This window comes from Lactuca saligna, chromosome 9, assembly GCF_052625555.1.
Source record: "Lactuca saligna cultivar CGN05327 chromosome 9, ASM5262555v1, whole genome shotgun sequence".
Taxonomy (NCBI): domain Eukaryota; kingdom Viridiplantae; phylum Streptophyta; class Magnoliopsida; order Asterales; family Asteraceae; genus Lactuca; species Lactuca saligna.
In genome coordinates, this window is record NC_136425.1 from 58765773 (window position 1) to 58837861 (window position 72089).

At 36.8% G+C, this 72089-nt stretch overlaps 1 protein-coding gene and 1 pseudogene across 1 annotated transcript; both read left to right on the forward strand.

Annotated features, from left to right (window-relative positions):
- The first annotated feature begins 29457 nt into the window (after window positions 1-29457).
- Window positions 29458-30690, forward strand: LOC145016381 (transcription factor LAF1 pseudogene; annotated as a pseudogene).
- Window positions 30691-56476: 25786 nt separating this feature from the next.
- Window positions 56477-57823, forward strand: LOC145016382 (uncharacterized). The gene has a single exon (XM_078974715.1). It carries the CDS (start codon window positions 56477-56479, stop codon window positions 57821-57823), a length of 1347 nt encoding a protein of 448 aa, XP_078830841.1.
- Window positions 57824-72089: the final 14266 nt, after the last annotated feature.

Below are 72089 nucleotides of genomic sequence, written 5' to 3' on the forward strand. Positions count from 1 at the left end.
ACTTAGAGATTCGGGGGTGATTGTTGGAATCCTAAGTCTTGGGGTCCAAACAATCTAATTTATGGAAAGTTTAGTTTATGGCAAGTTGGTCATAAGTTTTCTAGTCTAATACAAGTTGGTTTGTTAGGCTATACATATACCTATCTATAATCGAGTTTATGATTATGAGAACAGATTGTAAAAACATTGGTTTTGAGTGATTTTTCCAATTAATCAAAGAGTTATTTTGGTTATTTGTTTTGCATTCTTGTTTTCAAAACTTTAGAATCTTTTCAAAAAAAAAAAAAAACACACATGCCAAAATGGAAAAGAATATACCTACAAAATAGTTGGTTGTGTCAAGAAATTGAAAAATAGCTTAAGCAACAAATAGATATCACTATATATGGTTACAAAGTAAAAAAAGACTAAGCATTTCTTTAGTATAATATGTGCAAAAAATTAACTGAGAAAATAAGTATTAATTTTGGTAGATATGCCAATCACCTGTATGTTCCTTCCTTTAGGTAACATCTGCTTGTAAGGTTTTCAATGTTGAAGATGTTGAGAGATACCCTGCCATTTCTTTTGCAGGCCGAAATCTTTGGTGTGCACTATAAGAGGATTGTCTTGGGTTTGTATGATACTTGTTTAAGGGTTTATGGAAAGTTGAGAAGTTTGTAGCCAAGAAGGTAAGGTTGCTTGATAATGGTCTAAAACTAACTCGTCTTCCTTTAGAAATAACATTTACTTCAATCTTTAACTTGTCATTATAAATGTAACACACATATTCAAAATGATTTGAGAACCTTAATGGAGTCGTGATATCATATGTCATGGAGAAGAAACCTCCAAATGGAACAAATAACTCCAATAGGTTGCAAATATATACCAACATGCAAATCATGATTAGAATCAGAATTTACTTTTATATAAATTAAACGTTGATAATATGAGACTGATTATTATATGTTTCACCTAGACTTTGGGAATGTTTCAGTCATCTAAGCTCTTATTGAATTGATAAAAAAAAAACATGGAGGTTCACTCTTCTTTGAAGTTTCAAGTTTCAACTTCCATCAAGGACATAAAAAACAAACCTTTTTATTAGCACTTAATGTTAGCTTCTCTGTTCTGTTATTTCCGTTAGGGGTATTATAGTAATTTAATTACTAATTAGTTAGCAGTCATTATAGTGATAGAGTAGTCTGTATATAAATTTTCTATAATCAATCAGTTAATACAATGAAGATTGAAAATCATTTCTTCTCTCTCTCAAGTTCTTGATTTTTTACATGGTATCAGAGAAACGATCCGATCTTCAATTTCTTTTCGCATTCATCTTTAATCATTCTTCATTTCACTCGATTTCATCTTCAATCGATCTCTTTTTCAAATCGATTGTTTCAATCATGTCAGGAGAATCTACAATTGACTCAATTTTTGTTTCTAATCCATTTTACCTTGGGTCTTCTGATAATACAAGTACTGTTCTTGTCACTAATGTCTTCAATGGCGTTGGTTTCAACGCATGGAAACAAGTAATGATTATTGCTCTATCTGCAAAGAACAAGCTAGGTCTTGTTGATGGCTCGATTTCTCAACCTGCGTCTAATTCTCCTACTTATCCTGCTTGGTTTCGTGCAAATTCCATGGTTATAAGCTGGATTTTAAATTCAGTTCACAAAAATATCGCAAATAGTGTTCTTTTTCTTCAAACTGCATCTCATATCTGGAATGAATTGAATCAATGTTATGAACAGTCCAGTGGAGCATTGATTTACCAGATTCAACAACAATTATATTCAATGTCTCAAGGCTCAGATGATTTTCCTACTTACTTCACCAAGCTTATGAAGATACGTGATGAGTTACGTGTGGTACAAGATCTTCCAGCTTGTTCATGTAGTGCAGCAACTGCTCTTAACAAATTTCTTGAAGATCAAAAGCTTATTCAGCTTCTAATGGGGCTTAATGACTCATATAAAATCATCATAGGTCAAATTCTAATGATGAAACCCTTGCCTACGTTGTCTACTGCTTATGCCTTACTCATTCAAGAAGAACATCAAATAGAAATCAATGTATCTCCTGTCTTTAATAGTGATACACTTGCTATGAATGTCTCTAATAATTCTAATTCTCAGTCTTCTAAGAAGAATCTTACCTGTACCCACTGCAAGAAAACGGGTCATACAAAGTCCCAATGTTACAGGCTTGTTGGATTTCCATTAACATTCAAATTCACAAAAGGAAGAAAAGATGAGTCTTCTTCTGCTGTTCACAATGTTAGTTCTACATCTAACATCAATTTTTCACCCGAGCAATATCAACAACTTCTTCCTACTTCTGAATGCAACATCAATCAACAACAGTTCTTCATCATCTCAAGTTAATTCTGCCATTACTGAGGGATCTCTTAATCCTAATGGTACATCTTTTTCATTTGAACATTTCTGTGCAAATGCTTATAAGTCCTCGCATCTTCTAAACACACATAATTCTTGGATCATAGATTCAGGAGCCACTGACCACATTTGTTCTAATCAATATTTCTTTGTTTCTCTCACAAAACTTATTCAGCCTCAATCTCTTGGGCTTCCTAATGGTCAGGGCACTTTTGTCAATTACATTGGTGATGTTGAAATTCATGATTCCATAATACTTCACGGAGTTTTATATGTTCCTGATTTCAAGTATAATCTTGTTTCTATTCCCAAGCTCACTTCTCATCTTAAGACTTTTGCAATTTGCACTGATGAAAATTGTCTTCTGCAGGACCCTTGCTTGAAAAGTAGTTTTGCTCATGGCATACTTACCAAAAGAATCAATGATCTATATGTGTTTGAACATCATCAACTCAAGCAGTCTTTAGTTTACAATTTTTCTGTTTTTCCTTCTTCTTTGTCTTGTCAAACGTCTGTATTCACTCTTTCTTCTAATGTTCAAACAATGTTGTGGCATAACAGATTAGGCCATGTTCCTTTAACCAAATTGAAAGAACTTTCTCTTGTTTCTTCAAAATGTAATGAAATGAGTATTGATTCATGTCTTGTTTGTGCTAAATCTAAACAACACAAATTACCATTTCCCATCAGTGATACTATATCCAAAAATCCTTTTGACTTGATCCATGTTGATGTTTGGGGACCTTATAAGCATGCTACATATGATGGTTTTAGGTATTTTATCACCATTGTTGATGATCATAGTAGGCATACATGGATACACTTGATGTCACATAAACATTATGCCTTGCATCTTATCAAATCTTTTGTAAAAATGGTCAAGACACAATTCCATACAATGGTCAAAGTTATTAGAACTGATAATGCTATGGAGTTGGGATCAAGTTCAGAAGGCATTTCATTTTTCCAAGATAATGGTATTTTACATCAAAAATCTACTTGTTATAATCCTCAACAAAATGGAGTTGTTGAGAGAAAGCATCAACACATTTTAGCTACTTCCAGAGCTCTTTATTTTCAGTCAAGAATTGGTATTGCTTATTGGGATGATTGTGTCAAAACTGCAGTGCATTTAACTAATAAAATGCCTTCCAAAGTTCTAGATGGTCAAAGTCCTTTTCAAATTTTGTATAAAGAACAACCTTCATTTGATCAACTAAGAAGTTTTGGCTATTTGTGTTATGTTTCATCATTACCTCAAGGAAGAGATAAATTCATGCCACGTGCCAACCCATGCATTTTTATTGGTTATCCTCCTGGTCAAAAGGCATACAAAGTTTTAGATTTGGTAACCAAATCTATTTCGATTTCAAGAGATGTCAAATTCTTTGAGAATAACTTCCCATTACACTCATCATATTGTTCTTTATTTTTTCCTAACATGAATTCGTTCATTCCCATTCCTATTTCTGATCCTGATGTTCAAAATTCCGATATTACCCCTGATCATAATTTTGTCCCCAGTTCTGATAATAATGTTTCTCCAACTACTTCTTTCTTACCCGATTCACCTGTTCAAGAACCCATATTAAGGAGAACAACCAGAATATCTCAGCCACCTATTCATCTTCAAGATTATATTTATAATTTTGTTGTTATAGATGCATCTTCTTCTTGTTCTCATACTCTCACCAATTTATGTATTGGTCTTCCTTCCCAAATTCAAAGTGTTTCTTTAGTTGTTACCAAAATCTCAACTCATTTTCCACACATGGAGATTGAACCTGCCTTTTACCATGAAGCTAAAGGTAAACCTCAGTGGGAAGAAGCTATGAGAAAAGAGTTACAAGCTTTAGATGCAAATCACACCTAGGAAATCGTAAATCTACCAAAAGGGAAGAAACCAATTGCTTGTAGATGGGTATTCAAAATCAAATACAAAGCAGATGGTACTATAGAAAGACATAAAGCAAGGCTTGTAGTAAAGGGTTTTACTCAAAAACAGGGGATAGACTACAATGAAACAGTTTCACCAGTTGTAAAGTTCACAACTGTTTGATGCATGGTTTCTATAGCCATGAAAAGGGGTTGGAATGTACATCAATTCGATGTAAATAATGCATTTCTGCATGGGGATCTTTATGAAGAAGTTTACATGAGGCCTCCACCTGGTCTTTCTCTTTCATCTTCTTCACTTGTTTCCAAACTTAAAAAATCATTGTATGGTTTAAAGCAAGCATCCAGACAGTGGTATGATAAGCTTTCCTCTACTCTTGTTCTTAAAGGATATCACAGGTCATCAAATGATTATTCACTTTTCATAAAGAAAACTCCTACCAACATAGTCATTGTTGCCATATATGTTGATGATATATTGGTCACATGAGATGATGATATAGAGATTCAATCTCTTAAGGATTCCCTTCATAATCAATTTCAAATCAAAGATTTGGGTTACATTCATTATTTCTTGGGCATAGAGTTTAATGCAGTTGCAAACGGAATGGTGATTAATCAACAAAAGTATGTCAACGAAATTCTTTCTGCTTATTCAATGCAAGAACAATCTATCACTACCACTTCTTTACCACCGAAACTTCATTTATTACCTTTAATGGAAGAACCCTTGTCAGATCCTACTATATACAGACAGCTCATTAGGAAATTGAATTTTCTTCTTCATACTCGACCGGATTTGGCATACTCAGTTCAATATTGGAGTTAATTTAGCCAAACTCCATGTCAAGCTCATTACAATGTTGTCATGCATGTATTACGATATCTTAAAGGCACTAAAACACAAGGGTTATTTTTCAATAAAAATCCTTCTTTTAACATTGAAGCTTTCTGTGATTCTGATTGGGCATCATGCCCAATCACAAGAAGAAGTGTTAGTGGTTACTTTATTCTTTTTGGGGATACTCCTATTTCATGGAAGTCAAAGAAGCAAGTCATTGTTTCCTTATCATCTGCTGAAGCAAAATACAGGTCTATGAGACGTGTGTGTGCAGAATTAGCGTGGCTAAGCCGTCTCTTATCTGAATTACAAGTGGACAATATTACCCCTATTCCTCTTAAGTGTGATAATCAAGCTGCCATTTACATTGCAGCTAATCCTGTATACCACGAAAGAACCAAACATATTGAACTCGACTGCCATTTTGTTCGAGAGAAGCTTCAAGTTGGTCTGATTCCTTTGTCTCACGTTTCTACTCAATAATAGTTAGCTGATGTCTTTACAAAACCTCTCTATGGCCCAGCACATCAAGATGCAACAAACAATCTTGGGTTACTTCCATACCCCCTAGTTTGAGGGGGGGTGGTGTTAGCTTCTCTGTTCTGTTATTTCCGTTAGGGGTATTATAGTAATTTAATTACTAATTAGTTAGCAGTCGTTATAGTGATAGAGTAGTCTGTATATAAATTTTCTGTAATTTTCTTCTGTAATCAATCTGTTAATACAATGAAGATTGAAAATCATTTCTTCTCTCTCTCAATTTCTTGATTGTTTACACTTAACACGTTTGAGTTCCACAATAAATCAAAAATAAAAACAAAAATGATCAAAATAAACTACATCAGGAAAGAAATATAACATAAAGTCTCTTGATGAATCTAAATCCAAGATATAGTAACAACACACATAATAACATAAAAATTTAGAACTAAACCTAAGCTTTTTCTTGTTGACAATAAAAAAACAACACCTTAATGCTTAAAAAAACTTAATATGGCTTTTGGCCAAATAAGCAACCTTCATGGTTGGATATATCCCGAAAATCAGGAACAATGCCACATCTCATCATCATCATCTAACTTAGCCATTTTTCAAAAATTTAAATTGTTAATAGGCGACATGTAAATTGTTAGCAAGGATCCAAAATTGCAAATGTTGATAGACAATGTAGGAAAACAAAAGTAAAGAAAGGATTTAGAAGTTAACTCGTGATTTCTAAACCAAATTCAATAGCTATGTGATAGTGTGCAAAAAAAATATTTTATCAGACAGGTAGTGTGCAAAAAAAATAAAAACGGTTCAATCATTTTATCAGACAGGTAGTGTGCAAAAAAAAAAAAAAAATCTAATTCATACAGCCATTGAGCACAAGGCGAACTATTTTTTCGCCTTTTACTAAAAAAAATATGAAAACTCACTCTTTCCATTAAAACACTTCCTTTAATCTTTATACCCTTCATATATCTCATATTTAAATATGAAAATGAAATAAACTTCACCAATAAGAACGTGGAATGGGTATTTAGAAAAAAACAAACAAAAAGTGATGTTGTTATGAATATGACCAGACAAAATAAGAAAGTGGTCATCAGGTTTGAGGTTGAGGTCGAATACTGACTTATTGAAAAAACAGAGACCAAGAGATTAGATTGGATCCGATGACTTATTGATGGAGGGAAAGTGAAGCGATGGAAAAAGAACTTCTGCAATACCAAAATTTTGGAATCAAACATCCTCCATAACCTTAGTAAGGTCACTGGTAAGGCAAAGTTATGTTAGGAGATGGTGGTGCGATAAGGTGAAGATTTAGGTTCAAGTGTGAGCTCGAGTAATAACTTATCTAAGAAATGGGGACCAAGAAATTAGATTGAATTCTATGACTTATTGATAACAGGAAAGAGTAGCGATGGAAAAGAACTATGCAGCAAGTAGTGGAAGGGCCATGAATCACCGATCGTATTGAAGAAAATATAGTTGGTTTTTTAAGGGTTTTTAGCAAGTTCTGCGTGACTTGGTGGTAATGTCAAGCCTCAAACTTTTTTGAGCCTTGACAAGCCACGATGTTTGTAAGGCGTGACTTAAGACATCAATTTTCTATATAATTAATATTGTTATATGTACTTTCAATTATTAATCATTTTTATACATATATATGAGTTAAGACGATATTTTGGTAAAGCTAGGGATAGGTGTAAGCTTTGGAGTCATGGCACGCCATGATGAAGCCATAACAAGCTTTTTAGAACATTGGTATTTAGAGAACCCCATTCCTACAGACATAAAGTGGAAGATTCATGGTGAGGCGGTGGCTCATATACCGAGGGTGGGAAATAGAGAGAACAAAGAACGGTGGAAGGCATCTAACAAGGAGTTCTTCAAAAGTATGGCTGATGAACGAATACAAAGAGAGTTTTTGGGCCTGGATTTAGGATTATAGAATTTTCCTCGTAGCATAACCATGTCATGGAGGACGAAGAGGATTACGAAATTAGCGTTTAAAAGAGAAAGACAGGGGAGAAAATCGGGCGATTAATGGTTTTGGTTAAATTTACGAAGAAACTAATATCTTGGAGTTAAATGGAATGATTTTTTTAAATCGATAACATAATTACATAATTTAAAAATGTTATAATTAGTTGTAATAATGTTTGATTAAAAGTTTAATGATATGATTTTAGCGATCGGTGGAAAACATATGATTAAAATATAATCACGGGCGTGATTGCTTAATTTGTAAAATAACGGTTTACTTTTAATAATATTTAAAGAAAAAAATAACAAGCTTAAAATCAATTAGATTTTGTGACTTCAAATACACTTGATATCATAAAATGATATCATAAAGCGCATGTATTATTTATTTTTTTATTTATTTTGTCTAACGCATTGTTGGCTTAGGTTTTAATGATATTTTGTCGTTCCCATAAAGTGATATTTTGTCGTTCCCATGGTGCAATAAAAAAAAAAGGCTTAGCTGAATACCGTTGTTCTTTAAAATAAAACATTGAGAAAATCACACGCTAATTATTGATAAGGATTGTAGGCTCTCTCTATTTGTCAATGAATTGAAAACTATTTCTTAGACGTATTCTTTATATTCGTAAAAGCCCAATGGTTGAAAAACAATTAAACCCAACGAAAGATCTTAATCATTTTTGTTGAAATAATCAAATCAAGTGGCAAGGACTTATTAAAAATTCGATAACGAGTATCATGCCCACTACTATTAAATCCTTTTCTTTACAATAGTAATTTATCCATGAGAACATACCAAACGCATATTAATGTATGTTCAATTGTTCATTAAAAATTTGTTGTCAATGTCTGGTGATGCTCCTATTTTATTTCAGGACTTGCAATTCGATCGTCATAAATCCATTTAGCGTCGATTGTCATAAATCCATTTAGCATGTAAACGCACCGAGTCAAGTCGAGTACGACAAAGCTCAAATCTCGACTCGACTTCAAAACTCAAGCTCGAAGCTTGGATCAAACTGGACACATGCCTTGTTTTCAAGCTCAAGCTCAGGCTCGTGAATCGTTCGACACGGCTCGGCTCGATTAAGATTTAAAAAAAATCATTAAATTGAGTAAGAAATATTAAAAAATTTCACATATAAATGTCCAAACTATCAGAAAACCACAATTAATCGTCTAATATCTATTAGCGTAGCATTATTTCTACATTATTTGTATTTTGTATTAACCATATTATAGGGTACCTACATGTAAATACGTAGACTATATATATATATATATATATATATATATATATATATATATATATATATATATACATATTTGTATTATTCTGGATGATAATAAAAACAGAGAAAACCTTTTATGGTATCAGAGCGATACGTGATTACGATCACATCCAAACCCTAAAATCGTCGATCAGGCCTCCTCCATCAGCGCCTCTTCCTCTGCTTCTCTTATCACGATCAGCAACAGCCGAAAATCAAGATCCCTTGCAGTATTCATCTCACAACATTGAGACTGCACCATCATCACCGCCTCTTCTGCAGTACTCCTGCCGAAAAACCAAAAAAACATAATGACAATATTCATCCATAGATGAACATGCAATGAGTGAATTCGACAATACCGAGTTCAAAACTTTTGCGAATAACCATGGTCTTATATTTCGATTTTCTTGCCCTCAAACCTCGCCCCAAAATGGCAAAGTCGAGCGTATGATTCGGCGTCTTAATGATATTATTCGGGCTCTTTTAATGCAAGCTTCCTTACCCCCGACCTTCTGGGTCGAAGCATTACATATTGCAGCCTATCTTCACAACATACTTCGAACCAAAAAATTAATTTTCCTTACCCCCACCTTTGCTCTATATCTTCGCCACCCCACCTACGACCACCTTCGAGTCTTTGGGTGTGCTTGCTATCCAAATCTATCAGCTACATCCCCACATAAGCTGCACTCTAGGTCCACTCAATGCATTTTTCTTGGTTACCCTAATAATTTTCGTGGGTATCGATGTTACGACCCGATCTCTGGATGAATTTGTCTCTCACGTCATGTTATATTTAATCAATCTCGTTTTCCAGTCATATCTCTTCCACACCTACTCACATTCCCACTTCAATGGACTCTGATCCATCCCCAATCATTCTTGAACCCCTTCCACCTAACCATAACCCACCGCCTCATATCATCCCACAACTAGCATCACCAACCGTACCTACCAATTCACCTCTCTCCAACCATGAACCATCACTGTAATGCCCGTAGATCAGGGCTAATCAATTTATAGACAATGAGCGTCAAAAATGACTTTTTGATGGAAGATTATTTAGGAGTGATCTTAACTATGTTGTAGTATATATCACAAGGTTTCCGTACATATAAAGAATGCCGAAATTCGATTTATAACGAAGAAGTTATGACCTGTCGAAGTTTCGTAACAGAACCGGCACTACACAACGCGATGTAAATAGTGAATTTGCGTTAGAGGGATATTTGGCCTTAACGATCTAAATGAAAGTCGTAGAATACGTTAAACCGAGAGCGTGCATAAAAAGAACGTCTAAATCTGACTTCGTATTGGGAAGTTATGATTTTTCGAAGTTTCAGCATTAGCTGTATGTAGCCCGAAGTTCAAATATGAGATCGAGTGATTTCTAGCAAAAACAATCTAAACGAGAATCGAATATCTCATCAATAGTTGTCCAACGGTAAAAAGACAGACGAATACGGATGTCAGACGAAGAAGTTATGAGTTTATAACGGAGTTTTCCTGTCCCGACCTACTAAAAATAATATAATAAAAATTAAAGTCAAAATTAGCCGATGAAGTCTAAAGGAAAGTTGTAGATCTTGTTTTTATCTACGCGTGGAAAAAAAGAACGTCGAAAACGGAGTTCGTATGGAAAGTTATGAATTTCTGAAGTTCGGGGCGCGAAACCCCAAAACTGTAAGAGTTCACGACGTGAATACAGTGTTCACGATGTGAACCCAGTATTTATGACTTCTGGAGCCTGACAGACGTAACTTGTGATGACGCATGTAGTGACGACTGAACTCATGACGTGAATATATGAGATTCACGACGTGAATCCATAAAATCAGCCCTATAAATAGAATTCAAGGGGCAGCCGAGTTTGGTTGCTCAATCTCTTCTCTCCCACTCCTGATACCCTCTCTAAGCCCTATTTTAACCATCCAAAGCTCCGATATCATCCCGAGACCCGAAGTGAGTCCCGAAGCCCGAAGATCCCGAGAAGTGAAATTCCTGAGCCGAAGCTCTTCCCACGAGAAGCCCGGTTTTTGTGAAGATCTCCTGGTTTCACCGAAGAATACCACTTCTACAAGTCGTAGTGTTGTCTGATCATCTTCTGATCAGGTGAGTGTATAGTCCCTTTCATAAACACGATTTTAATACAAGTATTATTTGAATGTATTAATTATATGTTTGGTGTGAGTGTATAGTCCTTTTCATAAAAACAATTTTAATACAAGTATTGTTTGAATGTATTAAGTATATGTTTGGTGTGAGTGTGTAGTTACTTTCTTCTAACATACGGATATGAAGTATTTGCTATGAAATACATGTTATGTGTTTATGTGTTGTTTGTTTATTTGAGATGGATGTTGGATGAATGTTTTATACAGGTTTGTATATAATTTAAACTATATATGTAATTTATATCTACAAATATGTTGGGTAGAACATGAGTGATGGAATAGTTGGTATGTGATGAGAGATGGTATGAGTAAACCCTGGTAACTATGGAGTTAGCGCATGTTAAAGTAAACCTTGGCGACTATGGAGTTAGGGCATGTTGAGTAAACCTTGGTGACTATGGAGTTAGCGCTTGTTAAGTGAACCTTGGTGACTATGGAGTTAGCGCCTGTTAAAGTAAACCTTGACAACTATGGAGTTAGCGCATGTTGAGTAAACCTTGGCAACTACGGAGTTAGCGCTTGTTAAGTGTACCTTGGTGACTATAGAGTTAGTGCCTGATAGCTATGGATTTAGTACCTGATAGATAAACTTTGGCAGCAATGGACTTCATGCCAATTCCTTAGGTAAATCCTTAGGAACGAATGAATAAAGGATAGTTGATTCTTAGGGTAAAACCTTAAGAAATAAAGAAGATAATGGGGATGGGTAATTGGGTTGATTGTTTGATGATTAAATATAATAATTATCTTATTATTGGTTGAAAACCCTATATGCTCACCAGGCTCCCAAGCCTGACCCATTCAGTTTTCTTTGCATTACAGGTAATGGCACAAGAGTATAAGTTGGTGGACTTGACGAGAGATTTTGGATTATAGATCAGTAGTTATAAATAACTGTTGTAAGGTCTATTTTATACTATTTATGCTTTTGGTCTATATCGAAACATGACATCCCGAGATTTTGTTATTTAATGAAAATACATTTCTTTAAAGAAATGCTTTGATAAATTCTTATCATATTTTGTTTTAGGAACAAATTCCGCAACTGTTTTCTTTAAAAGATTACTATGATTTTAAAATAAAACATAAACAAATCAGTATTTTCTGGTCGTGAAAATGGGGATGTCACAATCACCTAACGGTCCCCCCTCCACCAACACCCAAACGGCAAACCAAACACATACACCCACCCCATTCAACACCCACTCAATGAAAACCCGATCAAAAGTTGGTATAAACAAGCCAATCACTAGACTCAACCTAAATGTCACCCACACTCCCCATATCTCCCCCGTTCCCACATCCTACCTTATGGCCTTGCTTGACCCAAATTGGCAACACACCATGACCAATGAATATAAAACATTAAAGGATAATGACACGTGGGAACTAGTACCACGACCCACTAACCACCCGGTTATTCGTTGCATATGGTTATTTCGGCATAAATTTAAAGTCGACGGGTCTCTAGAGCGCTACAAAGCGCGACTGGTGGTTAACGGTAAATCTCAAACTGTTGGTGTTGACTGTTTTGAAACATTTAGCTCGGTGGTTAAACCTGCTACAGTTTGCACAATATTAACTCTTGTTGTGTCCCGCTCATGGCCCATTAAACAACTAGACGTAAAAAAAATGCAATTTGCACGGGGATCTCAATGAAACGGTCTTTATGCATCAGCCACCAGGATTTAGTGACTCGGTTCATCAAGATCATGTGTGTTGTTTGAAAAGGTCACTATACGGCCTCAAGCAAGCTCCACGAACTTGGTACACTCGGTTCTCCAACTTTCTTTTAACTCACGGTTTCATAAGTCGTCGCTGCGACAACTCCTTGTTTGTGTATCACCATGGGGAACACACTGCGTATTTGCTTCTTTATGTTGACGACATTATTTTGACCGCTTCAGATTCTTCGATCTTACGTTCTGTTACAACCAAGCTCTCCACGGAGTTTTCCATGACCGACTTAGGCGATTTACACCATTTCTTAGGGATTTCAGTCACCCACAACAGATCAGGATTACTCTTGCAAGAATCTCAATTTGAAAAGGACATTATACAACATGCCTCCATGTCTACGTGCAAGCCAGTCTCAACACCAGTTGACACCTCCGCCAAACTTAGCGCCATTGATGGTCCCCTCTTACCAGATGGCTCTCTCTACCGGAGCCTCGCATGTGCTCTTCAATATTTGACATTTACTCGCCCTGACATTTCCTATGCAGTTCAACAGGTGTGCTTGTTCATGCATGCCCCTCGCGAGCCTCACTATAATTTTCTCAAATGTATTCTTCTTTATCTTCAATGTACCCTGCACTATGGCATAAAAATCACTCATACAAGGTTGGATTCACTCACAGCCTATTCTGACGCTGAATGGGCAGGCTGCCCAGACTCTCGCCGATCCATGTCCAGCTATTGTGTATACTTAGGTAATAACATACTCTCCTGGTCCTCCAAAAGACAGCACACATTCTCTTGTTCGAGTGATGAGGCTGAGTATCGTGCCGTCGCAAACACGGTTGCTGAAGCGAGCTGGTTACGCAACTTGCTTCTTGAACTACACGTTCCCCTTCACCACGCTACTGTTGTCTTCTGTGATAATGTTTCTGCGGTTTATTTGTCAGATATCCTAGTTCAACATCAACGGACCAAACATGTCGAGATTGATATACACTTTGTTCGTGAAAAGGTTCGCCTCGGACACATCGGGTTCTTCATGTCCCCACAAAATTTCAATATGCCGACATTTTTACAAAGGCTCTTCCTCAACATTTGTTCACCAACTTCAGGTCCAGTTTGAGCGTTCATCCTCTTCCCGCTCGAATTGCGGGGGACTATTAGGGTAACATTATTTCTACATTATTGGTATTTTGTATTAACCATATTATAGGGTACCTACTTGTAAATACGTAGCATATATATACACTACTAGAAAACTGGTGCAATAGCTACAACACAATCCGTAGCTATTTCGTAGCTATAAGCAGATAGCTACGGAATTGCTACGGAAAAATGCCTATAGCATAATGGCCCGTGGGAAAATTATAGCTACGGATTAGCTACAGAATAGCTACGGAGTAGCTACGGAATTTTCCGTAGCTAACATAGCTACGGAATAGCTACGACAATAAATAGCTACGGATTTCCTACACAATAAGTACGGAAATGAATAGCTACGGAATAGCTACGAAAGTGGATAGCTATGGAAGTGGATAGCTACGGAATAGCTACGGAAGTAAATAGCTACAGATTTTTTGTGGGTAATCCGTAGCTAATTACTTTTTATTTAAAAAAAAAACAATAAAAATTTATAAAAAAATCCAGTTTTTTCTGTCCAAAATATTGAAAAAACCCATTACATTAAACTTAAAATAATATTGAAATTCAACTACAAAACAAATATCATTATAATAAAACTAATAAACCTAAAAAAGTATCAAATACAAATACATATTACTAATTAACATTGTCTAATGATACACATAATAAGTGTCAAATACAAATGTTTAAATAAGTGCTTACAAAATAAAATTGAAATTTGTTTGATGGAGTACTTAGCAAAGGAAGTATCAAACTAACAATGTGCAAGCTTGCCTGAAAAATGTAAAAACAAGTATCAATTACTAATTGAAAGAATGTGCAACTGTTATTTAGTTACAGTAAGTTAGTTATAATTTTCTTTTAGCATATAAAAGAAATCATATTATGCAAGCGATGCTAATAATACTGTGGGAATTATTTATCATGGTAACTAATATTCATACCATTCAAACTAATTTTAACACATGAATGCTAACAGATACAAAATATCATCTAACAAACAAACCAATTTTCCTAGTGTTTGTAATAGTGAAAAATAGCATCTTATTAACAAACCATTTTTACTAATGTTAAATGATAAAAAAACACCATTTCAATCCATCTAATCATCTATGCCTAATAAAGAAACATTCATATTCATAAATATTTACTTTATAAAAACTAGAATTAATAAAGACTTGAATACACATAAAAAAATTAACGGACCTGGTAATGTGCTATTATCTAAACCAAGAGCCATTGTAGCTCCTCTTTTATCAAAATTAAGGTTCCCCCAAAAGCAATAAATGTGATCCCTTTTGACATTTTTCTCATTCAGGCATCCTACTTGCCTGAATGTGTTTTCTTTAAGTTCTAGAGTGAAATTTCATGAATCTTTCATGCCAACCTATTTTTAAGAAGAACCAATGCTTAGGTTGTCAAACACCTTTGAAATTAGTCATCTTATACAAATTTTGACAATCTACTTTCAACAAAGTTTCTAAAAATAACCAGTTATAAAGTTCATGAAGATAATAGCAACATATTTGTGTTTTTACATAAATTTCAAGCTTCTAGTCATGCTCATGATTACCATTAGATGCTATTTTACTCTAAATCCAGGTTTAACCAAAACAGAAAAGTCAATGTTACTATCATTCATCATCTTCAACCTCAAGAAACTAGAATCGATTCATGTATTGAGGTTTCTAATGTCCTCAAAAGCTTCTATCCATAAACAATTTTAGGATTTATCAACCAATTTCAACATGAAATCAACAATTCCAAACGAAACCGACGTTAACTTAGGTTTATAGAAATTACCTTCACATCTTGTGTTCATAAGCTGAAAATCATAACGATTGGGTTGTTTCTTCGTGTTTTTCCAGCCTCCACAACACCGAAATCGCTATCATCCATCACCAACGATAGCCGGAGATGATGACGAATGGGCACGACGAAAATGGGAGGTCAGAGGGTGTGCTGCGATGTGGAGTGAATGCGCTATTACATTCTTCAAATTAAAAAAAAAGTAGGTTTTACCTTTGTGGGAGAAGAAATCGAGCAAAGAGGGGTAATGACGGATGAGCTATGTTGCCGGAGAGGGAAGGAACATTGGAAAATAGGTGAATGCGCCGGAGAAGGGACGAGCAATGAGGGGATTTTGGGTGGCGTTCACAGAAGACAAAAGGTGGGAAGACAGAAGCGAGAAGGAGTCGATATGAAGGAAAGCGTAGGAGTCGATACATACAGGTGGAGGCGGAAAATAAAAAATAAGAAATCCTAAACTGAAGAGGCCCCAAAAAAATGAAAAAAAGGGGGTGCAGGACTCGAACTCGGATAAATTTCATACAAGACCAACGAAAACAGCACTTGGCTGGGAATGTCACATCCATACTAATCTTGACCGGTAAACCTTTTAACCACTTCCATTACCATTATTATTATTATTATTATTATTATTATTATTATTATTATTATTATTATTATTATTATTATTATTATTATTATTATTATCCGAGTCTTAATTTTTTTTTGGATAAATTTTCTTACATATTTTAGACACGAACAATTAATTTTCTAAAAGGTGTCAACTTTCTAAAATTGGACCCCCGGACCCCCGTTCGTTTAGGGGCTTCTCCCCTAAATAACAATGTACTTTGAATATTGAAAAACTTGAACATGTGTGCACTCCTACACCATCTTAACTTGTTCAATATTCAACAAGATCATTTTTGGTCAACAATTTTAATCATATTACACTTAAATAATATTGATGATATAAAATCACCAACAAACCTCCTCAATTTAAGTGTAATCCAAATTAAACTTAAAATAAAACATAAGCAACAACAAACTGATGCATAAATGATGACGATGAGGATGATGATGATGATGATGATGACGATCACTATTGATAGTGTGACGGTGATGGTGATGGTGGTAGTAGTGGTGGTGGTGGTGGTGGTGATGGTGACGGTGATGGTGATGGTGATAGTGATAGTGATGGTGATGATGATGGTGATGGTGATGATGGTGATGGTGATGGTGATGGTGGTGGTGCTGGTGCTGGTGGTGCTGGTGCTGGTGATGGTGATCGTGATCGTGATCGTGATGGTGATGGTGGTGATGGTGGTGGTGGTGATGGTGATAATAATGGGTAGTGGTGGTGATGATGATGGTGATGGTGATGGTGATGATGGTGGTGATGGTGATGGTGATGGTGGTGGTGGTGATGGTGATGGTGGTGGTGGTGATGGTGATGTTGGTGATGATGATGGTGATGGTGATGGTGATGGTGATGGTGATGGTGATGGTGATGGTGATGGTGGTGATGGGTTTTATTTCAGATCCAAAACAAGAACATACCTACCTTCAACTTTTGGATTTGGGTTTTATATCAAATCCAAAACAAGATGATGGTGGTGATGTTGATGATGATGATGGTGATGATGGTGATGATGATGGTGGTGGTGGTGATGATGATGATGGTGGTGATGTTGATGGTGATGGTGATGGTGATGATGATGGTGATGATGATGGTAATGGTGATGATGTTTATGATGGTGATGGTGATAGTAATGATGATAATGATGGTGGGGGTGGTGATGATGATGGTGGTGATGATGATGATGATGGTGGTGGTGATGATGATGGTGGTGGTGGCTGTGGTGATGATGATGATGATGATGGTGGTGGTGGTGGTGGTGGTGATGATGATGAATATGATGATGGTGATGATGTTGGTGATGATGATGTTGTTGATGATGATGATGGTGGTGATAATGATGGTAGTGGTGGTGATGATGATGATGATGATAATGATGGTGGTGATGGTGATGATGATGGCAATGGTGATGGAGATGGTGATGGTGATAATGTTTATGATGGTGATGGTGATGATGATGATGGTGGTGGTGGTGATGATGATAGTGGTGGTGATGCTGATGGTGATGACGATGATGATGGTGATGGTGATGCTCATGATGATGATGATGATGGTGGTGGTGATGGTGGTGGTGATGATAATGATGATGATGGTGATGGTGATGATGATGATGGTCATGCTGGTGATGATGATGATCATCATCATCATCATCATCATCATGTAGGTATACGTGTTTGTGAGATGTATGTGAACGTATTCATAAGAATTATAGTGTTAAACCATTAAACGAGTAATGAATCTCGTATGTTCACACGACTTTATGAACGATACTAATAGCTATAAGTTAATGAAAATATAGATAACCATGTATAGTAGTGGTGTGAAAAAAACGAAGCGAAAAAAACGATGTTTGGTGCCCGAAAAATCGAAAATAAGAAAAATCCGTAGCTAATTAGCTACGGATTAGCTACGGATATTTCTTATTTTCGATTTTTCGGGTACCAAACGTCGTTTTTTCCGCTTCGTTTTTTTCACACCTCTATTATACATGATTACCTATATTTTCACCAACTTATAGCTATTAATATCATTCATAAAGTCGTGTACACATACGGGATCCATGACTCGTTTAATGGTTTAACACGCTTATGATCTACATTCACATATATATACTCACAAACACGTATACTTACACATATACCACAACTCTTTCATGTATGTAAATATACATATACAAAAATAAATTCATCACAAGTTGGTGAAAAGTATAGTAATTGTATTGTTAAAACTGTGAAACGAATACTTGATCATGAAGGTGCACACGACTTTATAAATGATATTAATATCTATAAGTTGGTGAAAATATAGATAATCATGTATAGTAGAGATGTAAAAAAACGAAGCGAAAAAAACGACGTTTGGTGCCCGGAAAATAGAAAATAAAAAAATTCCGTAGCTAACCTACTTATTTTTATTATTTTTGATTTTTTGGGCATTAAACATCGTTTTTTTCCCACCTCTATTATACATGATTATCTTTATTTTCAACAACTTATAGTTATTAATAGTGTACATAAAGTCGTTTGCACCTTCGAGATCCTTTACTCATTTAATGGTTTAATATTGTATCCGTAGCTATTTCGTAGCTATTCTGTAGCTAATTAGCTACGGGTTAACATCCGTAATTATTTCGTAGCTATTCCGTAGCTAATTAGCTACAGAATAACTACAGAATAGCATCCGTAGTTATGTCGTAGCTATTCACTAGCTATTCCGTTACTAAATTAGGGCGTCCCATTATTTAGCTAATCCGTAACTAATTAGCTACGAAAATTTTCCATATCTATTATCCGTAGGAAAACATCTTTTTTCCTAGTAGTGTTATACATATTTGTATTATTCTGGACGATAATAAAAACAGAGAAAACCTTTTAATATCTATGTCTAATATCGGCATCAACCATATACATAAGTACTTTTCCCTACTTCAAAAATACTAAAAAAATAAACATTCTTTAACGCAAAATATGCAAAATAACATCTACCATTCAACTATCTATGTTATTTTTCTTTTCTTTCTTTTTCTTTTTCATTTTTTTTTTTTTTTTTTTTTTTTTTTTTTCATATTTCCAAAATACACAGAACAGCCTAGGCTTTTCTACCTGTTGAAATGACAACAAACAACGACTACAACTATTTAACCTAAAAAACAGTAAATATTAGCAAAAAAAAAAAAACAGATATGTTTCTATATGTTTATATGTTTCAACAGAATGTATGTTGACTTTTACCTATTCTAATTGTAACCATTAACAACATTAAGACAACAGCCACATTCAATTTATTACAGGCATGTATCGAAATCAAATGGCAATGACCAAAAGAATTAGTCTCAGTATAACAAAATGAAGGAATCTGGACTTACAGCTTCGAAGTCGATTTTGTAGACGAGAAGCTTGCGTCATTCTCAGGCAACATTCGGTGAAGTGGAGGTGGTGGCGATTTGGGAAGGATAAGAAAAGAAAGAATAATAGAAATAAACAAATATACAATAATAGATCTCCAAAAGATTCTAGTTACGTTTCACGTTGTTCTAAAGTAATTGAAGTCTTCATGCAATTCTTTTTAATACTTGAGATGGTGGGTAGGAAAATTTAAAATCTTTATTTAATCCATAAACATCGGTATGTTTTCCTTAAATTCCAGGGAATCTAAAGTCAATTGTTTTGTATATCAATGACATTGATTCAACGGAGGAGAGTTTTCAAATTATGAGGTTGTAAGCTTTTAACAGGAAAAAATATTACAAGAAGGATGATATTATCTACGACCAGGTTTAAAGAGAGGCGCATTTTCCATGCAAGAAGAAGAAGTATCCTCACCCTTCATGGCCTTTTAGGCAACAAGTAAGCAATAGTTATAATTAATCTTCTATCATTTTAAATCATTTTTGGTAAAAAAAAATTGTTTCAACAAATATTATGACTTTAGTGATAAAGGCGGACATAATGGTTTGGCATTCAATGGTGGGCCTAGCAACAGCTCAAATTCCCAAGATACCCTTGTGGATGAACTACTATCAAATGAAGCACCCACAGACAGCACTGAGACTGCTAACCATGAAAGCAATTATCAAAATGAAGATATGTTTCATAGTACCCAAATGATAATTGATGATTTTTTCAACTTCAATGGTGGAGATATTAATATCGAAGACTTCTTGTATATGTAAGGACTACGTCATTTATATTGTTATGACGATGACATCATAGGTTAATTGGTAATACTGTATATGTTTATGTATATTACTCTTGATGTATATATGCAAGTCGATGGAGAGCTGTGATGACATCATAAACACCCTATTTTAATAATAATAAAATACTCATTGTCAAAAGAAACTTTTTTTTTTTTTAACATAGTGTTTTGTATAATCGATGCTAAAACCTATTTTTCAAGGTTTTATGAGCATCTAAATATTTACCTAAAATCGATGAGGATTTACGTAAATTCTAAAACTTTTAAATAGTGTAAGGGTTTAGTAACTGTCACTTAACCAAAATTTCTAGAAACCTGCAAACTATATTTGATATTTATTTGAATCTAATAAATTTCTCTCCTTTAAGATTGATACCCACCACCAAAAACACATAAACCCTACAACCCAGCTTAAGACCACACCATATATATTCTGCGATAAACCCTTACATCACCTTAAGACCAGCCACCTTATTTCTCTTGACTGTGATCAACTCTTACATCATCTTCTTCATCTTGATTGAAGTTCTTTTACTAGAAAATCATGCGTCGAAGGACCACCAGCCTTTATAATCGCGGTAGCAACCCTAATCGCCACTGTAAGTCTGTAACCCACGTCAACAACACATCTATTCATAAGATTTATCATAAACATAAAAATAGTACCAGCTTTTTCCATATCCATTTTGCTGCATTTTGACACTGTAACCTCGCTACCACGTATGCCACCTCTAATATCCCTATATGTACATAACTCATTATGTACATAACTGAACTACTTTAATCTTTTACGATTACGAATATTGAATTCATTATTCATATATAGCTATAAGTGTATAAATATATAATTGTATTCTTAAAACTATAATATCACTACAAGAAACACGGACATTAGATGATGTCGCCGCTAAAAGGTCATCGCTGTTGTCACGCTTCAAATTCTCTATATGTCGCCGCCAAAAGGTCATCGCTGTTGTCATGCTTCAAATTCTCTATATGTCACCGCAAATGCTCATTGTCGTCACAAATTCCCCTCGTTGCAAAAGAAATGTCACCACTAATAAATGTTCGTCGCTGCTAAAGGCATCGCCACTAATTGTATTTTTCTTTTTTTTTTTTAGTATTCAACAATTAAATTATTGAAAAACAATATTATAACATGTATAAAAATTGCTATGAAACTTTATTTTGTAGAAAAATAGTTCGACAAATTAACCACACTTATTATTATATCTAATCCAAAATATTAATCCACATACATCTGGTCCAAAATTTTCATCCAAACGTAGTCCAATATATCCAAAATACTAACCCAAACAAAACATTTCATAAATCCTTAAAAAGTAGCTACTCGTCATCATCATTCCCCTCGTTTCCTTTCTTTTCATTTTGTGATGACAAAAATCGAAACCAGTCTTCCAGTGCCACACTACAATACATGTCTTTTAACATTGTTTGCAGCATTTCTAACTATAAAGAAAACAAAATATATTACCAACATATCATAATAGCAATGTACTTTTCAAAAGTTACCAACATACATAATACCAACATATCAATATAACATTCTACTTTCCAAATACACCTAAACATACATTATACACAATATTCCACACACATTATAGCATTGTTATTTTATTTTATTTTTTTCCTTTTACAATTAGAGCATTGTACTTTCTAAAATTATCAAATTATAACCAAACTATATCATACACAATATTGCATATACATTATAACATTGTACTTTTTTTTTTCATTTTTCCATTATACCATTGTACTTTCCAAAAATAACAAAACTACAAAATATCAACATATCAAGTATAACCAAACTACATTATACACAATATTTCATATACATTATAACACTGTAATTCTTTTCATCTTTCCATTATAGCATTGGACTTTCCAAAAATTACCAAACTACAAAGTACCAATATATCACATTATAACCAAAGTACATCCTACATAATATTGCATATACATTATAGCATTGTACTTTTTCATTTTTCCATTATTGCATTGTACTATAGTAAACTAACAATTACCAACATATCATTATAGCATTTTTCTTTACAAATTAAGGTAATGATGATTATAGTGTAACATTCGTGATTCCAAGGTATTGCTAATTTATTTGATCTTGCGTTTATTTGTTTCGGTCCATGAAGTTGTTTGGGCTTAGAGGTTGGGTCTCTTCGTGTTTGGGCTAGTTGAAGCCGTATGCTGGGCTTAAGCCTAGCGTAGGCAGGACGTAGTTGGTTCAAGGAAAGCGTGAAACTATATATGTACGCGCAAAGTGGTACATGCAGCGTACGTGTGCTGACTTAAAACCCTAATTTTTAGGGTTCAAGCCATATAAATATGTCATTATGTCCTATATCCCAGGCTCCTTATCAACCTCCTTAGCTTAGAAACCCTAAAATCTAACCCTTATCATCCTTGTGTGTTCTTAACCTTGTGGAGATCATTTTTGGTAGCTTGAAGCCTTGGAAAGAAGAAGAGGAAGTTGGTGAAGTAGAATTAATGAAGCTTGAGCTTGAAAATCCAAATTATTATCATCATTCAGCACTTATGTGAGGTATAAAGTTCATAACTTGCTTTATGAATGCTTAGATCTCTTGTGTTTGAGTTCTTGGACCTTTTTGGTCCCATGGATGAATCTTTATTGATCTAGGTCGTTTCTTAAGCTTAGAGTTGCCACTATTGGTGTTATTTGAGTCATTAAGTCATAAAGTTGCCATTGTGGTGGTCTTGAAGCATCCATGCATGAGTATTTGTCATTTTTAAGGAAGTAGGTTGTCTTATTCCAAGTTTGGGTTCATTTGGGGGCATGCATGCCACAAAGTGGTCGGCTTTATGGGTTCAGACCTTTTATTAGACCCAGATATGTGGTTGGAGCCACATATCTTAATGGTTTAATTGCTTTTTGGGATTTTGTCTTAATAGGGGATTACGTTGGGCATACAAACTCGTACGCGCAGTGTACAAGCCATGCAGCTTGTACGCTTAGCGTACAGATGAGCACTCCCCGTGAACTCACTGGATTGGGCTTTGCATTGTTTGGCCCTCAGTTTGGGTCACTTCCATGGATTAGTGACTTGGGCTGTAGTGAACTATCTGGAACTGGACCAGTGGGCTGGAGAATCATTATTAGGCCTGGGCTAAGGTTGATGCGAAAGGATTGGGCCCAATTGGAAATCAGGCCATATTTTGGGCTTTATGGGATTGTTTTTCTTTTAGACCATGGATTGAGATTTAAGGACCAACTTATGTTAGGATTAAATAGTCTTTTACCTCAAGTAGAGATTTATCCCATTTGTTGATTAGCTTTTATTTCGATTGTTAACTCCAGAGATGTAGGACCAGCACTCAGGGATCATTCGTTTTGATCAGCTTTTTGAGGTGAGTTTTCCTCACTGGGTTTAGCGGGTCTAAGGCACCAAGGCCGACCCTTGTTGATTGTGTTGGTATAATTGATGTACGTGTGATACTTGTATGTGCGTGTATATGTATGCTTATTGGACGGGGCCCATATTACGATTGCGGGCGGGGCCCGTATCTCATTAGGCGGGGCCTGTATTACGAGTGTGGGTGGGGACCGTATCTCATTGGGCGAGACCTATTTTATGAGTATGGGCAGGGCCCGTATCTCTATGGACGGGGCTCGTTGTATGTTATGATGGTTTCTGGTATCTTTGGGAACCCACTAAGCTTTGTGCTTACGGTTTTCAGTGTGTATTTCAAGTACTTTCGGTTCTAAGGGGAAAAGGTCGGAATGACCGCATCACACATACCATAGAGATTCCGTATATCACATGTACTTTGATTTAGATGCATTTCACATGTACTTTCGGTTCTAAGGGGAAGAGCTTGGAATGACCGCATCACACATACCATAGAGATTCTGCATTTCACATGTACTTTGATTTAGATGCATTTGATACATTGTTTTGATGGAATGTACGAATAACATTTGAAAACACTATTTTTATGTATTATAAAATGAAATTATTGGGACCATAGTTTTGGATGTTTCATGTTGGTATCAAAACCTTGGTTTGAGGGATTCGGGCATACCCTCGGAGGTATCTCAACTCAAACCGAGGATTTGGTAAAAAATTTAAATGATAAAGATAATTAAGAAATGGGTTTCTAAAATAAGGAAGGGTGTGGTGCGTGCAATCAGTTGAACTCAAGTAAGTTATCCCCAAAATACCCATACATATTTATATATGATATGAAATGTGAAATTGTGAATCACATGCTACATTAGGGCTAAGGATCTAGGAGAGATGCCTTTGTATGCCTATTTTATGAGCTTATAGAGTTGCATGCTAGTACTAGTCAGTCATTAATAGGATGGCCTGTTTGGGATATGCTTCGTTAACTAGTAAGCGAATATGATGAGTTACATATTATGGGAACTAAATAATTTTAAAGGGTTAGGTTTTATCTCTATTGGGCAGCTCTTTTTTTATTCCAACCATTGTACTGTGAGACCTCTCATTTAAAGAATTATCTAGTTTTTGTAATATGTAATTGTATTGATGTGCTATTTAGAGGAAGTTAGTAGGAGCTCCTTCTACAGCTGATGGCGGAGAGTGGTGTGGAGTTTGCCCTAGGATAACCTAGGTTGAGATTTAATGCTGAGAGCCTGTTTGAAGGGATTGTTGGATATAAAGTAACTTGGTCGAGTGAAGGCACTTCTTGAGAAAAGTACGGATAGATGTGGAAGGTAGTATATGCCTGTACTACTGGAAGCAGAGGATCCATATTCGATTCAAGGAGGGATATAGTGAAGCCAGGCTGCTTGAGTAGTTATGATTTCCCCAATATGTTCATTGATGTTTATTATGATATTATTGTGGTCTATTTTTTGAGTATGGTGGTATTGCGAGGTAGGCTAGGGGAAGTTCCAGTGTTGGGGACGGTTCAGGATCGGGTTCTGGAGCCGAGCAGCTTGATGACTAGATGAAGGAGTTCATCTTGTCTGAGATTACACACAGTATCCTTGATCATACTCCTCTGATTTTTGGCACGGTCAAGTAGGGTATTCTGGAGATTCTTGATGAGAGATTGAGCGTCTTTCGTGTTGATATTATTGGCTTTGATCGGGACGCGCTCTTTAAACTTCAGGGAGTTTCGGGTATATAGAGTCCCAGACTATCATGGGGCTAGGGACCCTATTGCGAACAACAGGTAGTTGGCAGATGTTGCCAATGCCTTTTGTACCAGCCGTTGTCCAGAAGGAGGACAAGGTCAGACTAGCATTCAGCCTTCTGAAGGATGGGGCATGTGATTGGTGGGAGGAGGTAGGTCATGCTATATGATATGATTTTGCTAATGATTCGATGACCTGGAGTGATTTCTCTACCAGGTAAGGCAAGGTTTTGTTAGGATACGGTGGTACGATAAGGTGAAGATTCAAGTTCGAGTGTGAGGTCGAATAATAACTTATCTAAGAAATGGGGACCAAGAAGTTAGATTGGATTCTGTGACTTACTGAAAACAGGAAAGATTAGAAATGGAAAAGAACTATGCAGCAAGTAGTGGAAGGGCCATAAATCACCGATCGTATTCAAGAAAATATAGTTGGTTTTTAAGGGTTTTTAGCAAAATTCTGAATAACGTAAGGTATGACTTCACGACAATGTCAGAAGTCAAACTTTTTTTACCCTTGGCAAGTCACAATGTTTGTAAGGCGTGACTTAAGGCGGCATTTTTCTATATAGTTGATATTTTTATATGTATTTTCAACTATTATTCATTTTTATACATATATATAAGTTAATGCGACGTTTTGGTAAAGCTTGGTGGTAAGTGCAAGCATTGGAGTCATTGCATGCCATGACGAGCTTTTTAAAACCTTGGATTTTAGAGAACCCCATTCCTACAGAGATAAAGTGGGAGACTCATGGTGAGGTGGTGGCTCATATACCGGTGGTGGGAAATAAAGAGAGAAGAACGGTAGAAGCTATAAAGGAGTTTTTCAAAAGTATAATACAAACAGAGTTTTTGGGTCTGGATTTAGGATTATAGAATTTTCTTGGTAGCATAACTATGAGATGGAGGATGAAGAGGATAATAGAAATAGGGTTTAAAAGACAAAGAAGAGGGGAAAAGCGGATAATTAATGTCTTTGGTTAAAGTTACGGAGAAACTAATATTTTGGGAGTTAAATGAAATGATTTGTTTGAATTGATAACATAATTATAAAATTTAAATATGTTAGAATTAGTTGTAATTATGTTTGATCAAAAGTTTAGTGATATTATGTCAGCAATTGGTAGAAAACATTAAAATACAATTAAGATTTTTGATTACTTCATTTGTGAATTAAAGATTCTTTGTTTAATAATGTTTAAATATATGATTAAGAAGCTTAAAATTTAGTAGATTTGATGACTTCAAACCCACTTGATATCATAAATTTATTTTATTTTTTTGTCTAGCCTATTTTTAGGTTATGTTTTAATGATGTTTTGTCGTTCCCAGAAAGTGGGATGTCAAATCAAATATATGAATATAAATCACATGTGGTATTACATAAAATAATGCATTAATTAATATGGTGCAATAAAAAAAAGGTTTGGCTGAAAAACGTTGGACTTTAAAATAAAACATTGAGAAAATCATACGCTAATTATTGATAAGGATTGTAAGCTCTCTCTATTTGTCAATGAATTGATTACTATTTCTTAGACGTATTTTTTATATTCGTAAAAGCCCAATGGGTTGAAAAACAATTAAACCCAACTAAAGATCTTAATCATTTTTGTTGAAATAATCAAATCAAGTGGCAAGGACTTATTAAAATTTCGATAACGAGTATCATGCCCATTAACTATACTAGCTGGAGTACTATTAAATCCTTTTCTTTACAATAGTAATTTATCCATGAGAACATACCAAACGCATACTAATGTATTTTCAATTGTTCATTAAAATTTTGTTGTCAACTCATGCTCCTATTTTATTTCAGGACTTGCAATTCGATCATCATAAATCCAGCTAGCGTGTAAACGAGCTGAATCTAATCGAGTACGACAAAGCTCAAAGCTCAACTCGATTTAAATAGTCAAGCTCTTAGCTTGGATGAAACTAGACTCAAGCCTTGTTTTCAAGCTCAAGCTCAAGCTCGTGAAATGTTCGACACGGCTCGGCTCAGGTTGACTAAGATTTTTTAAAAAAATCATTAAATTGAGTAAGAAATCACTACAAGAATAATGGGCATTAGCGGCAACAGCCACCTTTAGCGGCGAAACATAATTTTCGCGTTATGTGTTGCCGCTAATGCCCATCGATCCCGATCTGCATCGAAATATGAGGTGAAACCTTAGCCGTTGATTTTGTCCCTAATCCAACGACTAAAAATCGATAATGTACATACCAATAGCGGCGACACCAAAAAGGCGTCGCCGCTAATACTCTATATGTACCTAATCGCCGCTAATACTCTATATGTCGTTGCTAATACTCAACGTGTTGCCGCTAAAAGGCGTCGCCGCTAATGCCCTTCGCAGATATAACCCCCTTCAGCTCCTTCCCTCTTCTCTCTTCTATGAACTCATTTATATGTAGAATGTGTCTTTTGTATATGTATTTGTATTATGTATGTATTTGTGTATTAGTGTGTGTGTGTGTGTGTGTGTATATATATATATATATATATATATATATATATATATGAGTGTTTTTATATGTGTATTATGTATGTATTTGTGTATTAGTATGCGTATCATGTATGTATATGTGTTTTTATATATGTATGTATATGTTTTTGTATGTGTATTGTGTATGTATGGATATGTTTTTATAAAGTTTTTATAATTTATAACAATTTTTATAATTTTATAAGGTTTATTTTGTATATGGAAAGAATGTTTAAAAAAAAAACTAAAAAAAGAGAATACTACAATTAGTGGCGACATGGTATTAGCGGCGACGGTAATCTTTAGCAACGACAAATTGGGTATTAGCGACGAACCAACAGCGGCGATCCTTTATCGGCGATGTATCTTAGCGGCGACAATTGGGACCTTTAGCGGCGACGCCTATCATCACTAATATTCATTATTCTTGTAGTGAATATTAAAACATTTTACATGCAAATGTCCAAACTATCAAAAAACCACATTTAATCGTCTAATATCTATATAGCATCAACCACCATATATTTCATAAATATTTTTACGTACTTGAAAAATCCAAAAAAAAAAAAAAAATTATTCTATGCAAAATAACATCAACCATTTAACCATCTACGTTTTTTTTTTTTTTTTTTTTTTTTTTTTTTTTTTTTTTTTCATATTTCCAAAATACAAAAAAAGAACCATTCATCAATGTAAAACAACTTTTAAGTCATACTCAGCACCAGGCTCTTCTACGTGTTGAAATGAAAACAAACAACGACTACAGCTATATAAGCTAAGAAACAATAAATAGCAGCAAAATAAATAAATAAATAAATAAACAGACATGTTTCTATATGTTTATATGTTTCAACAGAATGTATGTTTACTTTTACCTATTCTAATTGTAACCATTAACAACATTAAGACAACAGCCACAATCAATTTATTACAGCTACGTATCGAAATCAAATGCCAATGACCAAAAGAATTCGATGTCGATTTTGTAGACAAGAAGCTTGGGTGGTTCTCAGGCAACCTTCACCGGAGGTGGTGGCCATTTGCGAAGGATAAGAAAAGTAAGAATTATAGAAATAAACAAATATACAATAATAGATCTCCGAAATATTCTAGTTATGTTTCACGTTGTTCTAAAGTAATTGAAGTCTTCATGCAATTCTTTTTAATACTTGAGATGGTGGGTAGTAGAATTTAAAATATTTATTTAATACATAAACATCGGAATGTTTTCCTTAAATTCCAGGGCATCTAAAGTCAATTGTTCATAATACCATTCATTACCATCAAATTTTCTTTCTCATTCTCAAGTTATGAGGTGCAACGCATTAGAGAATACAAAGTTGAAGCAAAAAAAAGGATTATGGTCTCCCGATGAGGATCAAAAGCTAAGAGAATACATAGAGAACTATGGTCTTCGTAGCTGGAGTGCCATACCTATCAATGCTGGTAATTTTCTATGAATGTAGTTAAAAAAGATATTCGACTTTTTCTAAGTAACATATTCGACTTTGAAAATCTAACCCAATTGTAGCGTATGACTTTCAGTTTTTTAAAATTATTAAGGCATTGTACCTTGAAAAATCTATTTAGTAATAGAAATGAAATGTTTTGTATATGAATGACATTGATTCAACCGAGTAGAGTCTTCAAATTATGAGGTTGTAAGCCTTTAATAGGAAAGAATATTACAGGAAGGATGATATTATTTCTTTTATTCGACCATAATAAGGATACTACAACCGACCAATTAATAGTTTACACGTACACATTCCAGGTCTGGAAAGGAATGGGAAGAGTTGTAGATTAAGGTGGGTTAATTATCTACGACCAGGTTTAAAGAGAGGCGCATTTTCAATGCAAGAAGAAGAAACTATCCTCACCCTTCATGGCCTTTTAGGCAACAAGTAAGCAATAGTTATAATTAATCTTCTCTCATTTTAAATCATTAATTTTGGTAAATAATAATAATAATAATAATAATTGCTTCAACAAATATTATGAATTTAATCAGGTGGTCTCTAATATCGCAACATTTGCCTGGCCGAACTGATAACGAGATCAAGAATCACTGGCATTGCTATTTAAAAAAACGAGTAGCAAAATCGGAAAGTCTTGAAGCTCAGAATACAAACACAGGAAATAATGAATCATCATCATCATATATGAATTCAATGTCAAGAAACCTAAGCATTGATTCATCAAATACTGCAAACTGTTCATATGTTGAAGCGGATCAACAGATCCCACATTCTCAGATCAATAAATTACCAAAGATTTTATTTGAAGACTGGCTTAACCTAGAAGAGTTTCATGGACATAATGGTTTGGCATACAATGGTGGGGCTAGCAACAGCTCAAATTACCAAGATACCCTTGTGGATGAACTACTATCAAATGAAGCACCCGCTTACAGCACTGAGACTGCTAACCATGAAAGCAATTATCAAAATGAAGATATGTTTCATAGTACCCAAATGATAATTGATGATTTTTTCAACTTCAATGGTGGAGATATTAATATCGAAGACTTCTTGTATATGTAAGGACGATTGCCGTGGTACACAAAGCAATTATCAAATTGAAGATTCTTGTATATGTAAGGACTACGTGATTTATATTGTCATAACGATGACATCATAGGTTAATTGGTAATACTGTATATGTTTAAACATCTTACCGTTGATGTATTTTGCAAGTCGATGGAGGGTGGTGATGACATCATAAACACTTTATTTTAATAATAAAAAGAATACTCATAGTCAAAAGTAACTTTTTATAACATAGTGTTTTGTATAATCGGTGCTAAAACCTATTTTTCAAGGTCTTAGGACCATCAAAATATTTAGCTATAGGGTATGTTCGGCAAAACTAACGGGTAGCGGTTATCATTTAACGGGTAGCTGGTAGCGGTTAGCAGGTAGCAGGTAGCGTTTGATTTTGAAACCAATTGTTGAAAGCTATTCCATGTAACTTTTGATTTTGGAACGTTTTGTTTAGGCTAAAAGTTAAACGTTCTTGTCGCCGAACAAAACTTTTTTCTTTTCTCAGTAGCGTTTTCTTAAAAGCTAGAAGCTCTCAAACACCGTGTGTCGAACACGCTCATTATCGCTCATTATCGATCAAGATCATTTACGTAAATTCTAAATTTTTTAAATAGACATAAAGGTATACTTAGTAATTGTCACTTCACCTAATTTCTAGAAACCTGCAAATTATATTTGATATTTATTTAAATGTAATGAATTTCTCTCTTTATACCGACCACCAAAAGCACATAAACCCTATCACCCACCTTAAGACCACACCATATTCTACGAAAAATCCTTAGATCACCTTAAGACCAGCCACCTTGTGCCTCTTGTGATCAACTCTTACATCATCTTCTTCATCTTGACTGAAGTTCTTTTACTAGAAAATCATGCGTCGAAGGACCACCGACCTTTATCGCGGTAGCAACCCTAACCCGCTACTGTAAGTCTATAACCCACGTCAGCAACATCTATTCATCAGATTTATCATAAACATAAAAATAGTACGAGCTTTTCTAGGGCGCCATATTCTTTTTGCAGCATTTTGACACTGTAACCTCGCTACCACATATGCCCCATCTAATATCCCTTTATGTACATATCTCTTTATGTAAATAACTAAAGTGCTTAATCTTTTACGATTACGACTAATATTAAATTTATTATTCATATATAGCTATAAGTATATAAATATATAATTGTATTCTTAAAACTATAATATCACTACAAGAAACGCGAGCGTTAGCGGCGACATGAATAACCGCTAAAAGATAGATATGTCATCGATAAAGCCTTTTGTGGCGGCGTATCGCCGCCAAAAGATCACCATTGTTGTCTCGCTGCAAATGCTACATATGTCGTCGTTAATGCTCACTATCGTCCAGTGGTGATTTTTTTAGGGTAAACCAAATAATATACAAAATATGAACGAGCGACAGTTGTCTAACCTTAATTCATTTTATTTAGCAAAAATATATATTGTAGATACAATATATATGTAACCTTAATATTTTGTGTGTGGACCAAGACCCACTCTTGCCCTATATTGACTACACCCCTACTGTTGTCCCAAATGCGCAGTTTTCGCAACAGACTTGTTGCTACTAATACATATTCGTCGCCGCTAAAGGCATCGCCGCTAATTGTATTTGTTTTTAAATATTCAACATTAAAATTATAAAAAACAATATAACATGTATAAAAACTGCTATGAAACTTTATTTTGCAAAAAAAATAGTTTGAAACGTTAACCATACTTAATACTATATCCAATCCAAAATATTAATCTATATACATCCGATCCAACATATTCGTCCAAACATAGTGTAATATATCCAGAATATGAATTCAAAAAAAACATTTCATAAATCCTTAAAAAGTTGCTACTCGTCCTCATCAATCCCTCGTTTCTTTCATTTTCATTTTGTGACAACAACGATTAAAACCAATCTTCGAGTGCCGCACTACAGGTCAGGTCTTTTAGTATAGTTTGCAGCATTTCCAACAAAAAAAGAAAACAAAATATATTACCAAAATATCATAATAGCATTGTACTTTCTAAAAATTACCAAAATAAAAAATACCAACTTACCATTATAGCATTCTACTTTCCAAATACACTTAAACATACACCATACAAAATATTGCATATACATTATAACATTGTACTTTTTTCATTTTTCATTATAGCATTGCACTTTCTAAAAATTATCAAACTACAAAATACCAACATATCAAACTATAATCAAACTACATCATACACAATATTCCATATACATTCTGACATTGTACTTTTTTCATTTTTCCATTATAGCATTGTACTTTCCAAAATTACCAAACTACAAAGTCCCGGTATATCAAATTATAAACAAACTACATCCTACACAATATTACATATACATTATAACATTGTATTTTTTTTTCATTTTTCATTATAACATTGTTCTTTTCAAAAATTACCAAACTACAATATACCAACATATCAAATTATAACCAAACTACATCATGCACAATATTTCATATACATTATAACATTATAATTTTTTTCATTTTTCTACTATAGCATTTTACTTTCCAAAAACTACCAAACAACAAAGTACTAATATATCGAATTATAACCAAACTACATCCTACACAATATTGCATATACATTATAGCACTATATTTTTATTAAATTTTCCATTATAACATTGTACTATAGTAAACTAACAATTACGAATATATCATTATATCATTCTTCTTTAGAAATTAAGGTAATGATAAGTATAGCATCCTAATTTTTATCATTGTTCCATTATAGGATTGTATTTTTCAAAATACACATAAACTAACAATTACTTGTGATTGTTGTGGTAGCAGTATCAGTGGTTGTTCTTAATTGTACACAGACACAACCGTAGAAATTTTATGTCCGTTGCCTTTGACATTGCCTCATCGAATACCTAATATTCTTTCAAAAGAATTTTGTATATCCTTTGGTGTTAGACTGATTGTTTCATAAGAAGCTTGAGTTTATTGACAAATCTCTTGGAGTAAAGCCATCTGTATTTTCAAAAACTGATAAACATCATAAAAATTAGATTACTAAATACCCCTTAACGATATAAACACCTATATGAAAATACAAATTAACCATTTGCATATTGTTGCTCGGCTGCAGGACTACTAAATACCACTTAATGATCGGTATTAGTCTTACGTAATATTTCGATTGGAGAGATGTCCTATTTAACATTAAAAATTAGATTAATTATACTTTAAATAAACAGTTATAACTTACTTCTTTAAAACGAGCATTACAATACGAGCACAATCCCCCTCTATTTACAACCTATTGTTGTGCATGGACTTCTTTGTTTGACGCAAAATGCTTTATAAATTTAGGCATATGATAATATTCGACTTCTTGCACCCAATTTTCACGTGACATAACCTCAGGGGGGGGGGGTGTTCCAATGCCTTTGTGATATCTGCAAGCCCCGACATTTGGAAAATAAGTATGCGCTTTACTTTTCTGGCCTCTTTAATATTTTTTGTGGAGGCCCATCAATGCTCCGTAACAATTGAGCAGGCTCGGGATCCAAGTTAACTTTATCTAAATCAAACTTATTATACAAATACAAAAAAAGTTAGTTAATTAAATAACAATCTCTGCTAAACTTAAATATTATCCAAGTTGCATTTAGATGCACGACTGTGACATTCCTTAAAGCGGGAAAAATATTATCCACCAGATAGACTTAAAGAGATGTTCATCCACATATACCTCCCAATCTCATTGGTAAACCATGTACCACCATTCCCGACAGAGGAATATGTGAGCCACCTGTCAAAATCCAAATCTACGGGCTTTCCCTTGTTTCCCTGTATCAGCTTTGAAAGTTGGATGTTTTTTTATAGACCTCTTTGTTATTCACAATAGCTTATAGTAAATGAATAAAAATATCTAATAAGTATATCATAATAAGAACTACCATCATGTTCATGTTGTCCGTGCCAAATCCTATTGGAAGTGGTGTATCCTCGACACCATCACCTCCATGTCCTAGGGCCATAACATTCGTCATAATGTAAAAGAGCATCGTCCAACTAAACTCCATATATAGCCCGCAAAACTACATGATTTACAATATAGAAACACAAATACACTTAAACATACATCCTACACATATTACATATTCATTATAATATCCTACTTTTTTCATTTTTTCCATTATAACATTGTACTTTAAAAAAAAACTTGATACATATATACACACATCACATACATAAATACACACATTATACATCCAAATACACTTAAATATACTTCTTACACAAATTGCATATTCATTATAACATCATACTTTTTCCATTTTTTCCATTATAACATCCTACCTTTTTTTTTCCATGCATATATACACATATTACATAAAAATATACAGACATTTCATATATTTATGCAGTCTATTTCAAATACTTACATCATACATATTACAGTATACACAAATACACTTAAAAATGCATCCTACGCATATTACATATTCGTTATAACATCCTGTTTTTTTTTTATTTTTTCCATAATAGCATTGTACTTTCCAAAAAAAACCCTTGATACATATATAAACAAATTACATAAATAAATACATATATTATACATACAAATACACTTAAACATGCTTCCTACACATATTGTATATTCATTATAGCATCATCCGTTTTTTTTTTATATTTTTTCCATTATAGCATCCTACTATTTTTTTATTTTTTTCAATACATATAAACACACATTACATACCAAGATACACACATTGCATACATTTATGCGTTCTATTTCATATATGTAACATCCTTTATTTCTTGGCTATAAAAGACCGATTTAGTTTATGCTTTTAAAATGAACTCAGAGTAATCTCTCCGATAAAAATATGTGAAGTTTGTCCCAAAACAAAATATGATAAAATTTATCAAAGTATTTCTTAAAGAAATGTATTTTTCATTTCATTATAAAACTCGGGATGTGCACATCGATACAAACAAAAAGCATGAACAGTATATTATAGACCTTACGACAGATATTGACATCTAATGGCCTATAATCCAAAAATCTCTCTTCATCATCCAGCTATGCTCTGGGTCCACTACCTGTAATATAAAAAGCTGAGTGGGTCAGGATTATGAGCATATAGGGTTTTCAACCCACAATAAATATATTTATTAATTTCATAAACCATCAATAAATTTATTAATTTCATCAACCAACAATATCCCTGATTACCTATTCCCATGATCCTCACTTTACGTCCCTAAACACCTAACCCAAGGGACCTAGTCTAAGGATCATCATCCAGGAGACAACACTACTTAGAGGATTCCTTAGCAATATATGTCAAATAAGGCAACCAATGGGGGGGGGTGGAGTACACCTGGTGAAAACTAAGTTCAAAAACACCTTCAGGTTGCGAGTCTGCTACCATTCCACGGGACTGTCTAGAATAGTCCATGGTAGTCATCTATAGTCCGCTAGATGACCGGAACAACAACAACATCGAGGCCTCTCATCATTTTAACTCACATCAACTATTTCATCTACCCGTGTTATACCCAACATATTTGTAGATAAAAATACATATACAATTTAAATCATTCTAATCAGGTATAAAAACTCCATTCAACATCCATCTCAAATAAACAAACAATATTTATACACATAGCACGTATTTTATAGAAAATATTTCATATCTATGTGTAAGATGAAAGTGACCACACACTCACTTGATTTAACGATAATCGGGCAGCACTTCGCCTCTTAAAATTATCGTTTTCGATAAAACCAGGCTGTTTTCTCAAAAACCGGGTTTCACTTGGACAAAGTTTCGACACGAAAACTCTTTTTCGCGGGATATCCGGGCTCTCCGGGGCTTTCTTATGATGCTTGGATAGTATTGAAGGTTTAGGGGTATTTAGTGTACCAAAAAGAAAAGTATAAGGAGAGAGAATGAAAATGGTAAACAAATTTCGGATGGCTTCGGGTGCTATTTATAAGTACTGAACACTCGAGTTACAATGGCCGTAACGCTATGGTACGTCGGGCGTACTGCTACTTCAACTCGTACGCTGGGCATACATCATGGTACGCGGGTCATACTAAAGGATTATCTCAGGCGCGTTAAGGCTATGAACCATGCAATGGAGTAGGCTATGTGACCAATTATGAACCGTCAACAAAAAAGTACGTTGGGCTTATATATCTTGTACGTTGGGCATACATAATTATACGCTAAGCGTACCACTTGGTACGATTGGCGTTCTTTTAGCCTCAGAGTTTGTACCTAAATTTCAAAAATTCATATCTTTCACATACATGCTCTGTTTTTTACGTTCTTTATATCCACGGGTAGGTGAAATTATGCTCTACAACTTTCGTTTAGACTCTGTCGGCTAATTCTGACTTTATTTTTTAAAGTTATATTTTAACAGGTCGGGAGTCCAGGAAAGAAAAAATTCGTTATAAATTCATAACTTCTTCATCCGAAGTCCGATTTCCTCTGTCTTTTTACCTTTAAATTCAAATCGACATGATATTTGATTCTCATTTAGGTTGTGTCGGCTGAAAATCGTTCGATCTAAAATTCAAGTTTCGGGCTGCATGCTGCTATACAAAATCTTAGAAAATTCATAACTTTCTCATACGAAGTCAGACTTGGACATTCTTTTTATGCATGCTCTCGGTTTAATGTATACTACAACTTTTTTTAGATCAGTAAGGTTAAAAAGCGCTTTATCATAAATTCACTTTTTATGTCACACATCATCGTCACGGTTCTGTTGCGAAACTTCGACATGTCATAACTTCTTCGTTATAACTCAGATTTCAGTATTCTTTATATCTCTGAATCCTTGTTTCAACCACTACAACTTCCTTCATAGATATCGGGTTTATCTAACATTTATTTTTGACGCTTATTTTTATCCTTAATTTATTAAATGATAATAATTAAATATAAGCACTTAATACTCAAATAATACATCTTTATTATTTCAAAATAAGTTACAAAGGTTGACCTAGACTATTACATCATCATTAATGCCTAGCATAGAAACATGGGCGATACAATTCTCTCCCCCTTACGATGATTCCATCCCCGGAATCATACATCAACAAACAAATGTGGATAACGACTCATCATGTCACTTTCCGTTTCTCAGGTGAGATTTGGTCCATTTGTATGTTTCCATCGCACAAGTACTAAATCGACCATCTTGCGTCGCAACTTCATAGCCTTACGATCAATGAATACCTCTGGTTCTTCAATTAACCTCTTATTTTAATCCAACCTTAATTCAGAAATTGGAATTATGTCGGGAACTTATCCTGTGAACTTCCTCAAATAACACACATGGAAAGTGTTATGAATACCATCTAGTTCTTCTAGTAGTTCTATCTTGTAAGCTTGATTCCCAATCCTTTGAAGAACATTAAACGATCCAAAAAACCTTGGACTCAACTTTCCCCTTTTACCAAATCTTATAAGTCCCTTCCACGACGAGACTTTAAGTAAAACCGAATCTCCAACTTTCAATGTTATCGGTTGTCTTTTCTTGGTAGCATAACTCTTTTGACGATCCTGAGCTACTAACATCCTTTCCCTAATCACTTTAAACTTTTCAGTAGTCTGATGAACTATCCCAGGTCCTATAAACTGCTTTTCTCCAACTTCAAGTCAACATGACGGCATTCGAAACTTTTATCCATACAAAGCTTGATAAGGTGTCATCTTGATGCTCGAGTGGAAACTATTATTGTAGGAAAATTATACCAAAGGTAAATGCTCATCCCAATTATCTTGGAATTCCAGGGTACATGCTCGAAACATATCCTCCAATGTTTGAATCGTTTATTTGCTCTGACCATCGGTTTGCGGATGGTAAGTAGTACTTTAACATAATTTCGTACAAAATTCTTCTTGTAGACTTCTCCAAAACCTTGACATGAAATGACTATCACGATCTGATACAATCATTAAAGGAACACTGTGAAGTCTTACTATCTCCTTCACGTAAGCATGATCAAGTTTATCCACAGACCATTTTTCATTGGCTACTATGAAGTGTGCACTTTTAGTAAATCGATCAATGACCACCCAAATCATGTCGTGACCGCTTTTCATTTTGGGTAATTTAGTCACAAAATCCATGGTGATGTCTTCCTATTTACCCATGGGTATAGGTAAAGGTTCGAAACTCTCATACGGTTTCTGATGTTGGGCCTTAACCCTCACACATGTCACATACTTGGCTACATACTTTGTGACATCAAGCTTCATCGTCGGCCATCAGTAATAGGGTTTCAGATCCCTATACATTTTCGTGTTGCTGGGATGAATCGAGTACATGGTCTTCTGAGCTTCTTCCATCAGAAGATCTCTTATTCCTCCTATTTTAGGTACCCAAATCCTATCTTGGAAAACCTTCAGTCATTGACCGTTTGTTTCGAACACTAACGTTTTACCCAAATGTTCTTCTTTTCGGTCATTCTTCTATAAAGCTTCTATTCGAGATTTCTTAATGCTTTCTACAATCGTTGAGAAAACTTTGATTCTTAAAGCTCTCGGCCTTTTCCTTTCAAGGATCAATTTTCTGCTTAAAGCATCAGCTACAACATTTGCTTTGCTAGGGTGATAAATTATTTCACAGTCGTAATCCTTAAGCAACTCTAGCCAGCATCATTGTCTCGTGTTCATTTCCTTCTGATTAAAGAGATACTAAAGACTCTTATGATTAGTTAAAACTTTGCATTTTATTCCATAAAGATAATGCATCCATATCTTTAGGGCGAACACTACCGCTGCCAACTCAAGATCACGAGTGGGGTAGTTCTTTACATGTTCTTTCAATTGCCTCAATGCATATGTTATCAACTTATCCCTTTGGGTCATAACACAACCTAACCCAACTCCAGATGCATCACTATAAACTGCGAAGTCTTCAACTCCTTTAGGTAAAGAAAGAATTGGTGCTTCACATAATTTTTTCTTTATAAGTAGCTTCTTTGTGTGTCAAATATGTCAATGGAGCAGCTATCGAAGAAAAGCCTTAGATAAAACTTCGGTAATATCCAGCTAATCCTAGAAAGCTTCGGATCTATGTAGGACTCTTTGTTGTTCCCACTTTATTATAGTTTCAATCTTAGCTAGGTCAACCATAATCCCTTCTTGGTTAACCACATGACCCAAAAATTGGACTTCTTAAATTCAACAATTACATTTGGAGAATTTTGCATACAACTTCTCCTTTTTTAGAACTTCTAGCACTTCACGCAGATGCTTGTCATGCTCCTGCTTGCTTTTAGAATAAATCAAAATATCATCTATGAACACTATTACAGATTTATCGAGGAATGGTTTACGAACCCTGTTCATCAGATTTATGAAGGCTGTTGGAGCATTGGTTAGTCTAAACGACATAACCAAAAACTCGTAGTGTCTATATCTTGTTCTGAATACAGACTTCTCAATATCCTGCTCTCTCACCTTTAGCTGATGATATCCTGACCTAAGATCGATCTTCGAGAAATAACTCGAACGTTGCAACTAATTGAATAGGTCATCAATCATTGGTAATGGGTACTTGTTCTTTATTGTTGCCTTGTTCAGCTCTCTATAATCTATGAACATTCTCATGCTCCCATCTTTCTTCTTTACGAATAACACCGGACCTCCCCAAGAAGATGAAGTAGGTCTAATGAAACTGTTGTCCAACAACTCCTGAAGTTGTTTCATAAGCTCCTTCATCTCTGTCAGTGCTAATCGACATGGTGCTTTTTCTATTGGTGTTGTTCCTGGTAACAAGTCTATTCGAAACTCCACTTTTCTATCAGGGGGAAATCCAGGAAGATTTTCGGGAAAGACATCCGGATAGTCATACACCATTGGTATGCTTTGCATCTCCTCTTTCTCTTTCTTAGCATCGATCACGAATGCTAAGTATGATGTGCATCCTTTAGACAAACATTTTTTGGCCTTCATCATGGAAATAGTACCAAAATTCACTTTGCACTTGTCTCCATACACCATAAATGACTCTTTTCCAGGCGGGTTTACCCTCAGTATCTTTTTCTTGCACAGTATTTCAGCATCATTGGCGCTAAGACAATCCATCCCCAGAATGATGTCGAAACCATTTGACTCAATGGGTAATAGCTCCTCGTGGAATTCGTTTCTGTTTAAGTCGATGACCATATTTTTAATGCAATCGCTAACAGGTATGAATTTTCCACTAGCAACGTCTATAATTAGGGCATCATCTAGTTTTTCTATAGGAAATGCTAGTCTTCTACCAAATTTATGCAATATGAAGGAGTAATTTGCTCCGGAATCAAGTAATAAATTGGCAGGAAATCCATTTATAAGAAAGGTACCTGAAGCGACATCTACTGCATCCTTTGTGGCTTCCAATGTCATCTCGAAAGCTCTAGATTTTGGTTTTGGTGGAAGATTAGGCCTTTTTGCCTCCTTCTTCTTCAGGCAATCCTTCAAAATGTGACCTTCTTCGTTGCATCAATAGCACACCTTTTTTTGGAAGTGCACTCGTTGGCATAGTGCCCTAGCTTTCCACATTTATAACAAGTGACTTCTCTATCACATTTCCCAGGGTGCTTCTTCTTGCACTTCTCACACCACTTTGCTTCGGCTCCTCCTCCAAATTTCCTCGAACTAGACTTCGAGAACTTGCTCTTACTTTTGGAACCTAAAGATCCTTCAAACTTTCTCTTCTCGACAACTTCAACCTTGTTGGAGGCTCTTCCCTTGATCATATCTTCAACAGACTCTGCAGCCCAGATAGCTGCCTCCAGAGTAACTATCTGACGCACAGGCACTGCATACTCGCATGGAATTCCCTTTGTGTATATGTCAATTTTTTTAGCTCATTTGGGACAATATGCAAAGCAAAGTCCATTTTATCTGTGAAGTTATTGGTGTATTCATCAATGGACATACTTCCCTACTTTAGTGTCAGAAATTGATTTTCTAGCTCAAGCAGATTTTGGGCCGAGCAGTACTTGCGCTTGAAATGCACGAAGAACTCTACCCAAGTCACTTGTAGTGGCTCAATAAGGCTTAGGGTCTTCCCCAAAGTATTCCACCAACGAACAGCACCACCTCTAAACTGATGCACTGCAAATATGGTTTGTAACTTGCCTTTGCAACCACATGTCAGAAAGGCTAATTCCATCTCCGAGATCCAATCCATTACTCCAATGAGATCTTCTTTTCTAGTGAAAGTTGACGGATTTCAAGTCATAAAATCTTTGTACTTGCATCAATTTCTCTCTACCCCTTCCTCTTGATTATTCCTCCTATCCACAAGCGGTTCTTTCTGACCAACAGATCTACTGTAATTTCCTTCCTCTGACTGATCATCATTTAATTCCGGCAGTTCAACTGGCATTGAAGGTTCACTTCTATTGTTCAGCAACAATGGTCTCATTTCCTCCCTTTGTTCGGCCATCATGGCTTGCACTCCAGCCATTGTGATTAGTTCTGGTTCATCTTCTGCTATAGGCACCTGCTCCATCACTTGGGCTTGAGGTTGCTAATTTTTGTTTGCATTTCCAGTTGCACTTTGAGTTCTTTTCATTTTGATCTATACACCAAGTTAGGCGAATTTAGATATTCCTTCACGATAGATATTTAAATTCTACTTATCACTCCGAAATGTTACATGTTAGTTCTAATATCGTAGTCATACGCTTAGAATCCTGAACACATAGTTTTTCCAGATTTGGTTGGCAACAGACCATTGATCCGAACAATTAATATCATATATGGAAAAAATATAGCATTTAGCACATAAAAGCATTTTAGGCATCTTTCCTAATATATACTAGTGTTCGTGTCTAAAATATGGTAGACACTCATCTCACAGTCATCACTTAGCATTCTAAGTTTAAGTCTAGAAATCCTACAAATTCCTAATTCGCTTAAGCTAATACTCTGATACCAACTATGACATCCCCCATTTCTTGGCTAGAAAAGACCAATTTAGTTTATGATTTAAAATTAAAAGCAAAGTAATCTCCCCGATAAAAATATGCGGAAGTTTTCCCAAAAAAAATATGATATAATTTTATCAAAGCATTTCTTAAAGAAATGTATTTTTCATTTCATTACAAAACTCGGGATGTCCACATCGATATAGACCAAAAGCATAAATAGTATATTATAGACATTCAATAGATATTTACATCTAATGGCCTATAATCCAAAAATCCCTCTTCATCATCCAACTATGCCCTGGGTCCACTACCTGTAATATAAAAAGCTGAGTGGGTCAGTCTTGGGAGCCTGGTGAGCATATAGGGTTTTCAACCCATAATAAATAAATTTATTAATTTCATCACCAACAACAAATTTATTAATTTCATCAACCAACAATATCCTTGATTACCCATTTCCGTTATCCTCACTTTACGTCCCTAAACACCTAACATAAGGGACCTAGTCTAAGGATCATCATCGTGGCGACAACACTGCTTAGGGGATTCCCTAGCAATACATGTTAAATAAGGCAACCATGCGGGGGGGGGGGGGGGGGGGGATAGAGTACACCAGGTGAGCACTAAGTTCAAAAACACCTAGAGGTTGCGAGTCTGCTACCGTTCCACGGGACTATCTAGAATAGATTGTGGTCGTCATCTATACTCCGCTAGATGACTGGAATAGCAACAACATCGAGGCCTCTCATAATTTGAACACACATCAACTATTTTATCTACTCATGTTATACCCAATATATTTCTAGATAAAAATACATATACATTTTAAATCATTCTGAACATGTATAAAAACTTCAATCAAGATTCATCTCAAATAAACAAACAATATTTATCCACATAGCACGTATTTTATATAAAATACTTCATATATATGTGTAAGATGAAAGTGACCACACACTCACAATATTTAACGATAACCAGGCAACACTTTGTCTCTTAAAATTATCGTTTCCGATAGAACCGAGATGTTTCCTCAAAAACCTGGCTTTACTTGGACAATGTTTCGACTAGAAAAATCTTTTTCTCAGGATCTTCGGGCTCTCCGAGGCTTTCTTATGATGTTAGGATAGCATTTAAGGTTTAAGGGTATTTAGTGTAACAAAAAGAAAAGTATAAGGGAGAGAGAATGAAAATTGTAAAAAAATTTCGGATGGCTTCGAGTGCTATTTATAGGGACTGAACACTCGAGTTACGTTGGGCGTAACTCTATGATACGTGGGCGTACTGCTATTTCAACTAGTACGCTGAGTGTACATCATGGTACGCGGGGCGTACTAAAGGATTATCTGGGACGCTTGGAGGCTATGAACGCGTGTCCACCATGCAATGGAATAGGCTACGTGGCCAATTATGGACCCTGAACACAAAAGTACGTTGGACGTACATATCTTGTACGCTGAGCGTACATATTTATACACTAAGCGTACCACTTGGTATGTTGGGCGCTCTTCCGGCCTCAAAGTTTGTGCCTGAACTTCAAAAATTCATATCATTCCCAAACCTGCTCTGTTTTTGACGTGCTTTATATCCACACATAGGTGAAATTATGCTCTACAACTTTCATTTAGGTGCTGTTTGATTTTCTGAAGCAAAAATTCATGAAGTCTGCGGACCACCTCTGCAACCCTCTGCAGTAGAAGAGGTGGACCAAACGGCTGCAAACTATAATAAGAAGCGTGTTTGTTTTTTTAACATCTGCATACTACTGCAGATATTAAAAAATTTAAATAAACTAATTTTATAAACCGATAATAGCTTTTTAATACGTAAAAGTTAATAATGTATAACATTTCGGTAAAAATTAATGATATTTCAGTAAAAAAGAATGATATTTCAACAAAAAAAATAAAGATATTTTAGTAAAAAATAATGATATTTCATCAAGAAATTATCATTATTGAATATAAAAAATGAAAAATAAATTCAATAAGAATAAACGGAAAAAAAACGGAAAAAAATGTGAAATAAAATTTTAATAACATATAATCAAAATTTCAGCAATAAAAAAAGAAGAAGAAGAGGTTGGAAGAGGTTAGAATAGGCAGTACAAGTGCTGCGCCAAACAGAGCCTGCGCAGAGGTTTTTGACTCAGAAGACTTCTAAAAAACAAACAGTTGCGAGATAAAAAGTGTTGTGCGTGTGCTGCGTCACGCAGCAGTAAGAGGTTTGAAGAGGTTTTCTCCAAAAAACAAACAGCACCTTAGACTCCGTCGGCTGATTCTGACTTTATTTTTTAAAGTTATATTTTAACAGGCCGGGACAGGAAAAGTCCGTTAAAAATTCATAAATTCTTTATCTGACATCCGATTTTGTCTGTCTTTTTACCGTTAAACTATAATCGACTAGATCTTCGATTCCCTTTTAGGTTGTGTCGGCTAAAAATCGTTCAATCTAAAATTCGAGTTTTGGGCTACATACTGTTATACCAAATCTTAGAAAATTCATAACTTCCTTATACGAACTCAGATTTGGACATTCTTTTTATGCACGCTCTCGGTTTAATGTATACTACGACTTTTATTTAGATCGCTAAGACTAAAAAGCACTTTATCATAAATTCACTTTTTACGTCACACAGCGTCGTGCCAGTTCTATTACGAAACTTCGACATATCATAACTTCTTCGTTATAACTCAGATTTCAGTATTCTTTATATTTCCGGAATCCTTGTTTCAACCACTACAACTTCCTTCATAGATATCGGGTTTACCTAACATTTATTTTCGATGCTTATTTTTATCCTTAATTTATTAAATCATAATAATTAAGTATAAGAATATAATACTCAAATAATACATCTTTATTATTTCAAACTAAGTTACAAAGGTTGACCTAGACTATTACTTCATCATTTAATGTCTAGCCTAGAAACAAGGATGTTACAATATACTTATGTCATACGCATTACATACATATACAAGGCATACAATATGAAGAACTAGATTAGAATACTTTATGAAATGGAATAGAACCTGTGGTGGAACGAAATTAGAATGGTGACGATGCTATGGGGGTGTTGTCGTGGTGTTGTGATTGCAAAAAAATCCAACAGCTGTGGTGGTGGTGATGACAATCCGAAATTAGTGGTCAACAAAACTTAATAAACATAATCAAACACCCAAATCAATAGATAAGCACTTAGATAGTCACTAGAGATGAAATAATTTGAAAAAATGCATAAAAAATCTTGTGTCCCGATAGAAAATATGGAAGCTAAATGTTGCCGCCGATGTTGCTGCTCATGTCGCCATTGATGGTGCCCATTTCGTCGATAGTGATAGAGGTTGTGAAGGTTTGGATTAATTTTGGTATCCGCATAATGATTAACGTCGATGAGAGGGCAAAATGATGACAAAATACACAAAACAATAGAGGAAGAGGGTATATATGAGCTCACCTTTAGCAACGTCGGCTATTAGCTATGACACTAGGGTTCTAGTAGCGACACTGTCTCGAGGGAAAATATACCGAATTTTTTTTTGGGGCAATAGTAGTGACGATGTCGCCACTATTGACGTCAACGCTAATAGTTTAAGTGATCTTCTTTGCTAGTCGTTCGATTAGGTCCAGATCACCGTTAACCAGTTTCTTTTAACCCAGATCATGGTTTTTTACCTTTATTGGCGACGCCATTAGCGGTGACATACACCCTTAGCGGCAACAGGTAACGTGAAAATTACATGTCACCGCTAAAAGTGTGTGTCGCCGCTATTACGTTTGTTTCTTGTAGTGTATGATTTATTCATTTATAAATATAAGGGTGTGAGTATATGATTAAAAAACCAATTCAGTAAAATTATAACTCTTTGTTATCTGTTATTTATTTACAACAAAATACGTATTTAACAAATGATATAGGAAAAAATGTATTTTTTATTTTAATAGATAATGTAGTAAAAAATCATATTATTACCAAGAGAATAAAACAAAAATTAATTAATTCGTTTATTTTAGATAACTTATTCCTAGATTTTAGAAAATTATTATTTAATATTAATGTGTTACAATTTTTATTTAAACAAAAATGACATATTTACCCTTATAAAATGATGTGTGTATAATTTATCTCAAACCATCAACCTTTTTTCGATCTCTATTTAACCTCTCCCTATATTATCCCTATATTTGTAAATCATAACAGATTAAAACTAAAAAGATTTAGATTATGTATTTGTCACATCCCAAGAATCACAAATAAATTTTTCATTTTTAATTAAAGATTTATCATTGTTTCCAATCAAAACCCGGTTCAAACTTGATCAAAATCCTCGTCAAAAGCAGGGTCAAAAAGTCAAAGATTTCATCTAGGCTAAGTACATCTTGCGTACTTGAAAATAAAAACCACATATAAGTTCCCTCCAAGTCGTCACCGCTAATAATTACAACTCTTTGCTATTGCGTTGGCGTCGCTGGTAATAGTTGTCGCTGTTAAAAGCCATCACAGATAAACACCTTTCCAACTTTATTTCTTCACTCTTCTACTTCCATTTTCTCTCAATTCCTTCTTCCCTCTTCTGCTTCCAGTGATCTACAAGGATTTGGACCATCGGTTCCATCTCCACTACCGATGATGGCTTTCCATCACCAACGATGTATATTCTCGACAACTGGTTTTCTTCCCCAATAACTAAGTTGCAATTTCTTCCCCATTTCTCCTTCTATTTGTGTGAATATTTGATATATATCCATGTGTATTTGCATGGTATATGTATGTAAATGTATGTATAAGGTGTATTTTTATGTATGAAAACATGAATGTGATTCGTATGTGTGTATAATGTATGTATATATATCTGTATTTGTATGTATATATGTGTATAATGTATATTTATATGTATGAAATATGGATTGTATGTATGTATGAAATGTGGATTGTATGTGTGTATAAATTATGTATGTATATTTGAATTTGTATGCAATGTGTATATTGCAATGCTATAATAAGTAGAAAGTAAGTTACCATTTCTTGTCCTGTATGCAAGACATAGCAATGTATTTTGTTTTCTTCCCATGTGCAAGAAATAACAATATACTTTGTGTTTTATTTTGTAGTTTTTGTCTATATTGATAGTTTGACTTATAAGTTTATATATGCTGTTATTTATTATGTACGTAGTTGGAAAGTCTTTGTGCAACGCTCAACAACCCGGTGTATAGGGATGAACTTTATGTGTTTTTTTTATTCAGGAAAAGCACCAAGTGATGATCAATGAGGAAACGAGGGAAACGAAGTTGATGGTTCGTCTAATTAGTTTGTGGTTTGTATGTTAGACTTGTGATGACATAACTTTATAATACTTTTGTTGTTTATTTTGGTATTTGCATGAAATTATAACACTTTGGTACTTGCTTTGATGTCGTTATGTAATTTTTGTGCATTTAATGTTTTTGTGATTTCTGCATTTAATGACGTTACATATTGATTTTTTGCACCTGAAAAATGGTTGATTTAATAAAACTAAAAAATAATATTACCAATGACACTATTACCGGCGACACATACTATTACAGGCGACCAACACTAGTTTCGACAACAAATGTACTAGCGGCAACTACTATCATTTGTGGCGACTATCGGAGCAATAGCAACTAGGCAGTTGCGTCGACTCAAGCGATGTATCGCCGCTATTACTTTTACCAGCGATAATGCGGAGTTTTAGCGGTGATTTTTTTCGCCGCTAACGCCTTGTTTTATTGTAGTGACCGAATTTTTATTCACTATCATTTTATTCGTCAGTGAATATATTACTTGTTAGGCATTATTCAAAATTTCCATTTCATGGTATGATATTTATGATTATAAACGTATTAGAAAAAAATTTAGAAATGTTACCATACATCATAAACTTATATTATAATACTAATAAAATATTTTTGCATCATTCTTATTTCTATGATATTATATATAAGACTCAAATCAAAATTTTAACACCATTAATCATACAAGAATATGAAATTAACTTAAAATTGACTAACAAAAGACTCAATGAATCACACTAATTACCAAGATATAAACTTAATGTGCATTTATTACAAACATTTACAAAGTTCCTATATGAAACGCAATGAGTGTCAAGGAAGCCCCTGTCATAAAGGAAGACAACACGTCCTTGCGTGTCGTAACCTTACGACGCACGTTTATGACTCGCATTTCGTATCATTAAATCCACTATCATAAATGAAGATGACACAGTTGTGTGTCATAAACATTAGCTGTCAATGGCGATACACATTTACGATGTGCATTTACGATACACATTTACAACGTGAATACACATAATAAAAAAAACAAAAACATACCAAAACATTCAATTTCATCTAAATTTCAAACAAGTTACCTAACATTACATGTCAAACAACACTACATGTAAAAACTAATAACACTTAAAAACATGTTTTTTCCTATATTTGGAGCACTCATTATTCCTATATCAGCAAACAACTTTAGGCTCAATTCCAACCACCTGTAAAAAACAACATTATAAGTGATTAATGATTCAGTGTTATGGAAATTGACTGAATGATTTAAAAAAATTGAAAGTAAACATAGAGAGAACTGGTGCCTGAGCTTTGACAACATGGAGATAATATTAATAATAAGTTGGAAATAATATTAATTTTAACACCTCTCTCTAGGTGATGACAATCGGTCAACCTTCCATCACCCAAAAACTATATGTAATGCTAGCAAATCTAAATGGAAACATTGAGATATTCATACATGTCCCATAAACTTAAATACCCATAAAGATTTGTTAACAAAATATCAATAATGACCAAAATTAAATAGTAACTATTACATCTTCCAATAAAGTTCGGCTTTTTAACCTCAAGAGTCCCTCTGGTGGAGCTGGTGTGAGATTCTTTTTAGAAACGTTTTCCTAAGATGCAAAAAAATAGATCAAAATTGATATAGAAAAATCATTATAAGAGCATGATTACATGATCATCATCTTGCTTATTAACAAATGGAAATGGACTTATAGAAGCAAGCAAACATAAGAAATGATTAAATCTTCTTGTTACTGTTCGTGTTGCTGTGACCCCTTTAGGAGATTGTAAACCAACATGAACCCTATAAAAACTATCTTAAGAATTTTAAAACATGTAAAATTACATTATTGTCTTTGGACTTTAGTAAGTGAATAGTAAGTACCACAACAAGATCTAAGTCTCTAAATTTTGGAAGGACAACCCATGTTGGGATTGTGATCCAGTAACTCTATCCTGTTCTAGGATCATGTGGCCAAATTATATCCCTTCCATTCTACGGAATATGGAGTTTTCAAACACAAATTGACATCATAAGATAATTGATTATATAGAAATCAATGTAAATTAGCCACAACTAAAAATTCAACATCCCTCACGTCAGCAAGAGTCAGACACCCATCCTTATGCATTGCTTGTAGAGTATTAGAAAGCGCCTCAATCATAGTAGGCTTTTTCTCTTTCAAATTTTCCTATAAAAGACAACTTGTTGGCCAAAATTAAAAGCAAAGTGAAACATCCCGAAAATACAAGCCAAAAATTTCGTTTTCAAAATCATTTATCAAACATAAATCTAATTGCCATAGAATAAAACCGTAAAACAAGTATCTCAAAACTCATAATATCTTATAACAAATAACAGTCTCATAATGAAATCAGATTAAACTCCCTGGCTTATCAACAGTGGTGTATGCAATGCCATCAGCTCGAGCCCTTCCCTTCACTAGCTGAAGTACCTGAAACATAAACTGAAACTGTAAGCACGAAGCTTAGTGAGCTCCCCCCAAACTACCACATACCATACAAAACACCTATAACAAACAGCATAACTCTAGGACTACTCCCACTGCATCGGGACAAATCTCGGCACCGGCTTACCCAGCATCGGACTCCTGTTCGGCATCGGGCTCACCCCGGCATCCGACCGCATCGGGCATCGGGCTCACCTCGGCATCGGGCTCGCCCCGGCATTGGGCTTACCCCCAGAACATACACAACAAAACATATATAATAACACATAACATAATCACATAATCTGCATCGCGCTTGCCCCGACATTGGACCGAAGCCCGGAACAACAACATATAACACATAAACTAGCATACATCGCGCTTGCCTCGAACTGCCTAATACATGGCATAATGACTAACTTACATTGGGCTTACCCCATAACACCTAACACATAAACATGTATGAATCACAAAGACATCAAGAAAACATAACTACTTCTCGGGACCACCCCGACATCAGACCGAAGTCCGGAAACATATCAATTACATCGCACTAACCCCGACATCGGGCTTGCCTGGGCATACTCTACTACTAAAACGGGTTGGCATTGGTGCCTTAGGCCCGTTCCTACTGGAGGAAAACTCACCTCTCAATCTGGCTGCTGAAAACTCGAGTGAGGTAATCTCCGCTTAATGCTCCCACGTCTCCTGGGCCGAGTCTATATAATAATACATAGTGAGAACACTGAGCAAACTACTAAGGGTAAATTGACTAAATTACTCCTGTTCTAACTTTGGACTCTCTCTCCAAGGTCCAGTCCAACAAATCCTCCTAAGTCCACCAACGGCCCACTAATGGCCTAATTTTCTAAATTGGGCCTAACTCTTCATATGGGCCCTACATAAGTCCAAACATGCCCTTGGTCCAAAATATGGCTTCTAATGGACTTATTGAGGCCCAATAGCTTACAATTCCAATAATTAGCCCAATCCGAGGCCCAAAATGCAAAGGCCAAATTCTGATTAGTACGCGGGGCGTACTCATCTGTACGCAGCGCATACCTGCTGTATGGCTTGTACGTTGCGCGTACTGGCTGGTACACCCAACGTACTACCCTGTTAATCTCCTTTCCACATTAAGCACTTAATACTCCGCCCTAGAAGCTACAATTACATATCCAAGTCTCTTTCATCATTCTAATCCATAAAGTTGATCACTTGGTGGCTTGTAACCCACCAAATGAGCCCAAACATGGAGTAATGACAACTAACTCTATAGAAGTGGCTTGATCTCATGCATGGCCTCATAATGGCCTCAAAGCTTTCAACTTTATAGATAAAGGAACTCATTGAGCCTCAAGGGTGGCAACCCTAAGCTGAAATTCGAATTTGCATGATCAAGATCCAAACTTTGGACCTAAAGAGGTCTAAAACTTCCAAAACCTTAGATCTAGAATTTGAGGAAGATAGTTAAGACCTTTATACCTCCTCTAGATGCCAAATGATGATTTTAATCCAGATCTTTGAGCTCAAGGCACTCAAAGGCTTCTCCTCCAACCTCTCCTTTTCTTCTTCAAAGCTTTCCTTCACCAAAATGAGCTCACAAGGGTCAAACACACACAACAATGGAGTATAGGGCGCAATAAGGTTTTTTGCGGATGAGGGGACTGGTAAGAAGCCATGGGTGAGGCTATAATGGGGTATTTATACAACTTAAACACATATGATGCGCGTACTCCTGGTACATAGTGCGTACGTGAGTGCATCCCCCAAATCCGATGCAGACCACTACGCCTCGCGTACACCCAGGCTACGCCCAACGTACGTCTTATGGGAAGCCCAAATGCTTAAGTCCAATCCAGTTCTCCTTTTTATCTATACTAGGCCCAACCATAAATTAAGAAGAATTAATTAATCAATACCTCGAGAGTCGATTGTTACACAAAGTTAATGATACCAAAGGCAACAAATTCAAATGTAGCACAACCAACAATTTAGCATAATTAAAAGAGATAAATCCTGTGTGCATATATATGGTACACGAAAAAGGTCTAAACCATCAAAATTTTCAGATTCAGTTGGAGGTGAAATAGTTGTGGAGGATTAAGATTGAGGTGCATATTGTGCACTAAAGAGATCCAGACCATGAAACTTTCCGGATTCAGCTGAAGTTGCAGATGTGGTGCCAAAAGAACCAGTTTTCTAAAATAACACAGATTAAGATAAAATCGGAATTTATAAATATATAATATAGAAATATAATACACACAACAATTTATAACCTGCTTAGATTCTCATTTAACCTTTGGACTGGTGACTCGAGCATTAGCATTGGCCACCTCATTAGCAAGCCTGTCCTCTTCAAGATTTCTCATATTGTTAATCATAATTTTTTTGTGTTAATCGAGAGCTTTTTTAGAAAATCGATTCCATGGTGGAATCAAAGATGTTTCCCGGGGCAGGAAGAAAAAATAATGCCCTTACGTTTTAATACAAGTTTTCATGCTTTGCGTTTCAACTCTCAAGTTACTAATCAATAATCATCTAATCAAACTTATATATCCATATGATGCAAAGTAATATGTTTGACCTTAATTTTCAAAAGATTTTTGCATCTTATTAAGTTTAGGCCCTACAACTAGTAAATTTCTAAAATACACAAAAAAAAATATTGTATATTCTATTTCATTTCATAACATTGGTGGAGTCATTAAATCCAAGATTTCTTGATCTCTTGTTAATCTGATTCAAAAATGAACTAATGATATTTTAAAATAACAGGTTACATTTCATAATCATACAACTAATGTAAAATTGAAATGTTTTTCGTGTATGTGTGTGTTACAAGGTCGGTAGCTTTCACTTTTGAGAGCCAGTGATCATACCAAACATCAATATCATGTCCTTTCTTATTTTCCTCTTGGATCAGTATAATTGATTTTTTCCATATAAATATATCATAGATGAGCAAGTAGAAATCGGTGGCTTGCAACCCAGCTTCAATAACACGCCAAATAGAGTTTCTGATTTGGTTGTCAAACCTACAACAACAACAACAACAAAGAAAGATGTCCAAGTTAATAACTAAGGGTATGCTTAATTAAAACAAAATACATTTCACCATCTTTGATGAGAGTGTTAACAGGTTGATTGGCTGATAACCAGCCATCACTAATAAACATTGATTTATTGGTAAAATTGAACATAAATTCCAAGTCTTGTAATTCAATTATCTTGTTCTCGAGTCCTTTTGTTGCATATCAACAGGAAAGGTGGCTAAAAGTGGTCTCATCTGGGTGAAAACCTAACATAGCTTATGTCAAGCACCTTGTGGGCGTGCGTCGGTAACTGACCTACCAGAGATTGATTAGTGTTCATGGAAACAACCCTCCAAAGCAGCATTACGAGTAGACAAATTGAGTGTGTGATATATCAGCCATTAGTTCTGATAGTACATAAAAAAATTATCTAAAATGAAAAAAGCATGTATACACCTTCCTAGTATTGTCAATGGCGATTGGTGACATTGTCGGTGTAAGGTCATGTATAATGAGAGGAGAGACGTATGTGAGAATTTACTTTTTGTTAAGAATGAATGAGTTGTGGAGAGTGAATCCAAGTCGATCTTCGAAGAGCAGTGGAGCCCGGGAAGAGTAGTGGAGCTCGGAGACAGGAGGCGGAGTAGCAACGACGAATTAAGGGTCGGAGAGTTGGGATGCTGGTGTAAGAGAAGTAGAAATTATTGCCAAAGTAAACCCTAATTCAGAGCTTGAACATGACAAAAATGGAAAAGGGAGAAAGATTGGCAGCCACACTATTAGGGTTTCTTCGGTACAGCATACGAAGGATACTAAGGAGAAAGAGTATATGCATCAGGTGGGATTTATAATTTTTTAGAGATTTCATTTCCCCCTTTAGCTATTAAAAGAATGAGAACATGCCTTTCATTAAAATTATAAAACGACATACTTAGTCGTCACACTTTTGACGAGCGGTGCCCTGGGTTTTTTTTTTGTGACTTTAATTTTAAGACACGCAAAAATGCGTGCCCTAAATCCTTCAAATTTTGGGCAACATGACATTGTTTTAGGTCATACGACTTTGCGTATCGTAAATCAGTACATGTCATTAAAGGGGTTTTTTCTAGTAGTGGGATAAAATTTATATATTGGAAATAGGAGTGCAAAAGAGCCAAGCCAAGCCCGAGCCTGGTCAGGCTCGGCTCGATTCGAGCTTTCTTTTACTGAGCTCGGCTCGGGCTCATAAAGGATTATACAAGCTCGGCTCGGGCTGGGCTCGTTTGTCGTTTGATGTGCCTAAATAAGCTTAAGCTTGACTCAAGCTCGTTAATAAGCTCGTTTACTAATACCCGAAATCCATAATTTCCCAAATATGTTTTTATTTTAATATATGAAAATAATAATAAATTATATTATATAAAGGCTCGTTTAGGCTCGCGAGCCTAATCGAGCTTAGTGACATAGGCTCAAGCTCGAGCTCGTTTAATAAACGAGCTTAATATTAAGCTCAAGCTCGGCTTGGGCTCGTTTAAAACCGGTTTCGAGTTGAGCTTTTAACAAGCCGATCCCGAGTAGCTCGCGAGTAGCTTGGCTCGTTTGCATCCCTAATTGGAAACCACAAAACCAAGGGGGGCCTGGCTAATACCGAGAAAAAACAAAAAGTGTGCATCAGGAAATGTAAACGGAACCAAACTAGCGGGAAGCTGGCAACCACCAAACAAAAATGACATTTCTAAAACAAAAGCAACCTAACAGCACCAAACCAACAAAGTTATGATCTTTGGGAGCTTTACGCGTGGCAAAAAACTATAAACCAAACAACTTCAAGGAAGCCAACAACCAAAGAATAATTTGACCCTTCCATTGGAATTGTGAATTGTTGACTCCTCCAAAATTTAATTGGAAATGACAGTGGCATTACCAAAAAATAAAAACAAAAGCAATGAAATAAAATTAATCTAATGTAGAAAAAGGTGATTAAGACCTTAAAAGCAAAATCAATAAACTACTACATAAGAAAGAATGATGAACCAGGTTGTTTGTGCGTACGTGCCTATGTCTCTTTTCTCTAAAAAAAAATCAAATATGAAAGCCTCACAATTGATGTGTTTGCTTGTGTTCTTGGTGTTTGCTCAAGTTTCCCAACGAAGATATCAGATTACTCGATCCCTTCCGTTCTTCTTGAATCCAAGTGCATGTCACCATTTCTCTTCAAATTTCGATCTGTTGGCCTCAAAAAAATTATGATGAATAGGGCACGTTTCTGAACTGTATCATTAATCAAATGGGTAAATAAACTCGTGACGATGAATTTTAGGAGGAGGCTCGATGTCAGTTATTACTTCTCAGAACATGAGCTGAAATGGACAAGATGGTTGCGTGAAAAATGGGGCTATGATGATGTTTTGATGTTATATGGCAGTGGCGGAGCCAGCTGGTGCGTCGGGGGTACTGCAACATCCCCCAAAAAAAAATTATATATACATAATTTTTTTTTATAAACATGCTTTGTTATTGTACCCCCGTGCCCCAGCGAAAATGTTTGTAACATATTTAGATTTTAGATAGGGAATAAATAACTACAAAACTCATAAATAACTACAAAACTCATAAAAACTATATCTATTGATTATATATTTAAATCCACATGTAATTGAGCCCAAAAAGATGCCCGCTTCAATTTCATAAAATAATAGTTACTTTATTGTGGGCCTTATCTGCCTCATAACTTGCATTCCAATTTGATGTTGCAATTTTATTAATTTGACGTTTCATACCCTTGCCGGCATGTGCAAATCATTCATCGCAAGTTCGTAACAAACTAAGATAGATCGACATTTACATCAGGTATGTTTTCGCTTCTGATGTCTTTTAAAATTATTTTCTGATTTATGCTTTCAGAAAATTATATTTATGAATATGATTTTAATAATTTAATTTGTGTCATAAATGTTTCTGTTATTGATTATTGCTTATTGAATATTGATTTTCTTAATTTTATATGTTAGGGTTTGTTTAAAATAATGAGTAATCCACCCATATCAAAAAAATTGAAGGGAAAACAACCCGATCTTCGACAATTTATGTTAAAAAAGATGAAATTTCAAGACACTCAATGTTCTCCACCAATTGATTCAGATTTGGGTGGTTCAAATGCTAGTATTGCATCATTAGAGGATGATGAATTAGTTTATGATGTTGAACTTCTTCCTCATGATCCAGGAAAAAGAAAAAACATTATGGATTATCCTCCAAATCAACGAAATGTTGTTAGGAGAGCATACATTCTTAAAAAACCTTGTCAACCAAAAACTTATGCCTTTCCTACAAGAGACATTGGAGGTCCACGTCGGTTTAGCATTTCTTGGTATAAAAAACGGGATTGGCTTGAATATAGTATTTACAAAGATGCAGCCTTTTGTTTTGTTTGTTACTTGTTTAAGAATGAAGTTGAAGCTAATGTAGGTGGAGATGCATTTGTCAATAGCGGATTTCGGTCATGGAATAAACCAGATAGATTCCAAAAACATGTTGGTGGACTTAAAAGTGCTCACAACCTTGCTTATGAGAAATTTGTGAATTTAAGAGATGGTAAAAAGAAATCAATACATGTTGCTTTTGGTAATGCAAATGAAGCGATTCAAAGTGCATACAAAATTCGATTGAAAGCTTCAATTTCTTGTTTATCTTATCTCTTACGACAAGGATTGGCATGTCGTGGGCATAGAGAAAATGAGGAATCTCTTAACAGAGGAAATTTTCTTGAACTTTTGAAGTGGCTAAAAACACATAATGAAGACATGTCAAATGTCATACTTGAAAATGCTCCAGGTAATTGCCAATTAACATCTCCCACGATTCAAAAAGAAATTATTAATTGTTGTGCTAAAGAAACGACTAAGCGAATTATACATAATGTCGGTGATGACTACTTTGCTATCTTGGCTGATGAGTCAAGTGACGTGTCCCAAAAGGAACAACTAGCTCTTTGTTTGCGTTATGTCGAACGAAATACAGGAAGAATAGTTGAGAGTTTTCTTGGACTTGTTCATGTTAGAGACACCACTGCATTGACTCTGAAAAATGCAATTATTAGTTTACTTGTTGAACATTCTTTAAGTCCATCTATGATTAGAGGACAAGGATATGATGGGGCTAGCAACATGAAGGGTGAGATAAATGGCCTAAAGACTTTAATTCTTGCTGAAACTCCTAGTGCTTACTATGTTCATTGTTTTGCTCATCAGCTTCAACTAACACTCGTCGCAATGGCTAAAAAGAATATTGATTGTGCTTGGCTTTTTGATATACTTACAACATTGTTAAATGTTATTGGAGTTTCTTGTAAGAGGAGAGAGATGATTCGATAAATTCAAGCTCAAAACATAGCTCAAGCATTAGAAATGGGTGAAATTAAAACAGGAACAGGGTTAAATCAAGAACTTGGTTTGAAGAGACCCGACGAAACCCGTTGAGGATCTCACTACAAAACTATTTTAAATGTGATCAGCTTGTTCCTTACAATTGTTGAAGTACTTGTGAAGATCGGAAAGAATCGTTCAAATTCAGATGATAAAGCAAAAGCCCAAGGTATTTTGTACTCACTAGAGTCATTTGATTTTATCTTTATGGCGCAACTAATGTCTACTATACTTGGATACACTAATGATTTGTCTCTTCCTTTACAAAGAAAAGATCAAGACATTGTTAGTGCTATGAGACTTGTTTCGGTGACTAAAGGAGTTTTGCAAAATATGAGGGATCTCGGATGGGATAACCACATGAATTGTAACACCGTAAATTTCAAAACAAAATTTTCAATTTTCTTATAAAACATAATTCGATTAATATTCATCAAACAACCATATTAATTATCCAATATAGGTTAATACAAAATCCCAAGATCACAATGTAAAAACTCCGAGTGTGTGTGTACGGATCAAGCCGGCGCCTTCCCGCGGTCGTCACTAGTACCTGAAACAATAACATCAAACACTGTAAGCACAAGGCTTAGTGAGTTCCCCAAAATACCACATATAACACATATTAGCCACTCGAGGCTATAACTCTGTGGGTCCGTGCACCCAAACTCTGTGAACCCTCAGGCTCTAGCTCTAATAAACATGCACTACATAAATCACATAGAAATAATGCAGTACAACACATAACATACATAGCATACAAATACTCTATCACATAAGTCTGGTTACCTACTCAAGGTAATATAGTATAGTGAGAAGACTCACCTCGCGTATCTCGGTATCTCACGAATCCTGGCAATCCCTCGTGCTCGATCCTCCGAGCTCTAATCCTCCTATAACATTATATGTTTCTAATTAACACTTTATATCTCTAAGGTTGACAATCCATAAGAAGTCAATCACATGTCAACTCTGGTCAACGGTCAACTCTGACAGGACTCGGCGAGTCTAGACGTTTTCACCAACCCTCTGAAATCCCCTTACTACACGTCGAGTATTCCCCCCTTTACTCGACGAGTTTCACCTGAATGAATCGCGGGGCCACCCCGACTCAACTCGCCGAGTCTCAAGGACAACTCGGAGAGTCCAAGTTTGACTCAGTCCACTCGTCATCCCTCTCCAACTCACCCTGACTCACTGAGTCTACCCATGACTCGATTGGACCACTCGCTGAGCAGTCCCAAGGCAATCTTCAAGCTACTCGCCGAGTCGGATGAATAGACTCGGCGAGTCCATGCCATGCAACCACTCCAACTCGCTTCTAAGGTCAGATCTGCTACCAAAAACTATAGATCTGGCCTCCCTCGACTGATTCATCACGTAAAGCTCCTATCTTGGTGCTCATAACACACCCTATAGCTCATAAATGGAGTTTTTGACCTAAGGCATGAGGATTCCAATCCAAAGCCTCCATTGATTCTCAAAAGCTTGGGTAAAGGGACACTCTGGATCTCTAAGGGTCCAGATCTATGGTTCCAACCACATAAGGGACCAAGAGGACACTAAATCTTGCCATAAAAGGGTTCAACAAACCCTAAATCTAGATAAACAACAACAAACAAGAAGGTAACTCGGATTTATTACCACAAAAGTGATGCTCTGGACTCCAAACCCACAGAAGTGGCTCCTCTTACTTTCCCTTGGCTAGCTCTTCTCCTTCCTTGCAACAATGGCACCTCCAAGGTCAATAATGGCCTCCTACTTAGCTCCAAATGCTCACACTCGATTAGGGTTTCACTCAAGGGGCTGGTGAGCACAAATGACGGCCATTAGGCCCTTTAAATAAGTCTCAAACCCAAGAAATTAGGGTTTCATTACACAACGCTGACTCGTCGAGTCCATATCCTGGACTCGTCGAGTCCAGGCGCGATCCCGCGTCCAGATCCACGTCCCTACTCGGCGAGTCTGAGCTCCAACTCGCCGAGTCCCCCCACAAATCAACAAAATATAATAAACAAGATACCTGATAAAAATCCGGCTGTTACAACTCTCCCCCACTAGGACTAGACTTCGCCCTCGAAGTCTCGCTCTAAAAACAGCTCCGGATGCTGCTCCTGCATCATACGCTCTGGCTCCCAGGTCATTTCTGATCCCCTCCGGTGTTGCCACTGAACCAATACCAGAGGTACCTCCTTGTTTCTCAAAACCTTGATCTTCCGATCCCTGATGGCCACTGGTCTCTCGGCATAATTCAGGCTTGCATCCACCTGAATATCCTCTAATGGAACCACTGCCGATTCATTGGCTATACACTTCCTCAACTGCGACACATGAAAAGTGTCGTGAATCTGTCCCAACTCTGCTGGCAACTCCAACCGATAAGCTACCCGGCCTACCCTCGCAATCACACAAAATGGACCTATAAACCGGGGCCCCAACTTGCCCCTCTTCCTGAACCGAATCACTCCTTTCCAAGGAGAAACCTTCAGGAGAACGAAGTCGCCGACCTGAAATTCAAGCTCGGACCGGCGCCTGTCCGCATAACTCTTTTGTCAGCTCTGGGCGGTCAATAACCTCTGTCTGACCCGCTGTATCTGCTCTGTCGTCTGAATCACGATCTCTGTACTGTCCATCACTCTCTGCCCAACCTCACCCCAACAAATGGGAGTCCGACACCTCCTACCATACAACAGCTCAAAGGGCGGCATACCGATGCTCGAATGATGGCTGTTATTGTAGGAAAACTCTTCCAAGGGTAAATACATATCCCAGCTACCCCCAAAATCCAATACACATGCTCGAAGCATGTCCTCAAGCGTCTGAATCGTCCGCTCACTCTGGCCGTCTGTCTGGGGGTGATATGCGGTACTAAAATGCAGCTTAGTACCCAATTCCTCATGAAATTTCTTCCAGAATCAGGAAGTGAAGCGCACATCACGGTCCGAAACAATCGAGATCGGCACCCCATGCCGAGATACCACTTCTCTCACATAAACCTCCACCAACTTCTCCGCCGAAGAACTCTCACTGATGGCAAGAAAGTGAGCGCTCTTCGTCAACCTATCCACAATCACCCAAATTGCATCAACTCCTCTGGCAGTCCTCAACAATTTGGTGATGAAATCCATAGTGATCTGTTCCCACTTCCACTCGGGAACCTCCAATGGCTGCAACTTGCCATGCGGTCTCTAGTGCTCGGCCTTCACCCTTCGACAGGTCAAACACCTCTCGACAAACCATGCGACGTCCCTCTTCATACAAGGCCATCAATACTCTTTCCTCAAATCCAAATACATTTTTGTAGCCCTGGGGTGGATCGAAAATTTCGATCTATGAGCTTCCTCCATCAATGTAGTACGCGTACCGCCCACAAACGGTACCCAAATCCAGCCCTGAAAAGTCATAAGCCCTCGACTATCCGACACAAACTCAAAAACCAAACCAACGACCCGTTCTCTCTTCTACATCTCCGGATGCACAGCCTCGGCCTGTGCCCCACGAATGGCGTCCAGAACTGGAGCTATCACGGTCAATCTCAAACATACATTTCGCAGTGGAGTACTCTCCGCCCTGCGACTCAATGCGTGGGCTACCACATTAGCCTTGCCCGGGTGGTACAATATCTCACAATCATAATCCTTGACCACATCTAACCACCTCCTCTGTCGCATATTTAGGTTAGGCTGATCCATCAAGTACTTCAAGCTCTTATGGTCCGTGTATATCGTACAACGAACCCCATACAAGTAGTGTCGCCAAATCTTGAGAGCGAACACCACTGCCCCCAACTCTAAATCATGTGTGGGATATCTCGTCTCATGAGACTTCAACTGCCTCGATGCATATGCTATCACATGTCCCTTCTGCATCAGCACCGCTCCCATCTCATCACCGCGTCAACCTTGGCCGGATCGACCAGTATCCCTTTCTGATTAACGAGGTGCCCCAGAAACTGGACCTCCCGCAACCAGAAATCGCACTTGGAAAACTTTGCATAAAGTTTCTCCGATCTCAAAACTCCAAGAACTTCCCTCAAATGCTCTTTATGCTGCTCTCTAGATCTCGAATATACCACAATATCATCGATAAATTCAATCACCGACCGATCCAACATCGGCCTGCATACCCTGTTCATGAGGTCCATGAACACAGTCGGGGCATTGGTGAGCCCAAAAGGCATCACCACAAACTCATAATGCCCATAACACGTCCTGAATGCTGTCTTCTGGACGTCCTCGTCCCGCACTCTCACCTGATGGTAGCCCGACCTCAAATCGATCTTGGAGAACCAAGATGCTCCCTGTAACTGATCGAATAAATCGTCGATCCTCGGCAACGGGTAACGGTTCTTGACCGTCAGCTTATTCAATTCTCGGTAATCAATACACATTCGATACGAGCCATCCTTCTTCTTCACAAACAGAATGGTTGCTCCCCACGGTGAGCTACTCGGCCGAATAAACCCCTTCCAGCAGCTCCTGAAGCTGCGAGGATAACTCTTGCATCTTTGGAGGTGCAAGACGATAAGGCACCTTAGCGATAGGCGCGGCTCCCGGAACCAAATCGATACTGAACTCCACTTGCCTCACGGGAGGCACACCCGGTAATTCTTCGGGAAAAACATCTGGAAACTCACGCACCACCGGAACTTCATCCACTGAACTCGGTCTCTCGGAGATCACTCGCGTATCCATCACATACGCCACAAAACCCTTACAGCCCTGCTTTAAACACTGCCTCGCCCTAGCGGCCGAACAAAAGGCTGATCCAGAACGTGTACCCTCGCCGTATACCGAAAGAACTCCCCCACTAGGATCTCGTATGGTCACCAGCTGACGCTCGCAGTCGATAACCGTGCCGAATCGGCTCAACCAGTCCATGCCCACTATGACACAGACATCACCCATCGCAATAAGAACCAGATCGATCGGAAACTCAACCCCAAAAATCTCTAGCATACACCCCCGGAGGACCTCCGTGGCACAAATCACTCTGTCGGTAGCTATGGAAACCCGCAGAGGCCGACTCAATGCCTCACGACTAACACTGATATGCTGACTAAAGGCCAAAGATACAAAAGACCGACTCGCACCCAAGTCAAATAACACTAAAGCAGGCACAGAGTTCACAAGGAAGGTACCTATGCATAGCATAATATAAGCATAATATCTCAACACCAAAAATAAATATATAGAAGGAAACGTACCAGCCACAACGTCGGGTGGAGCGAGGACCTCTTCCGCAGTCAGCTGAAACGCTCTCCCTCGAGCTCTCGGTGCCTCGGCCTTCACGGGCCGACTCTCTGTAGCTCTGATGGCGGCGGGAGCAGATCCCTGAGATGCTCCACGCAGCAGCAGACACTCCGCCTTCCGGTGTCCGGTCTGGTTGCAGTGAAAACACACTGCAAACCCCTTGGGGCAGTCCTTGGCCATATGCCCCTCCTTGCCACATTTGTAGCAAGATCCTGCTCGACAGACTCCATCGTGACCCTTGCCGCACTTCCCGCAGGTGCGGCCCTTCTGGCTCCTGGGTTTGGGATCAGCGGGTTGGCCCGCTTGGCTGCCGGCTGGAGCTGTGCCGGCCGCCGATCCCTCCCCAGAGACTCCGCCTCCTCCCTGGCCTGAGTCTCAAGCTCAATCTCCCTCTTCCGGGCATTTTCCTGAAGCTCAGCAAATGTCCGATATGAGGAGTTCGCGGCGAACTCCCGAATATCCCGTCTCAAAATGCTCAGGTAGCGGCTCATACGTGCCTACTCAGTGGACACGTGCTCAGGGCAGAACATCGCCCTCTCATGAAACATCCTCGTGATCGCTGTAACTGACTCAGTACCCTGCTTGAGGGTTAGAAACTCCTGTGCCAAACGCTCCCTCTCCACCTGGGGAACGTACTCATCTCGGAACATGGTAGTGAACCTCTCCCAGGTCACTGCCGAAAGCTCAGCAGACGTGAAATGCGCCGTCACAAACTTCCACCAGTCCTTCGCTCCCAAGCGAAGCTGGTTCAGCGCGAACCGAACCTTCAGATGCTCAGGAGATGAGCAAGTGAAGAAGCACCCCTCCATATCAGATATCCACTTCATAGCTGCCATCGGATCCTATGTACCATCAAACTCTGGTGGTTTGGTGTTGCTGAACTCCCGAAACAGTGACGCATCACCTCCCTGGGGTCTCGCCGCAGCGATCGCTGCGGTAGCCGCTGCAACAGCAGCCTCAGAAAGAGCGGCATAACGCTCGTCAAACATCTCAATCAGTGCGGTCTTAATAGACCCGAACATCTCTGGTATCTCAGCTCTGATGACCGCAGCCACCTCCTCATGAATGATCTGTCAAATCTCCTCATCACTAGCTTCAGCACCCTCCGGCATATGACGTGTCCTCACCATGATCAACCTCTGAAATACAACATGCGATAAATTAGAATTCACTTGAACATTCTTACACTCGACAATCCACCCCTCCTTGATTCTTGGTATCCCAAGATTCTTATTTGGACTGTGTACTGCCCCGGTGCTTTCAGTAGTACGGGCCCAATACTACTGTCCACACCGTCTCAGTACACACCCCAAACCTTCCTCTTCGGATCCCAATTTCCAAGTACTCTATCATGCATAGACCACTCTCTAATAGATCTCTCATAAACCCCTTGCTGCTACCTACTCTCTCTCAGCATCTCATAGCAGCTCACACCTCCCTAGGCTAAGGCATCACAAATCAGGCCACTCTACTCCTATTAGCAATACATAGCCTACTCTAGCATGCAGATACATCATATCAATATTAATATCACGTAATATAAAGGTATTTTGGGAATTCACCGTTCGGGCGCTGACTGATCGCGCACACATTTCTTCCTGGAAGTTGTTTCTTTTTCAAGAAAATCTTTTACTCTTAGAAAAGTTAGGTTTTCTTTTGAAAATATCTTTCCAATTCCTCAGTTTGAGTTCAAATACTCCCGAAGGTGTACCCGAATCCCTCAAACCAAGGCTCTGATACCAAATTGTAACACCGTAAATTTCAAAACAAATTTTTCAATTTTCTTATAAAACATAATTCGATTAATATTCATCAAACAACCATATTAATTATCCAATATAGGTTAATACAAAATCCCAAGATCACAATGTAAAAACTCCGAGTGTGTGTGTACGGATCAAGTCGGCGCCTTCCCGCAATCGTCACTAGTACCTAAAACAATAACATCAAACACTGTAAGCACAAGGCTTAGTGAGTTCCCCAAAATACCACATATAACACATATTAGCCACTCGAGGCTATAACTCTGTGGGTCCGTGCACCCAAACTCTGTGAACCCTCAGGTTCTAGCTCTGATAAACATGCACTACATAAATCACATAGAAATAATGCAGTACAACACATAACATACATAGCATACAAATACTCTATCACATAACTCTGGTTACCTACTCAAGGTAATATAGTATAGTGAGAAGACTCACCTCGCGTATCTCGGTATCTCACGAATCCTGGCAATCCCTCGTGCTCGATACTCCGAGCTCTAATCCTCCTATAACATTATATGTTTCTAATTAACACTTTATATCTCTAAGGTTGACAATCCATAAGAAGTCAATCACAGGTCAACTCTAGTCAACGGTCAACTCTGACCGGACTCGGCGAGTCTAGACGTTTTTGTTGGATAAGGTGTCTAAGTCCATAACTATTTCTGGTATGTACTTGACCCGACCCGGCATGGTCCATTTGGGTTGCATGGCAGCATGCAATTGGATAGACTAAATGAGAGAAATAACACTTGGAGATTATTAATATATTATAAGTTCTAATATATTAATAATATTATTTGATTAGTTTGATCAAGAATTAATTTAGAATTAACTATGTGATCAAAAGATAACTAATTAAATATATGGGTTGATTATGTAAATCATCCATATCTTGTGTAGTGGGCTAAGAGGCTCCATGGATTATCAAGTTGGGTTCCACCCATAGGATGCTCCATGGATGCTCCATGGGAGTTACAAACCCATGGGTCATAAAAAATGAAGAGTCATGACACATTAGGGTTTAACCCTAGATGTGTCAACACTATATAAGAAACATGTTCTCCACCGAAATCGGCTACACTAAGAAACAAGAGAGCTTGGCCGATTTTTGAGAAGTGTGTGTTCTCTCATAAGTTCTTCCAAGAGCATTTGGTGTTGTGTGAAGCATTTGAGGCATCACACTTGGGGTGCTAGGCTCACAAGGTTTCAAGGAACACAAACAACAACAAGGTAAGTTATTCTATCTATACTTTAAGTTAAAATTGTTCCCCATGTATGCTAGATAGGAATATAACCTTGGAATTCAACTTTGCATGATAATTAGACAAACATAGATCCAAGGTTATTAGGGTTGCATGTACACTTAGGAAGTGTTAGAATGCTCAAAACCCATCAGTGGTATCAGAGACTAGGCTTGTTTGTTTTTTATTTGTGCTTAAAAGTTGAAAAAAAAGTCGAAAATCTTGCTGTCTGCGAGTGGACTCGTCGAGTCTATAGGGGGGACTCGTCGAGTTCATGTGTATCTTCAACCAACTCGGCGAGTGAGTTCATGCACTCGGCGAGTAGGGTCGACTGATTGCAGAATTTCGATTTAGTTGCTGAAATGAATTAGAAACATTACCCTAAACTATTTTGGTAATTGAAAACTTGTTTTTGGTGGTGTAATGTCTTTGCTAATTCATTTACAACAACTAGTTATCAAAATTACAAAGTTTTAAGTGTAATTTATGAATGTGTTCATATTCATGTTCTTGTTCTTATGATGTTTTAGATGATCATAGGAATTATTTGTAACCTATGTGGTAGATTAATTCTTGATCATAATGTGTTTTAATGGAGTCCATAACTTGTCCTCAAGTTATGGAAAACCAAGAGTCACACTTGAATTAAAACCATTAAAAGAACACAAGAGTTAGAAAAATGAAGAGTCTTCATTTTATTACTCTATTAAACTCATAAGTTACAAGAAATGAAAAGTTTTGAAAGTTACAAAACCTGCCCTCAAGTTTTGGAACAAGTAAAGTTAAGTTAAAACTTTAAGTTCCAACCCCTAGAATTTTAAAAGTTAAAATTCAACCCTTATACTTATATTATGATGATTTAATAATTATATATATGTATAAGAATGAAGTCGTCTTACCGCTAGTACGCCTCATTCATGAAGCCGGTCTATAAGGTGGGTATAAGGTTGTTGCCTATAAAATGGTGACTTAATGGGTGTCTACTCTCACCCACCGCTTGCTTGACTGGTGGAGGGTCGTTAGCCGAACAGGTAAGACAAGGACTTATAAATTCTCATTCAAAGTATGATGAATATTATAAAGTAACTAAATGTTTTATTTCCCAATCATAGTTACTTTAGGAAAATGTGAATAAGGTGCTAATCCATGAAATTACACTTTACACTTTGTCTAAGTCGTTGGTGGAGCGTGTGTGGTTAACCGGCACACTAACTTGGACTTAACAAGGTAGGTAAAGGGTGACTTAAGGTTTATTATAGTATCGGTGGAGCGTGTGTGGTTTACCGGCACATCGATTGAGTGATAAACTTTAAGGGTACCAAGTGATTTGCATGGTTACTTCACACCTCGTTTTGTGATCCTCGGTATCCCAGTCACAAAACTTGGAGGGCACTCTCGAGATTGAAACATGCCTTTGAAAAGTTCATTGAATCTCAAAGAATCTAGGAATTTCTAAAAAACCAATAAAACCTAATATCTAATATTTCGGTTTTCGTGGTGGAAATTGGTGAATCGTCATTCACCTACCTTTCAAATATGGTATAGCTTAGATTATGGCATACCTCTTCTAAGTTATATTATATCATGATTGGATCCTAGCCTTAATATTACATTTGGTTGTTTTATTAAGGACTCTCTTATATCTACACTAAACTTGTTCTTCTCTTTCAGATGTCTTCAAATAATGCTTCTGGCTCGAATCCTAATGGCTCCTTTACTCTTATGAGTTTGTGTGGGAAAGTCACCTTCGATGGATCCAACTTCAATGAATGGATCAGAAACATCAGGATGATTACTCGCTACGAGGACAAAGAATATGTCCTTGACAATGAGCTTAAGGAAATTGATGAGTCCACTGCAACTCCCCAGGAGATCGCTGACTTCCATACTCATGAAAGAGATGCTACCAAAGTGGCTTGCATCATGATGGCCACAATGACAGTTGAACTCCAAAAGTCTTATGAGGATTTCTACCCTTATGAAATGCACCAAGATTTGATGGAAAGATACCATCAAGGTGCACGACAAGAGAGGTATGAAATCATCTGCTCCATGATAACAACCATGATGAAGGACGGGGAATCCGTCACGAGCCACATGCAGAAAATGCAAAGATATGTGGATCGATTGCTGAAGCTTAATGTGAACTTCCCTGAGGAGCTTGCAATAGATATAATTTTGCGCTCCTTACCATCGTGCTATGATCAATTCCGCATGACATATCACATGAATAAGGAAGAGGTCACTCTCAGCAAACTTCAGGGACTTCTCAAGACTGCAGAAACAGGTCTTAAGGGGAAGTCGGTTGCTATCACTTCTACTCCAAACTCAACTCCTGTCTTGGCAATCGGGAAAAGTCGAGGGAGGAAGAGAAAGAGATCTTCGAAGGGTACCAAGGCCCGGACCCTTGATGGCTCTTCTTCAAGTGGAACCAAGAAAGGTTTCATTACTCCTTCTTCTGACCCAAAAGAGGCTGAATGCTTCTATTGCCATGAAAAGGCTCATTGGAAGCGGAACTGCCCAAAATACCAGCAGGATGTGAAGGATGGGAAAGTCAAACCCAACCATGCAGGTATTTACACTATCATTTCTAATAACTCACCCCATTCGAAATCTTGGGTCCTTGATATCGGTTGTGGTATTCATATTTGTTGTGACTTGCAGGGACTAAGAAGAAGTGAGGATGTGGAGCAAGGAAGAATAAACTTGATCATGGGGAACAGGAAAGCTTCACCTGTCACCAAGATTGGAGTTTATACTTTATCGCTAAGTAGTGGGTGTAGTTTAGATTTGAATAAGTGTTGTTACTCGCCAGGAATGGCAAGAAATATTATTTCCTTTCATGCTTTGTACAAACAAGGGTTTACCTTTTCGTTTAATAATGAAGTTGGTTCTATTGATGCTTTCTTTAATAATGTTCTTTATTTTAAAGCATTACCTTGTGATGGTGTGTATGAAGCTGTATCTGTTGTAGATAACTCAGGAAATAATGTTTTGTGTATTGATTCTACTAATAATAATAACTTGGATAAAGCATCATTATGGCATTATCGTCTTGGACATATAAGCAAGAAACGCATAGGCCAACTCCAAAAGGATGGAGTCTTGGAGTCGTTTGACCTAAAGTCAGATGATAGTTGCGAATCATGCTTACTTGGAAAAATGACAAACTCACCCTTCACAGGCTCGTGTGAAAGAGGTGAAGGTTTGTTGGACCTTATACACACGGATGTGTGTGGACCATTTAAACATGCCACAAGGGATGCTAATCGTTACTATTTGACTTTTACTGATGATTACAGTAGATATGGATATGTCTACTTAATCAAGCATAAGTCAGAGACTTTCGAGAAGTTTAAGGAATTTAAACAGGAAGTCGAGAATCAATTGGGCAGAAACATTAAGATGCTTCAATCCAATCGAGGTGGTGAGTATCTTAGTTCAGAGTTCCTCGACTATCTAAGGGAATGTGGGATTGTCTCACAATTGACACCTCCCAGGACACCGCAGTTGAATGGTGTGGCTGAGAGGCGTAATCGAACCTTGTTGGACATGGTTCATTCCATGATGAGTCGAGCTTCGCTACCAATCTCATTCTGGGGGTATGCCTTAGAGACTACCGCCCATATCCTTAATCTAGTCCCTACAAAGAAAGTTGCCAAAACTCCTCACGAGATGTGGACTGGTAAAGTACTTAAACTAGACCATATCAAGATTTGGGGTTGCGAGGCTTTCGTGAGACGCGAGACTCATTATAAGCTCGAACCTCGAAGCGAGAGGTGTATTTTCATCGGCTACCCACAGCAATCCTTTGGTTACCTCTTCTACAGACCTAGTGACAATGTGGTCTTTGTAGCAAGAAGAGGAGTCTTTCGAGAAAGAGAGTTTATAAGCCAAGGAGACAGTGGGAGGCAAATTGATCTTGAAGAAATTCAAGAGTCAAGTGGTGAAGGAACTTCAAACTCTAGCCCTCAACTTGAGGAGGAAACTCCTGTTGAGCCAATTGACGAATCTGTACCTCTGAGGCGTTCCACGAGAGTTAGGAGTGCACCTGAGCATTACTATGGATTCCATATTACTGCAGAAGGTGAGACACTTATTAGTGATGGAACACTAGTAAGTCAAGATGACCCTAACAGCTACGAGGAAGCCATGGTAGGCCCCGAGTCTGCTAAATGGAAAGAGGCTATGGATAGCGAGATACAATCCATGTATGATAATCAAGTTTGGAACTTGGTTGAGAATGTACCAGGTCGAAAGACTGTAGGGTACAAATGGGTCTTCAAGAAGAAGACCGACATGGATGGTAAAGTACACACTTATAAGGCTAGACTGGTTAAAAAGGGCTTCTCTCAAATTCCTGGAGTGGATTATGATGAGACCTTTTCTCCGGTAGCCAAGATTAAGTCTATTCGGGTTCTGTTAGCCATAGCCGCATTTCATGACTATGAAATTTGGCAAATGGATGTCAAAACCGCTTTCCTTAATGCAAAGTTGGTTGAAGATGTTTACATGAGTCAGCCAGAGGGTTTTGTCAGCAACGAGTACCCCAATAGAGTGTGTAAGCTTGAGAAATCCATTTATGGGTTAAAGCAAGCACCTCACAGATGGAATCTTTGCTTTGATGAAAAGGTCAAGGAATTTGGCTTTTCTAAGAGTGAAGATGAATCTTGTGTGTATGTCAAGGCTAGTGGGAGTATAGTTAGCTTCTTGGTATTGTATGTGGATGACATACTACTCATAGGAAACGACATTCCAACCCTGCAGGAAGTAAAATCCTGGCTTGGAAAGTGTTTCGCTATGAAGGACCTTGGTGAAGCTGCCTATATTTTAGGGATAAGGATCTTGAGAGATCGGAGTAAAAGACTAATTGGACTTAGTCAAAGTACCTACTTGGATAAGGTGCTGAAGAGATTCAGCATGCAGGACTCCAAGAAAGGAGAATTGCCCATCCAGAGTAACGCCAAACTAAGTAAGACACAAAGCCCTAGTACTGAGGCTGAGATAGCACAAATGAGTCGAATACCTTATGCTTCGGCTGTAGGATCGATCATGTATGCTATGATGTGTACTCGACCTGATGTAGCTTTTTGCCCTGAGCATGGTTAGCAGGTTTCAGGGGAACCCTGGCAAGGCACACTGGACTGCGGTAAAGAATATTCTCAAGTACCTACGAAAGACTAAGGACTGGGTCCTTACCCTCGGTGGGAGTGATGACTTGAGAGTTGTAGGGTATAGTGATGCTAGCTTCCAGACTGATAGGGATAATTTCCGCTCTCAGTCGGGCTGGATCTTTACCCTAAATGGAGGAGCAATTTCTTGGAAGGGTTCCAAGCAAGAGACAGTGGCAGATTCTACTTGTGAATCAGAGTATATTGCAGCTAGCGAGGCGGCAAAGGAGGCGTTATGGCTGAGGAAATTTTCTGTGATAGTGAAAGTGCTGTTACCTTAGCAAAGGAACCAAGGGATCACGGGAGATCCAGACACATCGACAGAAAATACCATTTCATCAGACATCGGATCGAAGAAGGACTCCTCGTGGCAAAGAGGGTATCATCAGATGAGAATCCGGCAGATCCCCTCACGAAGGGACTGACTCGGGTTAAGCATCTCCAACATGCTCGAAGCATCGGGTTAAAGGATGATATTAGATTTAGTAGTTAGATAACCTCGAAATTTGTAAAGTGTAATTGACATCTGATGATGAATAAAAATGTTTTTATTTATGAGTAAAATGTTGTTATCTCATGTCGATCGTTTACTATATTTCTTTTGCATGTTTTGACTTCCAGGATAATTTTGTTTGGTATAACATATTATTCAAACCTCCACAGTCGGTCATATGTCAGAAGTAGGTATGAATCAATACTGTCATGGTTGGTTGTAGAGGTCTTGGACAAGGCTACAGCAATCATGAGTGCTCATAAGTTCTGAGCATTGGACTCAACCCACG

Coding starts and splice junctions, on each gene's coding strand:
- LOC145016382 (XM_078974715.1), top strand. CDS start 56,477: ATGAGTAATCCACCCATATCAAAAAAATTGAAGGGAAAACAACCCGAT.